This window comes from Panthera uncia, chromosome A2 (genome assembly GCF_023721935.1).
Source record: "Panthera uncia isolate 11264 chromosome A2, Puncia_PCG_1.0, whole genome shotgun sequence".
In the NCBI taxonomy this organism is placed as follows: domain Eukaryota; kingdom Metazoa; phylum Chordata; class Mammalia; order Carnivora; family Felidae; genus Panthera; species Panthera uncia.
This window is the reverse complement of record NC_064816.1, coordinates 16,480,813-16,551,293: the sequence shown is the minus strand read 5'-3', so window position 1 is coordinate 16,551,293 and position 70,481 is coordinate 16,480,813. Positions and strand designations below refer to the sequence as shown.

General features: G+C 45.2%; 3 protein-coding genes and 1 long non-coding RNA gene across 7 annotated transcripts in view; 1 reads left to right on the top strand and 3 right to left on the bottom strand.

Moving 5' to 3' along the window:
- Positions 1-2,701, bottom strand: part of LOC125930685 (uncharacterized) — a 4,885-nt gene extending 2,184 nt beyond the window's left edge. The window contains exons 1-3 of the long non-coding RNA XR_007460213.1: positions 2,661-2,701; positions 2,291-2,332; positions 1-157 (exon numbers count right to left, since the gene is read on the bottom strand). The exon at positions 1-157 is cut by the window's left edge and continues 2,184 nt beyond it. This is a non-coding gene — a long non-coding RNA (uncharacterized LOC125930685). The remainder of the gene's footprint in view (positions 158-2,290; positions 2,333-2,660) is intronic.
- NME6 (NME/NM23 nucleoside diphosphate kinase 6) lies at positions 2,528-10,177 on the top strand. 4 transcript variants are annotated; one of them, XM_049642638.1, is made up of 6 exons: positions 2,528-2,696; positions 5,535-5,631; positions 7,693-7,795; positions 8,339-8,378; positions 8,973-9,133; positions 9,410-10,177. In XM_049642638.1, the coding sequence occupies exons 2-6, from the start codon at positions 5,542-5,544 to the stop codon at positions 9,595-9,597; spliced, it is 582 nt and encodes a 193-aa protein (XP_049498595.1). In that variant the 5' UTR covers positions 2,528-2,696; positions 5,535-5,541; the 3' UTR covers positions 9,598-10,177. The 4 variants fall into 4 exon arrangements, with proteins under 4 accessions (XP_049498595.1, XP_049498596.1, XP_049498593.1 ...); XM_049642639.1 differs by lacking the exon at positions 2,528-2,696 and adding an exon at positions 2,728-2,806; XM_049642636.1 differs by lacking the exon at positions 2,528-2,696 and adding an exon at positions 2,742-2,878 and having other exon boundaries at positions 9,425-10,177.
- A 13,413-nt stretch (positions 10,178-23,590) lies between these two features.
- Positions 23,591-38,622, bottom strand: ZNF589 (zinc finger protein 589). The gene is given in 10 exon segments (XM_049639432.1): positions 23,591-23,705; positions 24,532-24,629; positions 24,702-24,797; positions 24,876-25,507; positions 29,995-29,999; positions 32,760-32,820; positions 32,823-32,881; positions 37,539-37,593; positions 37,685-37,784; positions 38,605-38,622. Coding segments are annotated over 10 exon segments (1,239 nt in total).
- A 4,727-nt stretch (positions 38,623-43,349) lies between these two features.
- CAMP (cathelicidin antimicrobial peptide) lies at positions 43,350-45,540 on the bottom strand. The gene is made up of 4 exons (XM_049642634.1): positions 45,312-45,540; positions 44,329-44,436; positions 44,120-44,191; positions 43,350-43,552 (listed from the first exon to the last, which is right to left on the bottom strand). The coding sequence occupies exons 1-4, from the start codon at positions 45,507-45,509 to the stop codon at positions 43,415-43,417; spliced, it is 516 nt and encodes a 171-aa protein (XP_049498591.1). The 5' UTR covers positions 45,510-45,540; the 3' UTR covers positions 43,350-43,414.
- Between the last annotated feature and the right edge of the window lie 24,941 nt (positions 45,541-70,481).

The following is a 70,481-nucleotide window of genomic DNA, read 5'->3' as shown; positions in this document are numbered from 1 at the left end:
CTGAGCCTTCTGGAAAGGAGTAGGGGAACCTAGAAAAAAATGCCAAAAGAGAAGCGTCTGAAAGAAATGCTACTCCCCACCTGACACATCCAGAAGTTGAAGACAGTATCTTGAAGAGCAGAGGTCTTAATTCTCACTGGGTCCATGAGGCAGCAAACTTTAGAAAAACAGCAGCTTTAAGTTAAAAAAAAAAAACCAACAGGAAGAAAGAAACCACCAAGAATGATTTTCAACTGAAACTCATGGGGTAAAGGACCACCTTCCTGCCCCTCAATCCACAGGAGGCAAGTGTCCTGACCAACTCCACAGCAGAAGGCAGTGGCCACACAGGACTGCTCACAGCAGGACTGGGTATGCTTGTCATAAGAGCCCACCCTCAATGCAGCCTGGGGATGCCAGCAACACAGAACCCAAAGGAGAAATGGTATTAAGAAACTTGAATGTGCTGGATAAAGAAGAAAGGCATCTCAAAGACCTGGTTGGGGCTGCCACAACACCTTAAATACGTTGATGATGAAGGCCACATCATCTTAAATACCACTAGGTAGACAAGACACAGGTAGATGTGCCCAGGATACAATGAACACGGGCCATAGTTAACCTCATAATGGTTGATTCTCCCAACTGAGTTTAGACTCAGAAGTTGGAGACTGAATAACTGGTACACAATTAGTGGAGTCCCAGGGAAACTGAATCAAGACCTTTTCAGCCCATTCACCTTCCTTCACATATCACTGAGTATCAAGATCTTTTGGCAGGTTTCTAGTGACAAAATCTGTTATGAGCTGGAGAGTGGTCTTTTCTAAATTTAAATTTGGCGGATGTGGCACAATACTGTGATAATTTTGTATGTCCTGTTAACGATTTAGATTCTTTTTGTTGTTGCTCTAAAACTTTTAAGAGACCTGGCATTGGACTTTGGCAGCACAGAATTAGAAGGCAGGAGAATTTGGTTCTCACACTGTTATGTTCTCCAACAGCTCCGTCAGTATTAAATAAGTGGGCAGTTGGTCTCCACCTGCCTACCATTACTCGGTTTCTGTTGATTCTGAGCCCAAATTCAGAAAGAGTGTTATTTATTGGGTCTCCTCCTAAAATCACACCTGCCCTTACCTTCATCATGTAGGCTTATTGCTGAGGATAGTCAAAGCAACTATAAGATATGAACTAAATAAAGCCTTCTCCTGTGCATGTGTGTGGTGTGTGTAGGACAGAAGGCAGAAAGGTGAACTAATGGCCACGGTCTAAAAATTGGCCAAGTCCCTATAGTCCAAAGTTATGTTAACAAACATAAAGGTAGAAAACAGGGGCACCTGGCTGGCTTAGCCGATGGAGCATGCCACTCTTGAATTCAGGGTTATAAGTTCAAGCCCCACATTAGGTATAGCGATTACTTAAAAATAAAACCTTTAGGGGCACCTGGGTGGCTCAGTCAGTTAAGCAGCTCTTGATTTTGGCTCAGGTGGTGATCTCACGGTCTGTGAGTTTGAGCTGCTCAGCAAGGAGCCTGCTTGGGATTCTCAATCTCTCCCTCTCTCTCTCTCTCTCTGCTCCTCCTCGGCTTGCGCGCATGTGCTCTCTTTCTCTCTGAAAAACATACTTTGAAAAAATAATAAATAAATAAAACCTTAAAAAAACGTAGAAAACAAAACTGGGACCTGGTACACTTTGAAAATAAGAGTAAAACCTGATGTCTGGTCAGTAGCACGTGGTTAAATTTACTCTCATCCTGTAAAGGCAGAAATGGACATGTGCCTTCACCAGCCAGACAGGTGATGAATGGACTTTCCCAAAGACGTCTGGTGGAAACAAGCTCCCAAAACCAAAGATCTGCCTTCCAATATTCCAGGCGTGCAACATCTGTATATTTGGCTGGAGAGTCAGGTAAAACTATGTATATTTAAGTTGATGACAGTTATGGTTTATTTTCACTCTAATTCAGTGACTCCCTTCAAGAAAAAATGTTATCACCCTTCCTCAACCAGCCACACCGTCCCCTCTCCATATATGAGACTACTCACCAAGAATACACCCAGTTCTCATCTCCTGACCCTGCACTGCTTCAACAGACTCCTTGGTAACCCACCGCACCCCAAGTTCCTTAGCGACATGTTCAAGGCCCTTACGACTAGCTTCTCTCATGACCTATGTACACCTGGACCCAGCCACGCATCCTCCGTCACCACCCCCACACTGGCTGTGCTCTCTCGTGTCCACGGATCGCTCAAGACTTTCAATGGCTGCCTCTGCCCTCGCGATCGGGAGCACCAGTTCTTCGCCCTTCACGTACCTCAGACAAGTACTGGGCAGCAACCATGTGCCACGCACCATCCTAGACAGAAAAGTAAGACAGAACGAGTCAGGCAAGGCCCGTCCCGGCGGCCCCGCTAACAAGCACGGCCCACTGCCAGGCCACCACCTCCCCGCGCACTGCGGCCCGCGAACTCCGGCCTGGCCCTCCCTCCCGCTTGAGGGCGCCCGCGCCCGCGCCGGCTCCGAGAGGCAGTTCCCGCCCGAGACGGCTCTGTCTTCTCGTACGGCAGGGGCAAGCGCTGGAGAGAGAGACAAGGGCCACCAGCAGGGCCGGCCTTCGTGCTGCATGCTGCTGGCCTTCGACCCGACCGCTCCCACAACGCAGTCTCCCCGCGGGATCCACACACCTGGCCTCCGCTTCCGGCTCGGTCCGCGGCTTCACGGTAAGGACCCCCGGCAGGGCTGCCCGGCCGAACGCCCGAAGGACCCCGCTTGGGCCGCACAGGCTAGCTGTCGCGGTGCCTGGTGGCCGGGCGCCACGGTGGAAGACCAGGTGCATCTAGACTTGAACTTCAGCCGGGCTGGGGCGCGAACAGCCCAGAGTCTGGGATGGGCTTAAGCCTGGGTACAAAGGACAGGAGTCGCGCGGCTGCAGGCCTAGAGAAGGGGGGGGTGGGGGCAGCGAGGAGAGGGGCGGTGTCAAGAAATGGGGCTGAGTGCCTGGGGGATTGGAGAACTGGGCCTCGGGTGTCGGGGTGAGGGTAGAGAATGGGGAGCTGAGACAGAGCTGGGGGAGGGCTGCAGGTCCCCGCTTTGCCTAGGAGGACGAGGGGCTTTGCCGCCGCCCTCCCGGAATCGGAGGAATGGGTGCCTTCGGTGTGGCGGCGAATGCCTAGGCAACCTCCCAAATTTATGATTCTCTGATGGAGTGACTTTTAAGTTGAACACATTTCTTGACCTGTCAACATTTGTTGTAAACCGAGGGCCATGACAGTCATTGCTTAGTTGGCATTAGGAGAGGAAACACATCCTTCCCTAGAGAGCCCCTAGCAGCTTGGCCTTGGTATAGCTGGATGAGGTTCATTCATTCATTAATTCACCAAATACTTTTGAGAGCCAGCTATGTGCTAGGCACTCTGCATAGGTACTGAGAATAAAACCATGAGCAAAACAGATCCCTGCTTTAATGCAGCTGGCCTAAAGGGTGAAGACATAACTGAAGAAAAGGTCCAAGAAGATGTAATAGGGGAAGTGAGCTAAGATCTAGTGGGTGAGGGGCCCAGGGTGGCTCAGGTCATGATCTCAGAGTTGGTGTGATCTGATCGAGCTCGCATTGGGCTCTGCGCTGACAATGAAGAGTGTGCTTGGGATTCTCTCTCTCTCCTCTCTGCCCCTCCCTCCCCCTCAAAACAAAAAATATTAAAAGAAAAGATCTAGTGGGTGAATAGGAGGTAACCAGAGGAAACACATTTTGGACTGTGAAAAGGTCTCAGGCAAAAGCTTAAGGCGGGGACTGATATGATTAGATTTGTATTTTTAGTTCACTGGCTGCTGTGTGGAGAACAGATTGTAGAGGCTGGCAGGAGGAGAAATTGAGAGGCCATCGAGGAGGCTGTTGCAGAAGTCTGGGGAGGGTTGATGATGTCTTGGACTGGGTGGTGGCCCTTGAGAAGAGGATTGTATGGATTTGAGATCTATTGCTTAGGCAAAATTGCCAGAACTTGGTGATAACATGGATTTGGAGGGGGTGGGAGGTGAGGTGTCAAGGTTGTTTCTCCCTAGATATATGGTGAGGATTCCGCTTGTTTTTGGGTTACTCACAACCTGAGATGCAAGGGAGAGTGGGTTGGCTGATCTTGCACTAGTTAGGCTGGACTTCGTTTTGTGGTTTGAGTAAGCAAGCACTGCCTTTAATGTGATCATCAGGCTACTTTCAGCCTAAGGGAAATGAGGGTGTTGTCCAGACTGTCCCTGTGTGTGTTCATGGAAGCCTTCTCCATATTTGTTGGCAAATTTAGGAGCTCCACCAGATAATCTTTTGAGACCTAGTCTTTAGTCCTGAAGAGATGATCAGTTTCTCACATGTGAATAGAATTTCACAGTTGAGAGAGACCTCAAATTCTCTTAGTCTGGTTTATAAAATACTTTTATATTCTTTATATCATGTCCACAATTATTTTTTTAAAATTTTTAATGCTTATTTTTGAGAGAGAGAGCATAAGTGGGGAAGAGGGAGACACAGAATCTGAAGCCGACTCCAGGCTCTGAGCTGTCCGCACAGAGCCCGACGTAGGACTCGAACTCATGAAGTGCGAGATCATGACCTGAGCCGAAGTCGGACACTTAACTGACTTAGCTACCCAGGTGCCCTGTCCACAATTGTTTGTTGAGCTCTTACACCATGCTAGACACTAGAAATACAAAGATGGATAGAATAAGACTATATAGGTTCATTTAGTCAATAAAACTGACCTTTGTCCCAGGCAGTGTTTCAGCTGCTACAGATACAAAATGGTTACAACTAGTTCTTGACCTTGGAGTTGCTTGTTCACAAGCCTTGCCCTGAGGACAACCGAGTGTGTTAAAGAATTTGATTTGGGGGGTGCCTGGGTGGCTCAGTCGGTTAAGCGTCCGACTTCGGCTCAGGTCATGATCTCACAGTTCATGAGTTCGAGCCCCACGTCGGGCTCTGTGCTGACAGCTCAGAACCTGGACTCTTCTTCAGATTCTGTGTCTCCCTCTCTCTCTGCCCCTTCCCTGCTCATGCTGTGTCTCTCTCTGTCTCAAAAATAAATAAATATTTAAAAAAATTAAAAAAAAAAGAATTTGATTTGGGCAGGGGAAGTCCTGACCTATCTGTAAGATTAGATAAGAGATGGTAGGTATCCAGCAGACTTTTTGGGGAGGATGTCCTGGGAACATCCCAGTTCTTGTCCATCCAATTTTCCAATTCTAGAATCGATGGGAGAGCACTATGGGATAGAAGGCCTTATGAATGGAAACAGTTATTGTACCTTTGTGGCCAGGCTGTTTAGCAATGTAAATTGTAAATCCTCTAAAACACCAAGAAAAATTAGGAAGGGAAGGGAATATTGCAGAGATAGGTAGAGTTTAAACTTGAATTCCTCCTGAATGGGTAACTTCTTTGTACGTAACTGCCACATGCTTTGGGAGTGTCAGGAATGAGATCCGCTGTTAGCTTGCAAGGCTGCATGGCTCCGGAGGAGGAAGGGTGGGGAGCACAGCACTGAGGGGTCCCTAATCCAGCTTTCTGATGGCAGGAGTGAGATGACCTCGATCTTGAGAAGCCCTCAGGCTCTCCAGCTCACTCTGGCCCTGATCAAGCCTGATGCGGTTGCTCACCCCCTGATTCTGGAGGTAAGAAGGAATCTTAAGCCTCTACTGTATGTCCTGGGCACTGCTTCTGTTTCCTGTGCCACAGGGCCACTTGTGAAGACTGACAGCACAGTCCTGTGCAAGATGCCGTGGAGGTAAAGCTAGGAGCCATGGACTCTGACCCTGAGAAGACTAAAAATCTACTGGAGAATTGGGGCAGATAAAAAATATAAGGATCCAATAAAGTAAGGAGAAGAACCAAACCTCTAGACAATGTGTGTATATTAGTTTTCTATCGCTATGAAACAAATGACCATAAATTTAGCAGCTTAAAACATTTATTATCTCACAATTCTAGAATTTAGAGGTGCAGGAGGTTCAGCTGAGTTTTTCCTCAGGGTCTCACGAGGCCAAAGTCAAGGTATCAGCAGGCCAGGTCCTTATCTGGAGGGTCTGGGGAAGAAGCCACATCCAAAGTCATTCAGGTTGTTGGCAGCATTTGGTTCCTATGGTTCTAAGACTGAGGTCCCCATGTCCTTGCTGGCCTTCAGGCGAAGACTGCTCTCAGTTTTTAGAGACCACTCACATTCCTCATCACACAGCTCCCTCCATCTGTAAGACAGGAACAGCGTGTTCAGTGCTTCGAATGCTTTAAACCTGACTTCCTCATTGGTGTCTGGCCATATAAAACTCAGCTTTTAAAGAGCTCATGTGATTAATTGGGCTCATCTGGATAATCTTTTTGATTCAACTAATAGCAACCTTAATATCCCTTTTGCCATGTAATGTAACATAATCATGTTGCATGGTATTCAGAGCCCTGTAGAGTAGGGTGCGGAATCTTGGTGGGACTGGGGGAGGGTCATCGTAGGGTTCTGCCGAGGATAGTGTGATAAGTACTCGCTGCGCAGCACTGCTGGGAAAGCTCACCGTGGTGTGGAGAAAGACCAGAGCAGTCAGGAATGGTGGCCTGCAAGTGCTGGGCCCTGGCCAGCAGGAAGGAAGGGTAGACTTTGGTCAGTGCACAGGAGGGCAGGTGTTCCACAGAGGGAGATGCTGAGGCAGGAACGCGGGTGGTGGATCCGAGGGCCACAAGCAGGCTGGGGTGACAGGACGAGAGAATTGGAAGAGGTGGAGGGCAAGGAAAGCACAGCCTTGAGCACTGGCCTAAAGTAGTTATACCTCATTCCATGAGTAAAGTTCTGACCAGAGTGTGACATATAAATTATGGTGTTTTTAATCTGTCACGTGTGATGGTTTGGAGAGAGTGGGACAAACTCAAGGCAGGACCACTATCAAGAGATTTGTATGATGATCCGAGAGGTGGGTTGTGTGGGCTTCAGCTGAAGGGAGGGGCCGAGATGGCACCAGAGGCTCATGTTCTAGCCGTGTGACTGAAGGTCTTTACCTCACCCCACCTTCTTTCTCTTCTGACCCAACACAGGACGGACCATCAAGTCCTGGGCTCTGATGGGTTCTTTTGGTCAGCCTGGATTTCCTTTTCACTCAAATGGTCGCTTTGACTGATTTTTTAAAAATGTTTATTTTTGAAAGAGAGAAAGAGAGTGCACGTATGCCCATGCGCATGCACAGGAGAGGGGTAGAGAGAGAGGGAACAGAGGATCTGAAGCCGGCTCTGTGCCCACAGCAGACAGCCCAATGTGGGGCTTGAACCTGTGATCCATGAGATCATATCCTGAGCCAAAGTCAGGTGCTTACCCGACTAAGCCACCTAGGCGACCCATCCTTTTGACTTATTTGTATCTTTTTTTGTTTTGTTTTGAGAGAAAGAAGGGGTGCAAGTGAGTGAGGGGCAGAGAGACAAAGGGGGGCAGAGAGACAGAGGGAGGGTGGGAGGGAGAGAGACACAGAGAGACAGAGAGAATTCCACGAAAGGCAGAGAGAGAAAGAGAGAAAGCCGGGGCTCACTCAAAGTGTGGCTGTAGTTCACCTGAAGTGGGGCTCAAGCTCATCTGATGTGGGACTTGAACTCACGAACCGTGAGATCATGACCTGAGCTGAAGTCAGACATTTAACCAACTGAGCCACCCAGGCACCCCATCCCTTTGACTGATGTTTATCTTTGACGTGGTGTTTATCCAGGCTGTTCATCAGCAGATTCTGAGCAACAAATTCCTTATTGTACGAATGAGAGAACTTCTGTGGAGAAAAGAAGATTGCCAGAAGTTTTACCAAGAACACGAAGGTAGGATCAGCAGTCCTCTGAATGGGAGGCTTCTCTGTCCCACGAGGTGTGCAAGGACACATAATGGCAGGCTGTCTCTGACCTACCAACTGTAAAGTTATAGCCATTTTCTAAAGTCTGGCTTTATACACAAACTTTTCATGATTGTCAATCTTTTAAAAATATTTTCTAGGAGGGTTCTACTTCGTAGCCCAACCAGAAATTTAGTTTTATGTCCTGATGATATCAGTAGGTATGGGGGATGTTTACTCTGTCGGACATTGTCCTCATGCTCATGGTTTCTCTGAATTTTCCCCACAGCCCTATGAGGTAGGTACTGTTAGGTCTCCAGCACATGGATTAGGAACCTGAGCTGGGGAAATTAATGACTTACCTGAAACTGCACAGGCTGTAAGTGGCAGAGCCTGTGTTCAGACCCAGTATATCAGACTCCTTGTTCCTTTTTTTCCAAAATGGTTTTTATCATTCCAAGTAAGGAGACCTAAGTACAAAAAGTGCTCTTGGGCACCAGTGTCTGGATGAAGTTATTCTCTCTCTTTGCAGGTCGTTTTTTCTATCAGCGGCTGGTGGAGTTCATGGCCAGGTACTTCTAATTTTGGTTTGGGCATCTTTATCCACCAAGATTTCTCTCTGTTGCTCCTAAACTTGTTAATTTCATGTGACGCTCTTTGAAGTTGTAATCGGTGTTAAATGTCTGAAGAGACATGGGCTTGGAGCCATGATTAAGCCAACACTGACCTGGTGGCCACCTGCCATGGTGCTTATTGGTCCTGTGGCTATAGAAGAGTATTGTTGGGTGGGAGGGAGGGCAGGGTGGGAGGGAGGAAAGGGTGGGTGATGGGTATTGAGGAGGGCACCTTTTGGGATGAGCACTGGGTGTTGTATGGAAACCAATTTGACAGTAAATTTCATATATTAAAAAATAAAAAAAAAAAAAAAAAGAAAAAAAAAGAAGAGTATTGTTGAATGCTACTTAACAACTCTGCTGACCTCTGTGGCCTTTTGTATGTACACAGCAGGGGCCTTCCATCACCTCCTGTTTGAAGCAGTGTTGGTACTGAGCTAGAAAGGCAGGGTAACTCTCAGGGTGGAATGTCCCTTTATTTGTGCCCTGCTCACAGTTTGCCCTCCTAGACCACATAGCCGGATTCCTGACACCTGCTCCTTTTGTACACAGTGGGCCAATCCGAGCCTACATCCTTGCCCGCAAGGATGCCATCCAGCTTTGGAGGACACTGATGGGACCCACCAGAGCGTTTCAAGCACGTCACGTGGCTCCAGATTCAATTCGTGGAAGTTTTGGCCTCACTGACACCCGCAACACAACCCATGGCTCTGGTGAGTCTGCCTCCCCTGCCCTCGGCCACAGTGAGGGAGGATGATTTAGGGCTGGTGGTCAGGCCCTGTGAGGGAGTTGAGAGCCAGGTATCCCGCCATGAACTTTCCTCCCTCCAGGCATTTCTGGCCCTGTGTGGCCGTCTGGGCAAATGTGGCCCCAGGACCGAGGGTCGGCAGGACTAGAGGCTCAGGTTTCTGAATCTGACTCTAACTGCCTCTTACCTCCTTCCTGCACTCCCTATGAGAACCCCTTCTCTTTCTTATCTCCTCTTACAGACTCTGTGGTTTCAGCCAGTAGAGAGATCGCGGCCTTCTTCCCTGACTTCAGTGAACAGCGCTGGTATGAGGAAGAGGAGCCGCAGCTGCGCTGTGGCCCTGTGCGCTTTAGTCCAGAGGGAGGCATCCACTGCGCGGCCGGAGCAGGAGACCCGGGACCAGCCTGCCGCAGGCCTGTGGGTCTGTGAAGACTGGTGGAATTGCCCAGCCTCCTCTCGGAGACCTCGTAGGACCGGGGAGGCCTGGGGATCGTGGCGCCATCTCTGCCGGGCACCACGCCTACCTGAGGATCTAGCTCCTCACTGCCACCTCCTCTAGAATCTAGCTGTCTATCTACCTCTTTTCCAGAACGTTCATGGGTGGTTCAGAGGAATAATGGCTCCTCTTTTTTCCTGAGAACTAGTCATCTTTTTCAAAGAAGAGGTTGCCTAATCGGCTTGCCTGAAAAATGCAGTGACTCCGTATAAGCAACATTTGGCCTACCTTCTTCAATAAAAGTCAGTCTACTGAATCCTGAAGGCTAGGAGCCCTACTCTAGGTGTTTTCTCTCTCTCCTTCCATGGAGTAATTAAACCTTTCCTGAAGCCAAGTTTCCGGTCTGCGCTAAATGGAGAGAATTGTGTAGAAATCCCCCAGGAGGTTCACACACAGTGTGCAGCTTGTCAAGTGCATAAAGGCACCCAGCGCTGAGTGTGGGCGCTTGGTATAGGGCTGCATCCTGCGGGAAGGAGCACCTTTTATTTGAATAAAGATGTGTCTGCTAGCGGAGGCATGTGTTTATGATTCACTTTTTTTCTGATTTGCACAAAGCAGTAAAGTTAGCCATGTCTCTGTTGTAGCTGAGGATGACAGTTATCTATTGCTGCATTACAAATCATCTCAAAATTTACTGGCTTAACACGATAATGGTCTATTTTTACGTGTCTCTGGATTGGTTGAGTGGTTCTGCTGGTCTGACTTGAACTCACTCATGTGGCTGCATTCGGCAGATGGGTCAAATATGGTCTTTTATCCTGAGCTTCTTCATAGCATGGTTGTTTCAGGGTTCTAAGAGGTCAGGCCCCCATTCGCAAGCTTCTGCCTATATCATGTTTGCTAATATCCCATTGACCAAAACAAGTCATGTGGCCAAGCCCAGAGGCCATGTGGGAAGAGACCACATGAGGGCACTGATACCGGGAGGTACGAATCATAAGGGGCCATTATTATGACAATCTACCATACTGGGAGTAGTGAGGAACCTTAAATTTATATAGGATTTGTGAAAACAGATATTTGCACAAGCCAACAAAGGAGATGAAGAGATAGCCAGAGAAAGAAGGAAAAAACCAAGGATGTGTGCATCAGGAAAGTCAAGACAAGAGAGTGTTTCTGGAAAATGAAGCAATGTTGAATGTTGAGAAGTCCAGGATGAAGCCTTTAAAATACCTCTAAATGTGACAGCACAGAGGTCACTGTGACCTTGGCAACAACAGCATCTCTGTGGCAATAAGGGGCTTACCTCACATGGAAGATAATGGGCTAAAGCATTTATGCTGTTGTACTACCTTTGGGCTTAGAGTGACATGCCTAGGAGTCTTACATCTGAATCTAGAAATGTACCTGCATATGCTCCCATCTTCTCTTCTCTTCCTGTTACAACACAGGAAAGGGCCCTGCTTCCCGTTAAGTCAGCCCTTCCACGTGCTCTGAATCCCATCTTGCTCTTTTGGTTTTCTAGTCTCTAGTACACTTTTACCTCTCTCTACTGAGTCCGTTTTAGTGTCTCCCACTTTTCAAAATCTTTCTAACCTCACTTTCCCCTTCAGCTACCTGTGTTTCTTCCTCTCTGGACAAAGAACCCACATTAGTTGTCTATGCTAACAGGCTCATCCCCCTTGTCTCAGCAGCCCACTCCAGTGTGGCTTACACACTAACCCACCGGAAGAGACTGGTTTCTTCATGCCTTTGTCACTGTTGCCCAGCACAGTGCCAGACATAGGAGTCATTGCTTCGTTAATAGAACTAGGCTATTCATACTCTGGCTTTTGATATCACTTAGGATTCCTCTATCTCTGAAGTCTTTAAATCCTACTTTTTTTTTTTAAGTTTATTTATTTATTTTGAAGGGGGGGGTAGGGCAAAGAGAAAGAGGGAGAGAGAGAGAATCCCAAGCAGGCTCTACTCTGTCGGCGCAGAGCCCTGTGTGAGGCTTGAACTCATGAACTGCTAGATCATGAGCTGAAACCAAGAGTTGGATGCTTAACTGACAGCCACCCAGGCACCCCTAAATCCTGCTTTTATTTTTTTTTTAAATTTTTATGTTTATTTACTTATTTTGAGAGAGAGAGAGAGAGAGAGAGAGAGAGAGAGAGAGACAGCACAAGCAGGTGAGGGGCAGAGAGAGAGGGGGATAGAGAATCCCAACAGGCTCTGCACTGAGTGCAGAGCCTGACGTGGGTCTCAATCTTGAGAACTATGAGATCATGACCTGAGCTGAAATCAAGAGCTGGTCACTTAACTGACTGAGCCACCCAGTTACCCCTAAATCCTACTTTTAAATCATAGTCTTCTGTATCCCTCTGTCACGTCTTCTAAATCTAGACCATTCACTAGTCCACTCTCCTAGGTAACTTTTTCATATATTCTCTCTCCAAATCTCCAACAACCTCTTCCTTCTTTTTCACTGTCTAGCTGTTGACCCTGCTTCCTCTTTCAGGAAGATAACAGAAACAGTCAAGAGAGAAATTCCTCAGACTCCCAAGACCTCACTGAGTACCTACTTGCATCTGTGCTCACATACTCTGCTTCCTTCCTGTTAGGATGGGCAATGGACAAACCTTCTAAGCTCCTATCTAAAGCTTTCCCAAATTTGTACAGGAGATCTTATTGCCTCCTACCTTTTCAAGTAATTATTTCCTATGCTTCCTGCACCATCAAGAAATAGATCTTACAAACATGCTATAGTTTCTCTCATTAATAAATTAAACAAACAATTCTTTATCCTTTCTTGTTTCTTTTTTTTCTTTACATCCAAGTCAGTTGGCATACAGTGCAATAATGATTTCATGAGTAGAATCCAGTGATTCATCCCCTGCATATAACACTCGGTGCTCATCCCAACAGGTGTCCTCCTTAATGTCCCTTGCCCATTTAGCCCCTCCCACCCACCCACAACCCCTCCAGCAACGCTCAGTTTGTTCTCTTGTATTTAAGAGTCTCTTATGTTTTATCCCCTCCGTTTTTAGATTATTTTAAAAGCAAACCTTTCTTAACACCACATCTCCTTCATGCCACTGTCTCATGTCTCTGCTCATCTCTATAGCAAAACTCTCAACAGAGTAACCTACAACAGCAATGACCAGTGACTTCAGTCTAGACAAAATGGTATAGACCCATTTATCTCTGCTCCTCCCTGCTGAGTACAACTATAAACCTGAAAATATGCAAGAAACAATCAAGGAGAACTCTAGAAGGTTGCCTGAAGGATAAATGGTTTGAGACTTCTGGACTGGAGGAACAACACAGCAACAGGGCATCTTAGGTCTCCCCACACAACAGAACAAGGTGGTCCAGACGAGGCATTTCCCAAACCCTAACCCGGCACTAGATGACAGCCCACCTGGCCTATTCTTTCCCATGACTAAACAGACTAAATAGAAAGTCCAGCTGAAAACTCCAGGCAAACTGACAAAGGAGATTGATTAGGAGTGCCAGCTATCAATAAGCAGCCAGGGAAAGCACTCTACTTCCTAGCCAAGTCTGAGGCTACCCTCCCTCATGGAAAGATACCAAGGTGGTGGCATAGCACCCACAAGAGAGACCAAAACAAATGCCCCAAGTCCAAGTTCTGTGACCAACGTTAGATGTCAAAGTTAAAGGTACAGTTGCAAGATCCAAATCAATCCTATATCTGAGTTCAGTGTCCAGGACAAGTTGAGTTTCAAACCAAGATTCCAGTCTAAGACCAAGGTCCCCTAATCTAGGTCTAGAATTCTGGTTCAGATCAATATTCCAGATCTAAAGTCATATCCTGATGTAGGTCTGATGTCCAAGTCTGAGGTCTTGATATGAGATCAAAGTCTTAGGATAGAAGTTGAAGCTCAAGTAACAAGGTCCAAGGCCTGGGTCCATCACCAAGGACCAAGTCTGAGGATAGGTCCAACATCACAGACAAACAGAGTTCCACAATTGAGATTTGATGTTCAAGTCCACGGTTCCAATTCTATGTCCAAAGACCAGTTTGAGATCTAAGGGCCAAGTCCAAGATCCAGCCCCAAGTCTGAGGTTCCAGGTTCAAGGCCCAGGTCCAGAGTTTGAGAACAAAGTCCCTAAGTCTATTCCAACATTCAGGTCAAGGTCCAGGTCCAAGATCCATGTCCATTTCCAAAGGCCAAGTCTAACATAAGTATCCAAGATCAAATGCAGATCCACATCCTAAGTTCAGGTCCAAAGGGCAGATCCATGTTTAGAACATTCAATGTCCCAGATACAGTTCTAATATCAAAGTCCAAGTCCATGTCCAAGGACCAGGTTTAATGTCAGGACTAACTTACAAGCCAATTCCATATCCAATGTCTACAACAAGGTTCAGGAGCAGGCCAGTGTTTAGTTCCAAACACTATATCCTAGATCTGGATCCAAGTCGAGGTCCATGGTCCAAGTCCAATATCTATGTTCATATTTGAGGCTCAGGTCCAATGTCAGCATTTGATGTTAAATCTAGGTCCAGGTTTACAGTCCAGATTCAAGACACCTGTTCAAGGTTGAGGTACATTCAACCACTTCCAAAGTCCAGGTTCAGGTCAAGACACAAAGTCTGGATCCAAAGTCAGGTCCAGTACAGAGGTTCAATGACCAAGTCCAGGGTCCAATTCTAGGTCCACTTCCCAGGTCTAAGGTGAGTCCAAAATCCAGATTAAATCCATGTCTGAAGTCCAGTTTGAATATCTAGTACAAGGTTGAGTTCCAGTTCCAAGATCCAGATTGAAGTTCTAGTTCCAAGAACATGTATAATCCATTCTAAGTTATAGGATTGGGGGCCAGAAATGAGGTTCAGCTTTAAGGTCTGATATTCACATTTGAGATCTACATCCAGGACTGAAGCCTAAGTCTAAGAACTAAATCCAAGTCTGAGGTCCAGGATCATTGCCAAAATTCACTGGTGAGATCCAAAATCTTGTTCGTAGATTCAGGTCCAGGTCAAAGATCCAAATGTAGGTACAATTCTATATTTCAGGTAAGATCCATTATCCAAGGAAATGTAAGATTTGAGATCCAAGTCCAAGATCTGGGTAGAGATTCAATTGCCAGATATAAGGTCAAGTACAAGGAATACAGGTCACTGCCAGGTTTAAATTTCAGATCTGAGGTCCAAGATACAGTTCCAAGTAACAAGTCCTGGTCCATGTCTAATGACAAAGTATAGTGTCAAAAGTATATGTTCCAGGAGCACCTGGATGGCTCAGTTGGTTGAGTGTCCAAGTCTTGGTTTTGGCTCAGGTCATGATCTCCCAGTTGGTAAGATTGAGACCTGCATTGGGTGCCACACTAACCCCATGGAGCCTGCCTGGAATTCTTTCTTTCTTCCTCTCTCTCTGCCCCTCCCCTGCTCATTCTCTCTGTCTCTGTCTCTGTCTCTGTCTCTGTCTCTCTCTCTCTCTCTCAAAAAATAAATAAATTTTAAACAAACATTTTTTTAATTAAAAAAAAAAACAACAACCAGTATATGTTCTAGGTAAAATCAAAGCTTTAGGTCTAAGTCCAACATCCAAAACCAGGTCCAGATTTAGATCCAAAGATTAGTCCAAGTTCATATACAAATTCTGGCCCAAGGTCCAGGTCCAAGGTGCATTTACATCATCCAGATCATGGTCCTAAGTCCAAGATACAGATTGAAATCTGAGTCCAAGCTCCAAGCATGTGTCAGATCCTTGACCAAGGTCCAGATCTAATGTCAGTTCCTAAACACTGAACAAATCCAGGTCTGTGGTTGAGTTCTAAGGTTCAGGTTCAAAGTTCATGTTCATGTCCAGCTCCAATGACCAAATAAAAAAATCCAGGTTCAGGTCCAAATTCCAGTTAAAGGTTATATCCAAGAGGGGTGCCTGGGTGGCTCAGTCGGTTAAGCCTCCAACTTTGGTTCAGGTCATGGTCTCACAATTCTTGAGTTCAAGCCCCATGTTGGGCTCCGCACTGGCAATGTGGAACCTGCTTGGGATTCACTCCCTCTCTGCCCCTCTCCCACTTGTGCTTCCTCTCTCTCTGTCTCTCTCAGTAAATAAATAATGATTTTTTAAAGGTTATATCCAAAAAACTTGGAAAATCTAGGTCCAAGTTTCAGGTCCAATGTTCATATGCATATCTTAAGTTCATGTCTAAGATCCAGATCCAATGTACAAGTCTAATGTCAGGTATAAGTTACAGGCCCCATCTAGGTCTAAGTTTCAAGCTCAATGTCCAGGAGAAGGTCAAAGTTCAGGATGGACATCCAGGTCTAAATCCTTGGCCCAAGGTCACATCCACATCCAGGTCTGAAGTCTAGGCTGGGGTCAGATCCAGGGTCCAGGTATAAAGTTCAAGCCCTCTGTTAGAAGTTCAGATTCAGGGGTGTCTGGTGGCTCAGTTGGTTGAGTCTGACTTCAGCTCAGGTCATGATTTTGAAGTTCATGGGTTCGAGCCCCATGTCAGGCTCTGTGCTGACAGCTTGGAGCCTGGATCCTGCTTTGGATTCTGTATCTCCCCCTCTCTCTGCTCCTCCACTGCTCATTCTCTCTCTCTCTCTCTCTCTCTCTCTCTCTCTCTCTCTCTCTCAAAAATAAACATTAAAAAAATAGTAAAAATAATAAATCCAGATTTATAAGCAAATACAATGCCTAAGGTTAGATTCAAAGTCCAGAACTGTTCAGATACATAGTTCAGATATGAATCTAGTTTCAAGGTCCAAGTCCAAAGACCATGACAATGTCCAAGGCCAAGGACCAGGTTGAGATTCACGTGTGATTTAAGTCCTAGGTCAGGGCCAGAGATCAAGATTTGAAATCAAAATTTAAGGCTCAGGAACAAGGTCCAAAGTCTACTTCCAAGATCCAGGTGCAGGTCCCATGGTCCATGTCTACATGAAAGTGTAGGTCCAATGTCCACAACCAAGGTTAGGTCCAGGCCCACATCCAAAGTTGAGGTACAAGGTGAATGTCCAATTTTAAGGGGGGAGGTTGAAGATAAACCAGTAAGTTCCAAGGCACAGTTCCAAAACCCAGAGCCAAGTCCAAAGAGTAGGCCTAATGTCAAATCTAATTTCAATGTCAAATTTAGGTCCAGGCCCAAATCCAAGTGCTGGGTCCAAGGTCCAAGTCCATATCCAAAATCCAGATCTGATTTCCCAATCAAAGTTTCAATCACTCTTCCAAAGGCCAAGGTCTAGGTCTAAGGTCAGGTTCAATGTTCTGGTCAGGTCGCATCCAGTTCCAAGTACAAATTCAAAGTTCATATACAGAGTTCAGGTCAATGTCCCAAAGATACCACCTCACGCCTGTAATGGGTTGAGTTGTGGCCCTCAAAAATTCATATGTTGAAGTCCTAACTCCAAGTACCTCAGAATGTGACCTTATTTGGAAATAGGGTTGTTGCAGATGTAATTAGTTAAGATGAAGTCATACAGGAGTAGGTGGACTCCTAATTCAGTATGACTGGTGTCCTTATAAAGAGAAGAAATTTGGCACAGACACACGTACAGGGGGAACTACCATGTGAACATGAAGACAGATATTGGGGCAATTCGTCTACAAACCAAAGAATGCTAAAGATTGTCAGAAAAACACCAAAAGCCAGAAGAGAAGTATGAAATGCATTTCTCCCTCCCAGCCCTCAGAAGGAATCAACCCTGCCAACATCTTATCTTGAACTTCTAGCTTCCAGAACTGTGAGACATAACTTTCTGTTGGTTAAGTGACCCAGTTTGTGGTACTTTGTTACGACAGCCCTACCATATAAAACTCACGCTCCAAATCAAGGTCTAAGGTCCAGGTCCGTGACCAAGGTCTAGATATAAACTCAGGTCCAAGATTCTGGGAAAATAAAGGTGAAGAACTGAATTATAAGGTTGGAATCCAGTATCTAAATATTGTCCAAGGCCCAGGGTCTAAGTCCAGGACAAATTCCAAGGTCTGAGTAAAAGGTTCACATCCACTTACAATTTCTAGCTTACGATTGTTTCCAAGGAACTGGACAAATTCAGGTCCAAGGTGCATGCCCAACATACATGTGCAGACCTAAGGTCCATGACCAAGGTCAGGTTTAGATGTACACATGAAGTTAAAGCTCCAGATCCAAGTATAGTTCAAAGGTAAAAGTGAATAAATACATATAATAAGAGGTAATCTTTTACTTTCACTTTCTTAATGGTGTCTTTTGAAGCACAATAGCTTTAAGTGTTTATTAAATCCATTTTGTCATTTTTTTCCTCTTATTTGTTGTGCTTTTGGTGATCTAGAACTTCATTGCCTAACCTAAGATCATAAAGGCTTGTGCCTATGTTTGATAATTTTAGCTCTTACCTTTAGGTCTTTCATTCATTTTGAGAGCAAATTACATATCTGATAAAGGGCTTGTATCAAAAATATATAAAGATTTCTCAAAACTCAATAATAGGAAAACAAACATTCAATAAAGAATATGAGCAAAATGAAAAGATGTTAAACATCATTACCCATTAGTGAAATATAAAGTAAGACCATGATGAGATAGCACTATACATCTATTAGAATGTCTAAAATTTAAAATATTATCCATTCCAAGTGTTGGTAAGAATGTGGAGGAACTGAAAGTCTCATACTCTGCTGGTATAAAAAAATGGAACAACCACTTTGGAAAAATTTGGTAGTTTCATAGAAAGTCAAACATACACCCATCATAAGACCCAGTCATTCCACTCCTAATGTTTTTACCCAAGATATCTGAAAGCATATGCCCATACAAAGACTGGTACATGAATGTTCACAATAGAGCCAAAATTGGAAACAATCGAAACGGGTAAATGAATAAATTGTAATTTATCCACATAATGAAATATTATTCGGCAATAAAAAGAATGAGCTAGGGGCGCCTGGGTGGCTCAGTCAGTTAAGTGTCTGACTTCAGCTCAGGTCATGATCTCATGGTTCGTGGGTTCAAGCCCCGTGTCGGCCTCTGTGCTGGCAGCTCAGAGCCTGGAGGCTGCTTCCGATTCCATGTCTCCCTCTCTCTCTGCCCCTCCCCCACTCACACTCTGTCTCTCAAAAATAAATAAATGTAAAAAATAAAAATTAAAAAAAGAGAATGAACTATTGATACATGATGTGGATAATTCTCAAAATAATTATGCTGAGCAAAATAAGCCATTTTTTTCTTTTTTTTTTAATTTAAGTTAATTATCATACAGTATAGTCCTGGCTTCAAGAGTAGAATCCAGTGATTCATCTCTTACATATGACACCCAGTGCTCATCCCAAAAAGTGCTCTCCTTAATGCCTATCACCCATTTAACCCTCGCCCCCCAACCACCTCCACTCTAGCAACCCTCAGTTTATTCTCTGTATTTAAGAGTCTCTTATGGTTTGCCTCCCTCTCTGTTTTTACCTTATCTTTTCTTTCCTTCCCTATGTTCATCTGTTGAGTTTCTCAAATTCCACATATGAGTGAAATCATATATCTGTCTTTCTCTAACTGACTTCTTTCACTTAGCATAATACCCTCTAGTTCCATCCACTTTGTTGCAAATGGCAAGATTTCATTCTCTTTCATCACCACATAGTATTCCATTATATATATATTACATCTTCTTTACCCATTCATCAGTTGATGGACATTTGGGTTCTTTCCATAATTTGGCTATTGTCAATAGTGGTGCTATAAATGTTGGGGTGCACGGGCCCCTTTGAATCAGCATTTTTGTATCCTTTGAGTTAATACCTCAAAATTCATCAAATTGTATACTTTATTTTTAAAAAATTGTTTTATGTTTATTCATTTTTGAAGGACAGAGAGAGACAGAGCACAAGCAGGGGTGGGGCAGAGGAGGGGGTGGGGACACAGAATCTGAAGCAGGCTCCAGGCTCTGAGCTGTCAGCACAGAGCCTGACGTGGGGCTCAAACTCACGGACCGTGAGATCATGACCTGAGCCGCAGTCAGACGCTCAACCGACTGAGCCACCCAGGTGTCCCCCAAATTGTATACTTTAAAAGTGTTCAGTTGGCTGAATGTCAATTATACCTCAATAAAGCTTTAAAAAAGGAAAACAGAATATCTGTCCAAGTATTTTTTTTAAAGAAAAAAGTTGGGTAAGGGGCGCCTGGGTGGCTCAGTCGGCTGAGTGTCCGACTTTGGCTCAGGCCATTATCTCACAGTTCATGGGTTGGAGCCCCTCGTGGGGCTTTATGCTGATAGTGCTGAGCCTGCTTCGGGTTCTCTATCTTCCTCTCAACCCCTCTCTGCTTGTGCTCTCTCTCTCCCCAAAATAAATAAACATTTAAAAAGTTGGATAAATAATCAGGGTTAACAACAGTTCATTTTCACCAGTAATGGGTTTTTGGCTTTAGAATGTAAACAGTTTTTAAGCAAATTCATTGTCTAAGATTTACTGGGTTCATGTAAATAGTGAAAGAATGAATCATTGCAGACACTGAGCTAGTAGAAGTCTGGGTACATCAAGAACCTTTTTGTCAAGGTGTGAAGGCTTAAAATAATTGCTGAAACACAAAGATGTTTCTGTGCCCACCACTCCCTCAAACTCTGGGCCCCTAGTGTTAGAGCACACAAACAGACACAAGAATGAGCCTTTGCCAGTTCCCAAATACAATGCATGGGTTTGTAGTGGGGAAAGGGAACTAAAGTGAACTTGTGAGTAGAGCTTCTGAGCCAGTTCAATGCACCACTGTTGCTGCTCCCACTGCTGACTGCGTAACTGACATGGGTGTTGTACATCCTGTACTGAGAATGCTCCTGTGTGTTCAGGGACTTGCACACATATGTAAGTGATCTCTGGCTGGCTCAACAGAAACAACAGAGAATCCCAGGGGCAGGAGAAACCACGGCTCCAAAGACCTAACATCTGTCAGAGAACTCAGAATGGACAAGGTCAGTGGGACAGAAAGGAAAGGGCCCTGGAATGAGAGCTGGACTTCAAAAACTGGCTCATCTTCCAAAGCTAAGTTTAACAGTGAAAAGAAATCGTAATAGATGCTACATGTTGTGCAGTTACTATCTCCCAGACACAGATCTGGCTCCATATGACCATTATGTCCTGTAAGAGAATAACTTCTAAGGCTTAAAAATGATTATTTACAGAAGATGGCAATATGTATTTGTTTTAACCTGAAATAAAGTAAATTCATTTTCTATTTCTGCAACTGGGTACATCTTATTTCAAATCAAATAAAACACTTATGATTAAAACACACCAGATTAATAAAAAATATTTTCAGTATAGATTCAGCTTTAAAACAGGTGGTAACAGAAATCCAACAAAATGTGGACATTTCAAAAGACAGATACCTCTTCACAGTAGCTATTAGAACATTCAAAAGTTTTCTCACCTATCAGCCTCCCACCACACAAAATCCTCTCCCATAGAATTGGAATCTCTAAGCTCAAACACTCGTTTACCCAAAAAATTCTGTCCCATGAATTCATTATCCTACAAATTCTCCCTCGGGCTTATTCTTCTCAGTCACATATGGCCCTAAGGAGCCTGGGCCCTTGAATCATCCAAGGTCAGGGTGAAGAGTGGGACTTGCTTCCCCCTATGAGCAGCTCTGGATGCCTAAGCTGAGCCCAACTTTATCCCAGCTCTCCAAGAGCACCCTGGATTCACCAACCTGCATTCTAAGGCTCTGAGATCTCCTTAAGATCCATGATCTCCTTAAGACTTATAAATGCCTAAGTCTCATCCCACCTTTCTCTCTTCCTCCCTGGAGAGAGGCTCACCTTAAGGCCCAGCAGAAGCCACATGTGAGGGCTTTAATTCCCATCTCTCACCGCAAGGTCTAGAAAGAGGTATCACTGAGGTCAGGGTATGAAAGGCGCTCTCACGAGGTGGAAAGTAGGAGCAGAGGCAGGGGAGGTGGGCATGATGATGGAAGCAGCTGCAGAAAACCAGGACCCCTGGGGGCACCTGGGTGGCTCAGTAGGTTGAGCGTCTGACTCCTTTTTTTTTTTTTAATTTAAAAAATTTTTAAATTTATTTTAGATAGAGAGAAAGAGTAGGGGAGAGGCAGAGAAAGAGTAGAGAGGGGCAGAGAGAGAGACAGACAGACAGAATCTGAAGAAGACTCCAGGCTCTGAGCTGTCAGCACAGAGCCCGACGTGGGGCTCCAACTCATGAACTGCAAGATCATGACCTGAGCCGAAGTTGGACACTTAACCAACTGAGTCACCCAAGCGTCCCAAGTTTCCGGTTCTTGATTTTGGCTTAGGTCATGATCTCGCGGTTCATGGATTTGAGCCCCACATCAGACTCTGCACTGATGGTGTAGAGCCTGCTTGGGATTCTCTCTCTCACTCTCTCTCTGCCTCTGTCTTTCTCTCTCAAAATAAATAAACTTAAAAAAGGAAAGGAAAAGAAAGGAGAGGAAAGGAAAGGAAAGGAAAGGAAAGGAAAGGAAAGGAGAGGAAAGGAAGAAAACCAGGACCCCTGGGTTGAGTTGAGAGTGCACTCCTACAAAGCCTCATGGGAAAATGGTCTCTAAAGGCAGATCTGTTAACACGTTAAAGCTGTGCAAAGGTAGGATGGTGTAATGGGAGTGTCTCTATTACCCAGGGAGGCAGAGGGTAGGGAATCAGTCACAGCAACATGAGCTGACCTTGGAAAGTTCTATCCTCATCCCCATGAAGTCAGGAAAGGAGCAGACACAGCAAGTAGCCCCTCCAGTGCCCTCTCTGCACACCCCCAAAAACACTCTTCCCCACAGTCCCAGCCTGCAGGCACTTCAACATTAAAAGAAAATTTGGGAAACAAAGGAAGGAGTCTGTACTGAGAGACAAAGCTAAGAAAAAAAAAAGGGGGGGGATGAAGCATTTGTGGGGCTAAATAAAACTTCCCCAAAAGGGGCAGAACCAGAGAACCTTAGGGGCATGTTTGAAGGACGAAGCCAGCAGGAACACAGGAACTGAACACTGGTCTCAGTTTTACTCAGCAGGCCCTACAGTTTTTGAGTCTGGGATCTCTTTTTTTTTTTTTTTTTAATTTTTTTTAATACATTTATTTATTTTTGAGAGACAGACAGAGAGAGAGAGAGCACAAGTGGGGGAGGGGCAGAGAGAGAAGGAGACACAGAATGCGAAGCAAGCTCCAGGCTCTGAGCTGTCAGCACTGAGCCCGATGCGGGGCTCGAACCCACAAACTGCGAGATCATGATCTGAGCTGAAGTCGGATGCTCAACCTACTGAGCCACCCAGGCGCCCCGAGTCTGGGATCTCTTAACATCCATCAGAAACCAGCCATTTGCCCCTACAGCAAAACTTCAGCCATTCCTCCCTAGGCAGGACATTCTATGAACCCCAACTGTCCTCGGAGTGTTTGCCTCCTTTTCCCATCCTTTCCTCCACCCACAACCCTTTATTCTGAAGATCTCACAACACCTTAAGCCTGTCATTGTGGAGACTGTGCCATCCTAGACCCGATCTCAATCCCTTTTCCACGAAGGAAGACAAAGGAGGGAGGGACTTCTGACTGAAGACTCCTGAAGCTATCTGCCCCGGCCTGGACAGAGGTCTCCTCTGCACCTCTCCCGTGATTCCCGAATCTGACAGTGGTCTCACTAAGCCAGGCCCGTGTAGTATCTCTACAACCTCTGTGTGGATTTGATTATTTTTTACAGTTTTTATTTGATTTTGAGAGAGGGAGAGCGTGTGTGTGAGGGAAGGGAAAGAGAGAAAGGGAGAGAGAGAATCCCAAGCAGGCTCCTCTCTGACAGCATGGAGCCTGATGCGAGGCTCTAACTCACAAACCATGATAACATGATGCAAGCTGAAGTCAGATGCTTAACCATCTGAGCCACCCAGGCACCCTGTGTGGATTTTAATAGAAAACAAATATTTTTTCTTCCCATCATGTTGGCCAAGAAGGGAGTGAGACAAATCAGGAATCTGGGCCATCTGGGCCCTGGGGATGTAAGACAGGTGAGAGCGGCTTTAGCAGCATAGTGAGGACGGATGTGGGTGGGTGGCTAAAAGGCTGGGCACTGAGATTGGGGGATGGGGGTGCTTCTGAGGGGCTGTGCTTGAAAGCCTCGAAACCTGGTATTATCAGACTGGTGGTGGGCATGGCTGGTAATCTTACACCTGCCAGGAGAGGGCCAAAGCAGCATGGTTATGAGGTGTAAGTCCTGAGACTAAAGAACTTTTGGGGGGTGGTTAAAGGGACCTGGGCTTGGGATTAGAGGGTAGAAGGAAGACATGGCTGCGGAGTCCCTCAGATTGCAGGGTTAGAGACCCAACCTTGAGCAATACCTAAAGGTGAGGGTAGAAGAGGATACAGCAGGTTAAGAACATAGAAAAAAAGAAAACAGGAGAGCATGGCAGAAGTCAATGGAAGTCAATGGACTTGCAGAAGGAAGTAAGAAGTCGTCAATCGGGTGCAAAGACCGCTTCCCCAAGAGGACCATAGCTCGGCACCTCTCTTCTCAGAAGCTGGGCCTCTGCCATCTTCACGCTCACAGAGGGCATAAGGGGTCAGAAGACTGTCCCTGAAGCCCACTCATGTACGGTGGACAGATTTGACTCTCAGTGTTTCTTTTTTTTTAATTCCTTTTTTAAAGTTTATTTATTTAGAGAGAGAGAGCGTGCACGCAAACTGTCAGCACAGAGCCTGACGCGGGGCTCAATCTCATGAACTGAGAGATCATGACCTGAGCTGAAATCAAGAGCCAGGTGTTTAACCCACTAAACCACCCAGGCTCCTGAGTCTCAGTGTTTCTTAAGAGGCCACCTCCAGCTAACACTATACCCTCACTCCCTGTACATAAGATTTCTCCCTGAGCATGTCCTCTGCTGTGTAATGAGGAGTGATATCCAGCTAACGCCTAGCCCACATTCCCTTACAATCAAGACTTCTCCCCTGTGTGTGTCCTCTGGTGTGTCTGATGGATAACTTGTTGCTAGGTCACACCCTTGCTCCTTGCACACCTAAGGCCTTTCCCCTGAGTGTGTCCTTTGATGTGTGCTGAGAGTAGACTTGTGGCTAAAGCCTCGCCCACACACCATGCACTTGTAAGGCTCCTCTCCTGTGTGTGTCCCCTGCTGTGTGCTGAGGACTGTCTTGTGGCTAAAAGCTCACACACACACATAAGGCTTCTCCCCAGAATGCGTCTTCCGGTGGGTGATGAGGTATGATTTCACCCTAAAGCCACAGCCACAGTTCCTGCACACATAAGGCTTATCTCCTGTGTGGATCCTCTGGTGCTTCATGAGGTCTGATTTTTCCGTAATGCCTCACCTACACACTGTGCACACGTTCTCCCTTGTGTGTGTTCTCTGGTGTCTGATGAGGTGTGACTTGCGGCTAAAAGCTTGCCCACACTCCCCGCACCCATGAGGCTTTTCCCCTGTGTGTGTCCTCTCATGTCTGATGAAATGTGACTTCCCACCGAAGCCTCGCCCACACTCCCTGCACACGCATGTTTCCCCTGTGACTGCCTTGTGTCTGAGTAGGTTTGTCTTCCGGCTGAAATCTAGTCCACGCTCTCCAAACTCCACTGCTCCAAATCCTCAGGTTTCTACCCTCTCAAGAACCTTGTGCGCTTTCCCAGAGCACGCCCTAGGGGCTGGCCTGAGTTGTACCTCCAACACTCAATTGCCTGTCTGGGAGCTGGGGTGAACTAGGGGAGTCCCCCTCTCAGTTATACTCCCAGACAAGGGTTTAGAATCTCCCCTTGCTTGATTGTCTGCTTCGGCCCCCCGGTGGTTTTCATCAGAATGTTGTTGCTGCCGCTGCTGATACTCTGGGCAGGAATCTCCTGGTCGGAGTGGATTTACTGAGTGCAAATCTGGAATAGGACGACTGCGCAGCTCATGTTGACTAAGAAATTGCTGCTTGCCCAAGGCCAGAGGGCAGGAGGGCCAGGGACGGACTTCTGGATTTGATTCTGCTGAAGAAAGGAAGTTCCCAGAGTATTCACAGGAAAAGTTCACTGGGTTCTTCTTCCTTGTCTTACAGTTAAGATCTAGCCCGTCAATTGTTCACAATGACTCATGTCTGTCTCCCCGAGATGTGCTTTACAGGACCTACGTTTCCATTCACCTTCTTTAAACTTTTTATTTGGATACAATTTCAAATGTACAGAATAGTTGCAAGATTAAGAACAATACAAAGAAAACATCTAAGCACCCTCTACCCAAATTACCTATTGTTAACATGTATATGTTATATGTGTGTGTGTGTACATGCATATGTATGTATATGTTTTCTCTGAACCATTTGAGAGTATACAGCATACATCATGGCTCTTTACCCCTAAATACTTTGGTGTGGATCTCATAAAAGTAGGGATATTCTCGGGGTATCTGGGTGGCTCAGTCACTTAAGCATCTGCCTTCAGCTCAGGTCATGATCTCACAGTTTGTGGGTTCGAGCCCCACATTGGGCTCTGTGCTGACAGCTCAGAGACTGGAGCCTGGTTCAGATTCTGTGTCTCCCTCTCTCTCTGCCCCTCTCCCACTTGTACTGTGTCTCTTTCAAAAATAAATAAACATTAAATTTTTTTTTAATTTAAAAATAAGTAGGGAGATTCTTTCATAACTGCAATATAGTTATCAACTTCAATAGATTTGACATTTATGTTATAACTGTATCTAACTCCCATATATATTCCAATCCTGTCATTTGAACCAATAATGTCCTTTATAGCACTTTGCCTGAAGTACAGGATCCAGTCTAGGATCAGGTATTATAAGTAGTTATTATGTTTCTTTAGTTTCCTTCCCCTATTTTTAGAGAACACTCTCATGTTCTAGAATACATGAAGAACATTCCTGATGTTTTTCCACAATTAGATTCAGATTATGCACTACATTCAAATTTTACATATCACATCTTTTACTAGAATGCAAAAAAAGAAAAAAAAAAAAAACCACAGCAGAACCTATTGTTCACATTATCCCAACAAGGAATACTCCAAGTAAACATCAGGGGAATCTTCTGCTCTGTAAGTATCCACAGTTATACTAAAATTATCTTCTAGGCCATAGCCAGCTACACTGACACATATAGCTACAACCATTTGTTAGCGTCAAGAGAGAACAATCTTTATGATCTCTATGGGAATGTCCTTTGTGACTTTTCCTATGGGAAGAAAGAATAGTTGACGTAGGAATCACTCAGTCTGGATGTCCTCCAATGCAGAAGGCAATGTGGAACGGTTGTTAAAGAGCATATGTGAAAACTACATCTGAGTTTCCCCATACATTCACAGATATCTGTTAGAGGACTAGTATGAATCAGCTTGTGCCAGGAAGTGGAAGTTCAGCAGCAGAAAAACAGGCAGGCAAAACAGACTTAAATGATGTTGGCTCTTGCCCTCCCACCCCCTCAATTAGTTCAAGATCTGCTCTGCTCTGTTTTCCACAAATCAGCACGTACCAAAATGTTTACCATTTGGCGGCACTAACCTAAGAAATATCAAAACTGGATTGCAATTGTTTCTGAGCAGCTGAAGATGATAAAACATGGACTCTTGGTAATCACAGGAGACCAGACCCTTTACTGACCCTAACTGAAGACTCTTTCCTGATTAGTAAGAGGATTGCTTTAATCAAATATGTACAGAACCACAGATTCATTCCATCCTATTCAGAATGCTAACTTTTTAGCTTTTATTAGCACAAATGCCATAAAACTGCCTTTACAGTCCTTTAACATCACTGATATTTCTCTGCAAACTATTCAGTAAAAGGTGTTTGTTTATTTTACTGGTTTACATCTTTTTTTAAATGGCTGACTGTAGATTTTTTTTTATTTTATTTTTTAAAATTTACATCCAATTTAGTTAGCATATAGTGCAACAATGATTTTAGGAGTAGATTCCTTACTGCCCCTTACCCATTTAGCCCATTCCCCCCCACACAACCCCTCCCATAACCCTCAGTTTGTTCTCCATATTTACGAGTCTCTTCTATTTTGTCCCCCTCCGTTTTTATATTATTTTTGTTTCCTTTCCCTTATGTTCATCTGTTTTGTCTCTTAAAGTCCTTTCTGATTTTAGTGAAGTCATATGATATTTGTCTTTCTCTGACTAATTTCGCTTAGCATAATACCCTCCAGTTCCATCCACATAGTTGCAAATGGCAAGATTTCATTCTTTTTGATTGCCGAGTAATACTCCATTGTGTGTGTGTGTGTGTGTGTGTGTGTGTGTGTGTGTGTGTACCCCACGTCTTCTTTATCCATTCATCCATTGATGGACATTTGGGCTCTTTCCCTACTTTGGCTATTGTTGATGGTGCTGCTATAAACATGGGGGTGCATGTGTCCCTTCGAAACAGCACACCTGTATCCCGTGGATAAATGCCTAGTAGTGCAATTGCTGGGTCATAGGGTAGTTCTATTTTTAGTTTTTTGAGGAATCTCCATACTGTTTTCCAGAGTGGCTGCACCAGCTTGCATTCCCATTTACTGGTTTACATCTTTAGCTGACAATTAAATAAATTCAGAATTTTTTTCTCAGTAAGCTTCTTTGTTTTATGACCTGACATTTGGGTTGTAAGAGTTGTTATTATTACCATTATTATTCACCATAATAAATAGCACTTGCAATAGGCCCAGTATTTCACTATACAGTGCTCTTCATGAAAATCAAATTTAATCCTATTATCATTTAATAGATAGGGAAACAGGTTTAGAGGAGTTAAGTAACTTATCCACAGTCACAGAGGAAGAAGAGACAAAACAGGGTTCAGGATGTCCTCTTAAACAAACCACAGATAACTCTGACTACTTAGCATACAAAGGTTTATATCCTACTAAATCTGTCCTTAAAGGAAAAGAAAATCTTCTAAGCAAAAAAATGACACTCTTGTTGGTTTGATTAGGTCTTTGAAGAAGAGAAAAGAAGCCAATGAGAATTAAGCCCCTGACACAGCTGCAGTCTTGTGGGGGGAAAGCTAACCAAATCTGGCCTGTAGACTAAATCTGGGAGCTGTCTAGGGCTGCAAAGCTGCCACGCAGACATCCTGAGCAGGAGATTCACAGACACCCAGCCCACTGCACTGACTCTCTCAGGACAAAATGAGGGGTGGCTAGGTCATGCTGCTCCAGAGGGGCTACTGAACCCAGTCCTACCAGGACCCTCATCCATCCAAAAGGTAGTATTCCCTGGAGCCCAGAGAGCTCTGCCCTGAGATCAGGAATAGAAGTAGGGGTAGGAGGGGGTGCCTAAAGCCAATTCTCTTTCTTCCTTCTTCGTTCAACATTCCTAATAAATAGGATTGTTCACTTTAAAAAATAAAAAGGCCAGGGCACCTGGGTGGCTCAGTCGTTAAGCATCTGACTTCCACTCAGGTCATGATCTCATGGTTCAGGAGTTCAAGTCCCACATCAGGTGAGCACGAGCCTTGCTTTGGGTATAAATAAATAAATAAATAAATAAATAAATAAATAAACAAAACCACGAGCTCCACTTCAGATGAGCCCCACTTCTCTCTCTCCCTCTCTCTCTGCCCCTTGCTCACTTACATTCTCAAATAAACAAATAAATACATACATACATACATACATACATACATACATACATACATAAAATAGGAAGTACATAATGTTTAGAGTAAAAGCCAAGCTCCTCAGAGGCACCTGCCAGGTTCCACATTCCCTGGTGACCTATGGCCTGACTCCATCTATTCTCCACCCTTCATTCGCTCCATTGGAGCCACACTGACCTCTCCTCCTAAAGCCTTGCACTGGCTGGTTCCCATGTCTGGAATACCTTTCTCCCTGACATATTGCTGGTATTTTCCAAGAACCTGGACCTGGGCCTAACATTTAAGAGTTAATAAATATTTTTGAATGAATAAGTGGTAACAGCAGAGTTAATTAAGAAAGAACTAAAAGGTTAGGCAGAAGACAGATAAGAGGTTGTCAACACTGTCAAAACCTAAGTCTCCTATTTTTTAAAAAAAGATTTTATTTTGGGGGCGCCTGGGTGGCTCAATTGGTTAAGTATCCGACTTTTGATTTTGGCTCAGATCATGAACTCAGGAGCCGCACGGGCTTTGCAATGACAGGGTGGAGCCTGCTTCAGATTCTGTGTGTCCCTCTCTCTGCCCCTCCCCCACACAGGCTCTGCTCACTCTTTCTCTCTCAAAATAAATAAATAAACTTTAAAAAAAATGAATTCTTTAAAATTTTTATCTATTTCTTTTTATTTTTTTTTAATGTTTACTTATTTTTGAGAGAGACAGAGTGTGAGTAGGGGAGGGGCAGAGAGAGAAGAGGAGACACAGAATCAGAAGCAGGCTCCAGGCTCTGAGCTGTCAGCACAAAGTCTGACACAGGGCTTGAACTCACAAACTGGGAGATCATGAACTGAGTGAGGGAGATCATGAACTCACAAACTGGGAGATCATTAACCAACTGAGCCACCCAGGCTCCCCTTTAAAATTTTTATTTTAAGTTTCTTTATTTATTTTGAGGAACGGAGAGAGAGCACAAGTGGGAGGGGTGGGAACAGAAAGAGAGAGAGAATCCCAAGCATACTCTTTACTGTCAGTACAGTTCCTAATGAGGGACTTGAACCCACGAACCATGAGGTCATGACCTGAGCCGAAATCACGAGTCAGATGCTTAACTGACGGAGCCATCCAGGTGCCCATAAAATGAATTCTTTAAAAAAAGATTTTATTTTATTTTATTTTATTTTATTTTATTTTATTTTATTTTATTTCATGCTCAGCACAGAGCCCCACTCAGTGCTTGATCCCATAATCCTGGTATCATGACCTGAGCCTAAACCAAGAGACAGATGCTCAACTGGCTGAGACACGCAGGTGCCCATAAAGATTTTATTTTTAAGTAATTCTTTAACACCCAACATGGGCCTTAAACTCATAACCCCGAGATCAAGAGTTGCACGCTCCACTGACTGAGCCAACCAGGTGCCCCCAAGGCCTCCTTTCGATAGTCTATGTATTCTAACATCTCATTTACTATCTTGAAATGAAATTTATATTTAATGAAATATACCTATACAAAGAACATTTTTTTTTTATTTTTTTTTCAACGTTTATTTTATTTTTGGGACAGAGAGAGACAGAGCATGAACAGGGGAGGGGCAGAGGGAGAGGGAGACACAGAATCGGAAACAGGCTCCAGGCTCCGAGCCATCAGCCCAGAGCCCGACGCGGGGCTCGAACTCACGGACCGTGAGATCGTGACCTGGCTGAAGTCGGATGCTTTAACCGACTGCGCCACCCAGGCGCCCCAAGAACATTTTTAAAAGAATGTAATGCTCTATCCAAAATGTAAAAGAGGATTTTAAAAAAGTAATTTACAATAAAACTTTAGGCATTTCAATATTAATTTCTTGTCAGGACTACATTAGGGGACATAACAAAGCAATCACATGCTTATAGCTATAGACAGATCATCGTGGACATGACAGGTACAAATGCCGAAAGACACAAATGTGCCTTAATGATGATAAACACGTGCATATTTTATTGGTGATAGACACAGTTGTGCTGAATAGATGGTGACTTAAACACTACAGTCAGCACTGTCATTGGTGATGGGATTTTTTTCATATTGGTGAACACCTCTTGGTAAATCTGGAAAGTATTTTCCCTCGATTTATAAACCATGAAAAAATTACTTTTTGATATTATCTAAAACAGATTTATATTCTAGATTAAGAGCATTACATACAGATCCAGGGCCTGTGGGGAAAAACCAGGATAGGGAGGAAGAATTGATACAGATTTAAGAGACATTAGGGAAAAAAAAAAAATGAAATGGGTGGATTTTGTCCAGATCCTGATTCAAATCTGCAAAAAGACTTTTTCGAGATGCTCAGGTAAATCTGAACATGGGCTAGGTATTAGATGATATGGAAGGTGCTACTGATAATTTTGTGGCATGTGATAATGATACTGTGGTTTTGTAAATCAAAATGTCTTTATTTATTAGAGGTACACTGATATATTTAGGAGTGGTACGTCACATTATATGCAATTTGCTTTAAAAAAATTCAGCAATGAGAGGAAAAAAGATATGAAGAGAAAGGAAAGGATGAATCAAGGGTAGCAAAATAGTTTAAAGCCTGAAATGTTTCAGTGCAAAGATTAAATTGAATCAGGCTATTTTAAGACAATGTTAACAGAGTCCTCAGAATCAACAAAATGTATCAGCATAGAGACTAAGAAGACCTGGTGAAACAAGATAAAAACAAGACTGAATCAGATTGGCAGTTGAAAGCAAAATTAAATGGATGAATCTACATTGAAAGAGACAGAGAAACCAAGTCAAAAGCCAAATGGAGTAAAATGGGGCCAATTCAGATTAGATGAAAAGAGCTCAAAACAGATCCAAGCAGTTGAAAAATAAAACAGACAAGAACTACCATATTCTTAGCTATGTCAAATGAAGAAAAATCCTGAAAAATCTCCTGACAGAAATTTGTATGCAACTCTGAAAATGTAACTCTTAAGAACTCAGGAATATCCTGGATAATTTTGTACTTGCCAACCTAAACAAATAATGTTTTAGGTTTTAAGTAAGTGAGCAAAAATATGATTTATGATACTCAAATAATTTATGAAACACAAAACTGATGGATTCAGTTACACTTTAAACTTGAACTTCTAGGACACAGACGTCATCTCTTAACCACTGTCCTTTCCTCCTGGCTCTCTGTGCTCCAATCACACTGGCTCCTTGCTTTTCCTTAAAACAGCAAGGCATGCTCCTTTCTTGGGGTTTTAGCGCTGGGTGCTCCCCTACCTGGAACAGTTTTCCATCACATTCACATATCTAACTTTTTTACCTCCTTCAAGCCTCTGTTCAAACATATCCCCTCATAGAAGACTATCCTGATCACCCAATTTAATAATTCACCCAGCTGCCTCCACACCCTGGCACTCTGGATCCCCCTTATTATTCTGCTGTACTTAATTTATACATATTATACATATTATTAGCCGTGTAGAGCTTATATTTTACCTAGCTTATAATTTATCTGTATATACCATTTATTATATTTGTTAGTCTCCTACACTAGAATGTAGGCATCGTGACAAAAGAAATGCCTTATTACTTTATTCAATGATGTGTTCTTAGAACATTGGCTGGCGCAGTGTAAATGGTAAATAAATATATGAATGGAAAAAGGATGGAAGAGAATAGGTTGTCACCCAACTAGATTCCTGAAATTCTCCAGCATCACTTCTTTATACAGGTTCCTCTGCTCCAGGTCAGTTTCTTCCACTCTGCCTCAGTGAAAATCACAGCCACATCCTTGAATTTCACTGGTCCCCTAAATCAACCTATAAATTCACATTCATCACATCACCATCAATATTCACAAGGAGAACGAAACTGGTGGTCCTGAAGAATCTAGCTACATAAGAAATGGATCTGAGGGTTTTCAGGGTTGAGCATTACTCTATACTTGGCTTGGTATTAAAACATATGAGAGGCACAACTAATCCACAAAACACACTCCTTGCCCTGGAACGCTTACAATTTCATTGGAAAAAACTATTTTTGAATCAACAATAAAACATATCAAAAAAGAGTTCAGAAATATGAATTTGACAACTCATAATGGATGAAATTCAAAAAAAGAATAGAAGACAAGTAAAAGCAAGGAAGGCAGCACAGAGGCAGGGCTCATACTGGCATTAGGGATAATGAAGATTAGAGAAGGAATGAAGGCAACTCAAGACTATAGAGGAAAAGGGGGGGGGTTGCTGAGGCTAGGTCTAGAATGAACATTTGTGAACCCTTATTAAAACAGACTTCTCAGGGGTGCCTGGTGGCTTGGTCAGTTGAGCATCTGGCTCTTGATTTCGGCTCAGTTCATGATCTCACAGTTCATGAGATCGAGCCCATGGCAGGCTCTGCACTGACAGTGTGGAGCCTGCGTGGGATTCTCTCTCTCCCTTTCTCTCTGCCCCTCCCCCACTCGTGCCCACACACGTGTGCACGCATGCTCTGTCTCTCTGATTCTCTCTCTCAAAAATAAATAAACATTTTAAAAAAAGAAAGAAATTCATATTTCAATGTCCATAAATAAAGTTTTATTGGAACACAGAAATATCCATTTGTTTACCTATCGGCTGCTTTCACACAATGGCAGAGTTGAGTGATTTCAACAAAAACCATGTGGCTCACAAAGGCTAAATAAAACATTTACCATCTGACCCTTTATAGAAAAATCTGCCAAGCCCTGTCTTAGACTGCTCTTGTTTGTTACATCCAAAGTTATTTGCTCTGGATTCTGATCTGCTTTCCCCAAGGTCTTTGCCATTACTGAAGCAATTTGACTTTTGGCATTCAGGTCAGGGGCAATAGTCAGAAAAGGGAGCAACGTGTCTCCAGGTCTGCTTTCATATTTCTTTGATTCCAAATTTCACTGCCAACACAACACACCTTTCAATTTAACAGCTGGGCATTTGTTGTTGGGTTGGAGCCTCTTAACTCCAATCAGCTTGTAGCCCCTATGGGCCCATTCCAACTTGGACTTCAGCTTATCTTCCAACACCCCAGAGCTGCTGCAAAGGACTTGCTGATTCACACCCTAATTTTCTCTAAGGCCTGGTACATGGCCTTCCTATCAGAAATCAGGTTATTGAAGGTAGCCATGTGACTTGCCTCCCAGTGAAATGTGAGTGGAAATAGCATGTCTTTCTTCTAAACAACAACTTTAAGAGCCACTATGTGGTTTCACCTCTTCATCTTCTCCATGTTATAAGTACTGTAGCCAAGCTAACCCACTGAGAGTTAATTAAGATTAGGGTTAGATTGCTGTTGTTAGATTACTGTTGAGATTTGAGGGCCATTGTTACTGTAACACAACCTACACAGCTCTTCTCCTTCCAGAACTACCAGTAGTGTAGCGAGCATTGATTGAGCAGGTAGTGCATGCCAGGCAGGCACTGTGCTAAGCCTACTGTTTCATTAATCTTCACAACAAAGCCATGATGTCAGAGCTGCTATTACCTCCATCTCACAAAAGAGAGAACTGAGAACTGGCTCATAAAATCATATTCCTGGGCCACTTGGGTGGCTCAGTTGGTTGAGCATCAGACTTCGGCTCAGGTCACAATCTCACCGTTTTTGAGTTCGAGCCCTGTATCGTACTCTGTGCTGACTGCTCGGAGCCTGGAGCCTGCTTCAGATCTGTGTGTGTGTATCTATCTCTCTGCCCCTCCCCTGCTCGCACTCTCTATCTCTCTCTCTCAAAAATAAATAAACATAAAAAGATCATGTCATTCCCAAGTGGCAGAGCCAAGCCTAGAATCCAAGTCTTGGGTTTCAGAGCAGTTTCATTTAACCACTGCCTCAATAAATGCCTACCCAACCAACAACTGAATGAAAAAGCAAAGTAACCAGACATCTAGAATTCACACTGAAGAAGCTAGACTTTTTCAGAGTGACACGGAGAAAAGGATCATTATTAAGCAAAATACGCTAGGTTATGATGTAGTAACAAATGATATCCCAAGATCTAAGTAGCTAAAAGCAACTAAGGATTTCCCCCTTACTCATGCTACAAGTCAATCACAGGTTGACCATATCTACAAAACAGATTGTAGAGGAAGAAGAACAGAAGGATGTATGGATGATGGATAGATACATGGATTGATGAATGGATGGATGGATAGGTGGATATGTAGAAGGGAGAATGATCTAATTATAATATATGGCAAATACGGCATCTCAAGTCAGTGAGTAAACAATCCCCCTTTAATAATTGGTAGGAGCAAACTACTATCTACTAAGCAACTCAGTATCTATTAAAATTGCAAATGTGGGGTGCCTGGGTGGCTCAGTCGGTTGAGCTTCCGGCTTCAGCTCAGGTCATGATCTCACAGTTTGTGAGTTCAGGCTTTGTGCTGACAGCTTGGAGCCTGGAGCCTGCTTCAGATTCTGTGTCTCCTTCTCTCTCTGCCCCTCCCCCACTTGTGCTCTGTCTGTCTCTATCAAAAATAAATAAAATACTAGGCTGATGCCAATTAAAACAAATTTTTTTAATTGCAAATGTAAAATGGCTTCTAAAACCATTAGAATCAGGGCACCTGGGTGGCTCAGTTAAGTGTCTGACTCTTGGTTTCAGTTCAGGTCATGATCTCATGGTTTGTGCTCCTCCCTCACTTGTGCTCTCTGTGTCTCAAAATAAATAAATAAACTTTAAAAGGCTAAAAGTAAAATTTCATTTAAAAATATTGTCACTTCAACACAAAATCAATATTGAAAGCTTATCAGTAGTTTATATTCCTTTTTCCAATCATCTCTTCTAAATTAGGTGTGTACTTGACACAGCACATCTCAGTTATGACCTTAAATTTTCAAAGGTTAAAGGGAAATGTAGTCTCACCAAAAAAATAAATAAATAAATAAACTGGTGGGGCAGAAGACATGAACAGACATTTCTCCAAAGAAGACCTCCAGGGGGCGCCTGGCTGGCTCATTGGGTGGAGCATGTAACTCTTGATCTGGGGGGGTGGGGGGGGGGGACGGTTGGGTTTGAGACCCACACGTTGGTCTCCCCCTCCGCTGAGAGCGCAGAGCCTGCTTGGGATTCTCTTTCTCCTTCTCTCTCTGTCCCTCCCTCACTCACACACTCTCTCTCAAAAATAAATAAGCCTTAAAATATATAATCTTAGAAATAAATTTGTTTTTGCATTTTAAGCTATATTTCCTCTCTCAAAAAATTGGCACCTTCTATGATACAATTGTTTTTTTGTTTTTTTGTTTTTTGTATTTTTGTATTTTAAGCTATATTTCCTCTCTCAAAAAATTGAGAAGTAAATTTTTTTTTTAAAAAGACACCTGGATGGCCAACAGGAACATGAAAAGATTTTCAACATCACTTATAATCAGGGAAATTCAAATAAAAATTACAATGAGATATCACCTCACACCCGTCAGAACAGCTAAAATAAAAAACACAAGAAACAAGTTTGGCAAGGATATGGAGAAAAAGGAACCCTCCCGCACTGCTGGTGGGAATGCAAATTGGTGCAGCCACTGTGGGAAATAGCATGAAGCTTCCTCAAAAAGTTAAAAATAGAAACTACTCTATGATCCAGTAATCACACTACTAGGTATTTACCCAAAAAATACAAAAACGCTAATTCAAAGGCATACATGTGCCCTTATGTTTATAACAACATTATTTACAATAGCCGAATTATGGAAGCAGCCCAAGTGTCCATCTATAGATGAATGGATAAAAAAGATGTGGTGTATATAGACAACGGAATGTGATTCAGCCATAAAAAAAAAAAAGAAAATGAAATCATGCCATTTGCAATGCCATGGATGGAGCTAGAGAGTACAATGCTAGGCAAAATACATCAGTTAGAGAACGACAAATATAATATGATTTGACTCATATGTGGAATTTAAGAAACAAAACAAATGAGCAATGGGGAAAAAATAGACAAACCAAGAAACAGATTCAACTATAGAAAACAACCTGATGGTTATCAGAGGGGAGGTAAGTGGGGAATGCGTGATACGGATTAAGGGGTGCACTTGTCCTGATGAGCACTGGGTGATGTATGGAAGTGCTGAATCACTATATTGTACACCTGAAACTAATATAACACTGTTAACTATACTGGAATTAAAAAATTTTAATTAAGTAAGTAAATATGTGTTTGGTGGGAATATATTTTTTACTTCTTCAGTATTTCGTTACAAATTAATGGAAAGTAAATTTAAAAATGTACTTCCTCAGTAGCACTCGCCACAACAAGTGGTCCACATTCACTTGTGGCCAGTGGCTGCAAGAGCGGAGATCGCAGATGGTCTCCCACCCCGCAGCGGGGGGCAGGCTGGGAGATTTGGGGCAGAGGCTTTTAGCACCATGGACAGTGTGCGGGACTCCAGAGGAAGGAAACCCCGTCCAACTACAGAGCAGGTGTCCTGGGCACCGCCCACAGTACGCAGCCCGAAGCTACTGCACTTCCTGAGGGACAGCCTCGGCATCGGATGATGCTGACACCAGCTGGGTGCCTAAGGTCCGAGAGCGGGAGAAGGTAGGTGGTCACCCTCCTCTCGCCCTGTCCCTTCGCCAGGCAGAACCCCGCCTGGCCGGCCGACTCACCGTGGTCCGCCGAACCCCGGAGCAATGCCGTAGGGCCCATCTCAGAGCCTGGACTGACTTGAAGGCGAGGCGGGGGCGACAGCACGTCGAAGAAGGATCTCTGGGCCAACAGGGGAGTCAGAAAGAGGAGGGGATTCTGCCGGAAGTGCTTCACGGTACAGCGAGCAGCCTCCTGGGAAGCGTAGTTCGTAGTTCGGAAGCGGACCTCCTCCTGCAGTGACTCCCGCCTCTAGCTCCTAAATGTGACTGGGAGCCGTGACCACAGGTGAACAGTGCCGTGACCTCATGTGATCAAGATGGTGACACCACATGATCAGACCAATGACCCCAAGTAATGGGAACTGTGCCCCACATAACCATGACTGTGACCACAAGAGGTCAGAACAGTGCCTCAGGAGAAAGTGTTGTGACCCCGCATGCTGGAGCCATGACCCTGTGATCAGGGCGTGCAGCCCATGTGCTGAGCCCCCTGACCCCACATCCTTGTGCAGAGCAGTCACCCCTATAGTCCTCAGGGCTTAACCCTGTGTTCTTCCCCAGGAGACCCAATTTCACTGGGGTCTGGACTGAACGCCTTTGTGGCCGTGACCCCCTATCCTATGTGGAGACCCAATTTCATGTGGTATTGGCCCCACGTACTCAGGGCGGTTATCCCACGTGCAGGGCATGACGCCAAGATAGCATGTCATAGGTGTAGATAGTCAGTGAGTTAGATGGATGGAATAGTCAATTTGTGGGGTTTGCAAACTGATTGCCATTCTTCCTGTTAAAAACTATGGAAGGAAAAAGGGAAGGGGGGAGGAAGGAGACAGCAAAGGGAAATTATTGCTCTGACCACAGTCTGAACGGTTTTGTTATATATTAAAGGATGGGAGAGATTTTAATGCCCCTTTCTCAGGGCTGTGGCCCTCTGACCCCACTTGATGGGTCAGGACCATGGTCAGGACCGTGACCTCACATGACCAGAGCCCATGTGATCAGAGCTGTGACCTCAAGAGATGGGTCTGTGGCACCAGGTGATCAGGGCCATGACCCCCACGTGCTCAGGGCCACAAATTCTCCTTCCGGCTGTGACCAGGTTCTGCCCTCTGCTGGGCCCTCAGGAGGTGGCAGGCACCTACTGCTCCTTGTGCTGCCTGATGGAGAGGCCCCTAGAGGTCTTAGATCCAGGAGTAGTCAGCCAGGTGCGGGGCAGGAGTGTGGAGGACTTATTTTTCCCTTATGCTTTCCATGTTTTTTAGTGACCCTTGGTCCTCTAGGGTTATCTCATATTAAGTAATTTAGAAGCAATATAATATTGTGGTTGAAGACACTGAATTTGCAACCCAAAAGAACTGATGGAAAATCCAAAACCCACCACTTCCTCACTTTGGAGTCCTCATTTCCTCATCATCAAAATGTAAATGAGGGGTCCTGTGTCTATCCAACACACCACCTCTCAGGTACAGGGAAGGAGGCTTAGAAATCACTACCCCTAGGCAGTTTAACGGGATTTCCTTTGTAGATAGAGCTGAGTATTTCACACTAGGTTCATTAAAACAAACAAATTCAGCATTTTCTTGTGTTCTGATGTGATTACCCATTAGGTAAAGAAATCAGATTCAAAATCATGCTGTAATTACAGACATTATACCATCATTATTGTGGAAATATTACAGCATTATTATCCCAAGAAGAAAGGGAATAATGTAATTTAGGGACTGGCTGGATTAAGCGTGTCCACGGGAGAAAGTGTGCCCCACAGCTCTGGCCTGAGGCAGCCTTATCCAGAAGCCTCCTTCACTCTATCTGGTCAAGGATAGCCACAGCCGTTACAGCCACCTCCCCGACTCACCCAGCCCACACAAGGCCCTCTCCTCTCTGCATCCCTGGGACTTTGATCTGGAACCGTCAACCAGAACACTCCCAGGGTAGAGGGGAAGTATGGATGGGCCTGAGCACAGCCGTGTTTGGATGAAAAGTGGAACATCCCGGGTGCACACGGGCTCGGGGGTGGGGCCATGCTAGCAGACAGGAAGGGCAAGCAAGACCCAGGATGGCTCTGAGGCTGGGGCTTGGCGCTGGGCAAGAAAACCGTCTTCTCTTTTACCAATTGTAGCGGAGGCTTGCCAATTTGGACCTTATTCAGATTTTGGAATCGGACTAGTCAATGTGAAATTTCCATTCCCTAACGTGCAACGGATTATGCGATAAAGATCATTCCCCAGTTGGTGATACTGTGCTATGTTTAGCTCACCAAACTCTTTTCAGGCAATTTTAGCAAATCTGTCTGTCCTGGGGAAGTTATTTGACCTTTTCCTACCTTGTGTGTGGCGTTTGTGGTTTTTTACTTTTTCCTGGTTTTTTTGTTTGTTTGTTTGGGCTTTTTTCCCCGTGTGCAGTGTGGGGAGGTTACCCTTTACCTTCCTCAAGGGGAGGAGAAGAGCAGACGTTCCCAGTGGCTAACTTTGGTTGAGGCTTCCAAGTGCCCTCTCCCTGCTCTTGACCAAGGTTGCAGACAGCCCTGGAAGAAGCCCAAGGGGCTGCAGGTTCAGCTTGAGGAAATTCCTTCTGGCTCCTCGTGAAACCACCACATCTGGTTCAGCTGTCCAGCCCACCCCGGTCCTCCTACAGGGATTCTCCTCCTGGCCTATCCCCCTGCAGACCAACAGCTTGCTTGGGTTGCTTTTTCAGCTCAGGTTTTTCTTCTGGATCCCACAGGCTCGGTTTTCTGCCCCAGGTCAAGGATGCAGTACCCCAGGCTCCTGAGGTGGTTAGCCAGACCTACCCGTGGGCCCCAGAACAGCCGCAGGGTGATGTACTATAACCAGACCACAGATCCCCTCAGAACCACATTGACGTACATGTCCTCATCCCTGGAAACAGGATCTGGCCAAAATAGAAACAGGCGCTCGGTGTCTTTCAAATGCCACAAAGGCCTTTGTGAATGTGGAAGACCATTGGTGGTCACGAAAACCATCAGGCTGACCGGCTGCAACATGTGGAAAAGGGGGAAATGCCCCCCTGCCCCACGGAGCTCTGCTCAATCACCCTCATCTCATAAAAGCCATGAGCCCACATGGTCTGAGGCTGAAGCTCTTATTACAGGGACGTTACGGTGACAAACAATATGTCTACAAGCAGCAAGAGGATAATATAGACCCAAGGAAACATTTCAGTACCCACACTACTGATCCATTTCGTTGCTCAGAGGCCCTTATACCAATCAAGAGCTTTAAAAACAAAAACAAGCAAAAATCCCCAAACTGACAATGAGATCACAAATAGAGAGTCTTGCTTATCTCTGGAGCAACACAATGACTTTGAGGCCCAGGTGAGCAGATGCTGACCAGCTGGACCCCCCTCATCTCTGCTCACGGGAGGCCTCTGGCTGGTCACAAGGCACCAGTTTTTGACCCTCACCTGCTGTGTGTTCTGAGGCTGCTCCAGGGAATGTGGCCCCAGACACTGAGCTCTTATCAGTGATTTTCACCATGAGACCACAGCTAGACAACACGTTTCCTCTGCCTCATGTTTAAGGACATTCCAGTCTGGAGTCACCCAAGTTGTCCTTGGAATCACCAGAAAACACAGGTTACCCATCAGCCAAACCTCTCCCCTCAAGGGAAGGGAGGGACTGCCATTTCTTGAGTGCCTACTATGCGTTCTGGAGGCAGGAGCCCACAGCCTCAGTGACCAGCACAGGTCAAAGTCACCAGATGTTCTGATCTTGTCTCTTTTGGGTAGTTTCTCTCATCGCAAACATCTGTGGGGGCCATCCTCCCCCAAAAGGACCAGGCTCAAAGTGCGGCTCCTGTTCTCTGCTTTTACCCCAAAACCAGCCACAAGGAGCAAAGACCATCCAAGGAACTGCCAGAGGATTGACTCTAAAGCAACTACAAAAGTAATTAAAGTAAAATAGTGATTGTAGATTCTAACAGATGAGTACGTGTTCACTATACAATTATTTCAATCGTTCTGTATGTTTAACTACTTTTTAATTTTTTATTTTATTTTACTATATATTTTTCATATTTTATATTCACTATATATATTATACATATATATACATATATGTATATATACATATATACATATACATATATATATATATATCTTTTTTTTTTTTTTTTTTTAGTGAGCTCTACACCCAATGTGGGGCTTGAACTCAACTCTGAGATCAAGAGTCACATGCTCTACCACTTGACCCAGCGAGGTGCCCCTGTTTAACTAGTTTTTAAATAAAATATTGAGAAAATTTTTAAAACTAAATAATGCACACAAAGATGGACACCTTTGGTAGAAGCAGAAAACCCATTTCCTAAAGCGAGAGCCTTTTCAGATCCTTGTAATCAGAGTAGTCCATGTCCCATCACTGAGACAGTTAACTGGCTTCCAGGGTGATAAGAACAATGGCCCACAACTGGTACAGGGAATTCAGTAATTTATGAATAGCAGCTGTCACAGAAGGGAAAGTCCAGTGGAGCCCACTTGATATGGTCACACTGTGGAAGGTGGGAGCCACTGAAAGCAGAAAACCTTAGTGTGACCTGCGCACCAAGAAGAAGCAAGCATGACAGATAACACAGTAAATGCTATGTGATATCCTGCCTCCTGTTGCTCTCAGAGCTGGATGTCTGTGTCTTATTTTAGGTTGGCCCGGAAGCAGATCTAAGACAAGGATGCAAGTGGAAGTAGTTTATTTGGGAGACAAACACAGAGAGCAGCAGCGGGAGTGTAAGGAAGTGAGACGGGGCAGGAAGAGAAGACAGAAGAGGGGGTGTTCATGAACAGGTCATTGCAGGGGCACAACCAGCTGGGGACCTGGGAGATGTGTAACACATCTTGGCGTGGGCCCACCCACGGAGTGAGGAAGAGAAAATATGTTTCCACCACTCCCACCAATTGTTGGTTGAGGCTGCTCCCTGGAATGCCTACTCCCAAGTACTTCCAGGCTGCCCTTAGCAAAGAGCCGCAGGTGCTTCGGGTCAGCTACAGAATGGCAAGTGGGCAAGACACGGACGTTGTCTGAAACACACAATGCAACAGAGTGTGTCACCCTGCTTGTCTCTCCTAGCCAGAGCTCTTCAGCCCCCTGAGCAAGACTCTTGCTTTGAATGGTACAAAATGTTGGTGCTATTTGATCGCTAAACACAAGCCCACAACTTAAATCTGCTGCCCAGCTAAAGAAACAGTGAGTTTTCCCATGCCAGAGGAGATGCCAGAAGTGGTGGGCTTTTCCAGAGTTGAGATGTTGGAAGGGAACTGGAACTTGATGGGAAATGTACCAGCAGGCTGGCCTTAGAACCCAGCCAGCCATGAGACTGACCTGTGTCTCTGTGTTTAACAAAGTGGCTTTCACCTCCATAGGAGTAGGAACAGCTCTGCACATCCACACTACCACTGCACACAGGGTAGATCTCCTTAAGTCACACTGGGTGTTCAACGAGGCTGGTGGGAAGCATGTGATGGGCATGGGAGAAGGACCCTGAGAATGGAGCCACTTTTCCTGGACCTGCCACCTCACCCCGTGCCCTTCTGGGTGAAATAGCTGCTCCACCTTTGTGTTTTGCATGGACACACACACACACACACACACACACACACACACACACGTCCTCCCAGAATTCAGGATTCAAGTCATGATAAGTGGGAGGAGACAGAAAAGTACAATTGAAGACTTGAGGAAGTTGCTTTCACAAAAATTTATTTTGCAGGGTCCGGAAGCCTGAGCCAGGGAAAAGCAGACCCTTAGGCCTCTTGCCTGGGGCGAAGATTGCTAAAAAAGTCACGGATTCTCTCGACAATTTTCTGAATCTTCTCACCAATCTTCTGCCCACCTCGTTGGATGAGCTCACCCAGCTGGCCCAATTTGCTGACTTGTAGAATCTGTGCATCAGAAGGAAGCAGTTTCTTTGTGGGGGCTGGACCCAGGGTCAAGACAAGACCCCTCCCCTCCTAGACACCCCCCTTCTTGGGCCATCCCAGTTCATCCTCTGGCTGTAACCTTTGGAGTATGTAGTTGATTGAATCGCCACACCCACAAACAGATGAGGAAACTGAAGCCCAGAGATAGCAAGGGGCTTCCCAGGGTCTCACAGCTGAAAGCGTATTACTCTAAGTGGTTCTCAAGCTTTATCAGGAGTCAGAATCCCCTGGAGTTTGTTAAACTACATATTGCTGGGCCCCACCCCAGAATCTGACTCTGCAGATCTGCATGGGGCCTGAGAAGTTGCATTGCTAATAAATTACCGAGTTCTCACGGCCACACTTTGAGAGCCTGTACTAAGGGATCACAGAGCCTGTGAGGTCCTGGAGATGAGGCCCAGGTTGAGGAAGAAGCCCAGGCTAGGAGGGGCTTTCTGTGCCCTGGATGGGACAGTGGTTAATTGGCCCATAGGATGTTCTATGTACCACCACCCCATCAACCCCTGCAACCTACAGGGAGCCACTCACCGCATCACAGTTGATGTCAAAGTAGCCCCTGTTCTGGTCCAGGATGACTGTCCCTTCACACTGCTTCACCAGCTGAGAAGAGGAGGCTCCAGGTCAAATTGGAACCCCTACGCCATAACCTCCCAGCCTCACCCCAGTGCCTGGAAATATTCCCAGGAGGCCTCTTATTCAGCTCATTTGGGGGCTTCTGCCAGAGCCCCCAGCCTCACCCCATCGTCCTTGAAATCACACTGCTCCAGTGGCCTCTGTGTCGTCTTGGGGCACACAGTCTCCTTCACTTTGAAACTCACAGGCTTCGGGGTGTTTGGATCCCCGTCCTGGTCAGGGAAGCAAGCAGGAAGACCAGACGCAGGCTCATGATTGCCTTCACTAATCTGTCTCCCTGCCCCATCCCGAGCCACCCAGCGAAGAGGGTAGCCTTACAACAGCCCCTGCTATGTGCCTGACACTGGCTCTGTGCTAAGGTACGGAGGTGAGGATGACAAAGCCCATTCCTGCCCTCACCAAGCTGAGAGAGCAGGAGAGGACCTCAGGAAAGCTCTAATGAATAGCACCTCCCCCTTAGGGAGCCAAGGGAAAGCAGGGGCCTCCTGGGGACAAAACATTGCCACTGGAATCTCAAGGCTGAGCAGAGCCATTCCAGGCAAGTCACATCCCAGGGCCAGTAACCCCACTTTTGTCCCTGGAACTTCCAGAAGCCTGAATGGGAGAGAGTAAGGGTGGGGGGCACCTCTTCACACAGTAGAGATACTTTTTTTTTTTTTAATTTTTTAAATGTTTATTTTTGAGAGACAGAGAGACAGAGCATGAGCAGGAGAGTGGCAGAGTGAGAGGAATACCCAGAATCTGAGGCAGGCTCCAGGCTCTGAGCTGTCAGCACAGAGCCTGATGCGGGGCTCGAACCCACGAACTATGAGATCATGACTTCAGCCAAAGTTGGATGCTTAACCGACGGAGCCACCCAGGTGCCCCAACATAATAGAGATTCTAAGGCAAGAAGCAGAGATTCTAAGACAAGAAGCACTCGCGCTGATGGGGGTAACAGCTCTGGGAAGGTCTCCTGAAAGAGGTACGATCACACTTAAGGGAGGGGGGTTCCTGACATGAACAAAATGTTAACAATGGGAGGGACAGTATGGCCAAGACTGGCTAGAGCAGAACCTCCTTCCCCTCCATCCCCTCCTCGACTCACTCCCTCGGGCTGTGAGTCCTGCTGAAAGAGACGGTAGAGATTCTTCTCTGAGGACCGCTGGTTGAAGCCATCCACAGCACGGAGCACAGCTTCCTCGTAGCTAAGGGTCTGGGGGGTGGCCGGAGTGATAACCAGGCCCAACAGCAGTAGCAACAGTGACCACCGCCCCAAGGAAGGGCTGTCCCTCTGGGTCTCCATGGTCCCCAGTAGGCTTCCTCCCCACCTGCAAGTCCCTCCTTTATGCCCAGCCTGGGCCTGATGCAAAGATCCAACCAGGAGCCTTCCTGACCCGCCCATCACAGCCGCCTGCCCGGATGTGGGCTCAGGCTTGCCTCACACCTACTGCTGTTGCCTCACAGGGCTTGCTGGGCAGTGGGCAAAGTCCACCTTATGTGCAACTAAAGAAATAGTTTCTCCATCTCCCTGACAATGTCTTGGCCTCTCCTGGGACCCACAGAGGCAGGTCATTGCCAGGGTTGCTCAAGAGAGTTGAGTCCTCCAGAAGAGAAAGGAAGACAGGCACCTACATCCTTCTCCCCAGATGGCCTCCTCAGGAATCAGGGTAATATAGTGTATTCACCATTCAATCTCCAGCTCTAGGCACTGCCTAGCACTCAGTAGGCACTCAGCTAATGTTTGATGAATGAATAATAGTAACCACCCCTCATCTAGAGCCTGACCCACCCAGTCAGTCCTTTCCCTTCCCCCCATGGTCTTCTGTTAAGTTTCTCAACTTCCACATATGAGTGAAAACATATGGTATCTGTCTTTCTCTGACTGACGTATTTCACTTAGCATAATACCCTCCAGTTCCATCCATGTGGTTGCAAATGGCAAGATTTCATTCTCACTGCTGAGATATATAAATATATCCAAATTTATCATTTGGATAAATTCCTAGTAGTGCTATTGCTGGGTTGTAGGGTAATTCAATCTTTAATTTTTTGAGGAACCTCCACACTGTTTTCCAGAGTGGCTGCTCCACTGGTGCATTCCCACCAACAGTACAAGAGGGTTCCGCTTTCTCCACATCCTTGCCAACATCAGCTATTTCCTGAGTTGTTAATTTTAGCCACTCTGGCTAGTGTGAGGTGGTCCACCCAGTCAGTTCTAAGGGAGACCTTCAAGGCCACAACATCCTATTCTCTGGACCCAGCCCTCAACCAGTTCAGGCGCTCAGCTCTGTCTGTCTCCTTTTCCTGGGTTCTTTTCTGCTGCGTTTCTCAGTCTAAAAATGGCCCCAGCCACCATCAGATGTGGCCTGTTGCCCTGGCTCCTCACCACCTGAGCCTGGGAAAAGGTCATTCCCTCACTGACCCACTTCTTCACTCTCTCTCACACTCAGGGCCACTGCAAGCTGACCAGACCTCGCTGGATGCGGTGGTTACTCTCAAGCCTTAGCTTTACCTATGCAGGCACTAATGACCCTTGCTCCATTGTCCCCTGATGCCACTCTCCTGGTTTCCCTCCCACCTCCTTGGTGCTCCTTCTCAGTCTCCTCCAAAGCCCCTCCTCTTAACATGAGGGCTTGCAGAGTTGTATCCTGGGATGCTTCTGTTTCCAGCCCTCACACCTCCCTGGAGACACCCCTCTCAGGGCACCAGTTGTCACAGACAGACCTTGTCTGCATCTCTGAATTCAAGACTCCCATGAACACCCCTGGTTGTCCCCAGGGCCACCTGGTCTGCTGTTTTGCTCAGTGCCACCGCGTGAACCTTGAGATGAAAGCTTGGGGAGTGCCCCACCTGCTCCTTCTCCTGGGGACACTCCCTTCTGATCCCCCCCGACACACATACCCCTGTTCTGGTTCCTACCATCATCTTCTCTCCTCTGAAGTGTGATCATTCCTGCACATCCCAGGCACCAGGAAGCCATATAGACTCCAACTGCTCAGACCCCTCTGAGCCTCCTTCTCTTTCTCTACCTCTGCACCTGATGCTTGGCACACTCTTCACCTTGTGAAGACTTCCCTGACCTCCCACCAGACACAGCAACCTCCTCCTCTTTGCTTCCTCCAGGAAGTCTCCTCTGAATTGACCCCAAATGACTCCCTGTCCAGTGCTCTGGTTGAGACACCAGGCTGGGGTGGCCCATTCTGGGAGGGGGACGGGTGTGGAGAAAGCATAGCTGGGAGAAGTGATTAGCCAAAGAGATGGATGGGTCCAGAGGCCATGAGGCAAACGCTAGTCCCAGCTCTCCTGTGGAACAGCCATGAGGCTGTGAGGCCTGGGGTGGCTCTTGGCTCCAGTTGGTCCGTAGGACTCTTGGGGACTTGGGTGGGGCACCTCGGAAGGTGGCAGCCTGGATGAATGCTGCTGGTTGCACACTCAGCCTTGGGAAAAGGAAGGAGAAACGGGCTTCTGTGCAACCTAGTTTCACAGTCCAGCTATTGCCCCACTGGCCTCTTGGTCAAGCAGGGCTTCACATCAGGGCCTTTATAGCAGTTCTGCCCAGACTCCACAATTCCCATTGTGCGCCTTTCTCTCACCTGAAGGACTGTACTGCCAGGAGACCTGGCATCATTTCCTAGCTGTGTGACTTTGAGCAAGTTACTTTGTTTTCCTGGGCCACGTCTTTAGGATGGGGATTACATGCCCTGCACTGCCCGCATGGGGGCACACGTGACAGTGGGTGCAAAAGTGCATGTTTACTGTCAAGTCCTGTGCTCCCAGGGCACTTCTGTGAGTGAGGTCAGGGTCAAGTCTCCTTGCTCTGCAATGACTCTAGTTCAACTGTCCCCCAACAGATACATGCACACATGCAAGTCTGGGAGCTGTGCCCTCTTTGCCAACAACACCGCCCACTGCCCCAGGCTCCTGTCACATTTCCACTCAGAGTCAGCCTCCCCAGGAGGTCTGTCCCAATATCACCCCCAGTCGGCATCCTCTACAATGCACCCCACACCCAATACCAGGGTGGGAGGCAACCCACCACCCTTACCTTTAGTCTCAGGCTAGTTCCCAGGATAGTCATGAAGTCCTGAGCTGCCCCCTCAGACTGGGACTCCCCAAGTCATCCCTTCTGTCCAGCCTCCCTGTGGTGAGGCTATACCTCCTCCCAGGCAAGGGCTTTGCAAATGTGACAAGTTTGTCCCACAGAGGACAAGACTCTCTATTCCCTTCAGCCCACAGGTTCCCCAGGGGATAGGACCCATTTCTTCTTTGAGTCTCCTCTCAGGACTCAGCACCGGGCTCTGCGCTCAAAGGAGTCCAGCAGCCAGCAGGTCCTGAGCCAGGTTCAGAAAACATTTGTCAAAAAAACCCAAAAAACTAGGGGCGCCTGGGTGGCTCAGTTGGTTGAGCATCCGACTTCAGCTCAGGTCATAATCTCGTGGTTCGTGAGTTGGAGCCCCGCATCGGGCTCTGTGCTGACAGCTCAGAGCCCAGATCCTGCTTCAGATTCTGTGTCCCCCACCTCTCTCCACCCCACCCCTGCTTGTACTCTGTCTCTGTCTTTCAAAAATGAATAAACATAAAAAAATTTTTAATTAAAAAAAACAAAAACAAAAAAATACACAGCATGGGGTGGTGATAGGTAATTTCTAGCAAATATGCCCTTGTTTCCTTGGGGACCCTCCCAAGAGGGTCCTGGGGCATGGTGTCCAGGGAGGTGGAGGCTCTGTCCAGGGGGAGACCCAGATATTGCCTAGATGTCAGCTCCCAGGGCCCATCTGTCTTTCCCCGGTGGTGGTTGCAAGGGGAAGGGGAGCAGGAAGTGTCCAATCAAAGCATGTGTCCTCCTGGGAGAGGCCAAGGCAGCTGTAAGCAATCACACCCTGTCCTTATATCCACCCTGGCCAGGGACCCTTGTAAAATCAGATTTCCGTCCGCACATTTGCTGCCAATTGGGAAGATGAGACCTCCCGCTTCTGACCTGGGCAGCCCCTCCTTCTTGCCAGGTGACCTTACCCTGGGCCATTCCCCATTCCTAGCCTCTTCCCTTGTCAGTGATCCATAAACCCTGTGCAGCTCCAACATTTCTGTGCCTCCAGGTGGCTGGGGACATTGCAAGAGCAGGAGAGAAGACAGTCCCCTCTTTCAGCCTTCCCTTCCAGCCCCCCCCCACCACAGAACCCCCCAGAGTGATGTCACTGAAGTCAGGACTGGCCCATGACCAGTCTTCCCTCTCTCCTGCGGGCAGGGCAGCATGCACCTGTAACTCTCACCCGCTGCCTGTGGCTGTAGGGATTGGAAAGCAGGCATCTGCTCCCAAATCAACTCTCTTTTTGTAAGAGTTTTAGTGAGCTGTAACCGACATGCCACACAGTTCACCCATTTAAAGCGTAAATCATTATAGTGATTTTTACTACATTCACAGAGTTGTGTAGCCATCACCACAATTTTATTTAGTTTCATTATTTTAATTTTTTTTTTTTTGAGAGAGAGAGCGCAAGTAAGGGAGGGGCAGAGAGAGAGGGGGACACAGTGTCTGAAGCAGGCTCCACGCTGACAGCAAAGAGCCTGATGCGGGGCTCAAACTCACTGTGAGATCATGACCTGAGCCGAAGTGAGACGCTCAACTGACTGAGCCACCCAGGCGCCCCACCACAGTCCATTTTAAAACATCTTCATTATCCCCAGAAGAAACCCCCTGTTGGCAGTCACTCCCCATTTCACCCCAAGCTGCACCCTCGGCCCTAGGCAACCACTAATTTACTGTCTGTCTCTATGGATTTTCCTATTCTCAACATTCCATATAAACAGTTTGGTTTCTTTCATTTAGCATGATGTTTTCAAGGTTCATCCATAGTGTGGTATCGACACTTCATTTCTACAGCCAAATAATATTCCATTCTATGGTTATACCACGTTTTGTTTACCCACATATCAATTGATGGACATTTGAGTTGTTTCTACTTTTTGGTTATTACAAGTAATTCTAATTGACTCTTTTTTTAAATTTGTTGTTTTTAAGATTTTTTTTTTAATGTTTTTATTTATTTTTGCGACAGAGAGAGACAGAGCATGAGCAGGGGAGGGGCAGAGAGAGAGGGAGACACAGAATCGGAAGCAGGCTCCAGGCTCTGAGCTATCAGCACAGAGCCCGATGCAGGGCTCGAACCCACAGACCATGAGATCATGACCTGAGCCGAAGTCGGACGCTTAACCGACTGAGCCACCCAGGCGTCCCTAAGATTTATTTTTAAGTAATCTCATCACCCAACGTGGGGCTCAAACTCACAATTCCGAGATCAAGAGTTGCATGCTCTACAGACTGAACCTTCCAGGTGTACCTCTAATTGATTCTTAATGTTTGCCAGGAGCACAGTATTAAGAGTGGAACTACACATGTCACCTCCCTAGCCCAGGACCACAGGGGCGAAGTCTAGCCCTCTAGCCAGGCATTCAGGGTTGTCCATCATGTGCCAACCTCTTCACCCTCCTCACTTCCTATTCTTCCCACCTACATATAAAGGCCCTAAATTTTGAAACACTACACTGGCTTCTCTACCTGTAAACCTTGCTAAGGCCTCGCCTCTGCCCTTCCTGCATGTCCTTGGTTCACCCCACAGCATATTTAAACTCAGTCCATCTCTCAAGGTCAGCCAAAATCACACCTCCCCAAGATGCCCTCCTTAATTGCCAATGGTCCAGAAGGAATTCTCCCAGCCACTCCCTGGGGGTCCAAAGTACACAAACTGTCCCTAACTGGTCTTACTGTTGATGCTTTATTCTTTATCCTTTACCCCAGAGAGTTATAGAGGCCCACAGCATCAGGGGAAGAACCTCAGAGGGAGTAATCCTGAACTCAAAGAGAGAGCTCCAGGACCAGGGACACAGCCTGGGCAAAGGCATAATGGCCAGTAGGGGCCATGTGAAGAGACAAGAGGGGAACAGTAAGTGTTGGAAGCAGTGATGGGGCAGGGGGGGAGGGAACCATGGTCCTCAAGAGACTCAGTGGGGACTCAGAGCAGGAAACAGGGCTTGTTTGAAGTCTGAGCAGGGCAGAGAAGGTAGATGGGTCAGAAGGTTGAGGGAGTGGGGGGATTCCCAAACACCAAGGGAGCCGAGGACAGAACAGCCTTGCTAGGACATTTCACGGCATGAGGGATATCAGGGACACTTAAAGAAATTCAAATGGAGAAAAAAAATCTTTTAGAGTCAATGACCAAACTTTAATTTTCTAAATGAACCATTCACACAGTTGACTAAATTTACTGACTTGTCCAAAACATATATCATGTCACGCTGTGGGATGAGGGGAGGAGTGGAGTCATGGGGTCTGAGAATGTTAGAGGGGCCAGGCCTCCAGGGACCCCAACCTTCCCTGTGTCCTCAGCCTCCCTCTCTCTGTCTCCCTCTTTCAGGTTCACCATTCTAGATTATGTTTCTGGGGCACCAGGGTGGCTCAGTAGGTTAAGCAGTTAAGCACCTGACTCTTGGTTTCGGCTCAGGTCATGATCTCACAGTTTGTGAGTTCAAGTCCCACATGGGGCTCTGCACTGATGGAGAGAGAGGGATTGTCTCTCTCCTTCTGTCTCTCCCCTGCTCATGCTCTCTCTCTTTCTCTCTCCCTCTCTCTCAAAATAAATAAAACTTAAAAAAAATAGATTATGTTTCCATGTCTGCTCAAATGGATTATAAAGAGAAATAAAAGCAGATCTAGTAAAATTGCACGTAAGTCTTCAAAATATTCAAACCAACTCCTGTAACGTGCTATAAATGGTATAAAATGTTTGAAGAACTGTTTTGGTTGATACACTTGCTAGATTCTGTGAATTGCTTAGTCTGAAAAATAGAGCAGTGTTAAGATACTAAAAGAAGGCACATCAGAAAATTATTCAGTGGGGGCACCGGGGTGGCTCAGTTGGTTAAACATCCAACTTCGGTTCAGCTCATGATCTCACAGTTTGCAAGTTTGAGCCCCGCATCAGGCTCTGTGCTGACAGCACAGAGCCTGGAGCCTGCTTTGGATTCTGTGTGTGTGTGTCTCTCTCTCTGCTCCTCCCCATTCATGCTCTCTCTCTCTCTCTCTCTCTCTCTCTCTCAAAAATAAATAAACATTAAAGGAATGCACTTGGGATGAGCAGGTGATGTATGGAAGTGTTGAATCACCGTATTATACTAATAACTAATATCATACTGTATGTTAACTAATTGGAAGAAAGAAAAGAAAAGAAAAGAGAAAGAAAGAAAGAAAGAAAGAAAGAAAGAAAGAAAGAAAGAAAGAAAAAAAGAGGGACACCTGGGTGACTCAGTTGGTTAACCATAAGACTCTTGATTTCAGCTCAGGCCATGATCTCACGGTTCATGAGTTCGAGCCTCGAATTGGGCTCTGTGCTGATGGTGAGAAGCCTGATTGGAATTCTCTCTCTCGCCGTCTCTCAAAATAAATAAATAGACCTAAAAAATTAAAAATGAAAGAAAGAAAGAAAGAAAGAAAGAAAGAAAGAAAGAAACAAAGAAACAAAGAAAGAAACAAAGAAAGAAAGAAAAGGAAAAAAAGGAGAAGAGACAAGACAAGACAAGACAAGACAAGACAAGAAAAAAGAAAAGAAAAGAGGATCCTCTGCTCCCCAGAGGTAGAACAGATGGGATGGGCTCTGGGGAAGTGGGTTCTGATGAAGACCATGCCATAAAGTGGTTAGGGCATGGATGTTGAAGCCAATGTGCCCGAGTTCAGGTCCTCACACTGCCACTTACTTGCTGTGTTCTTTTGGGCAAGTAGCTACCCAACTTCTCTGTGCCTCCATTTCCCTCTTTGTAAAATTGCCTTGGAAAGTACTGACCTCAGGTAGTTGAAAGGATGAGGTCTGATAAAGAAGTCAAAGCAGATAAAGAACTTGGAATGTGGCTGGCCCATACTGATGCTTTGTTATTATCAACAATGAGAGGAGCTACCCCCAAGGGTTGATCAGGACCTTAGATTCTGGGGCCGGGAAGATGTATGTTTGAATCATTGGTTTACCTCTCACTAGCTATGACTTTTCTTGGGAAAATTCTGCCCTGGTAGGCACTCTCAGCAGCAAGTGAGTGTGAACCCAACTCACTTTGCCTCAGGCATAACTGAGAAGCCAAGCTGTAGAACTGGTCCATCTGGATGCTGGCTCCATTTTCCTGCAATATCCTTGGCCCTGTGCTTGCTTGGAGATGGAGAAGGAGGCAGAGAGCAAAAGGAGAGTAGAGTCAGGATCTCAGAGGCTGTGGTAGCTAAGCCCTGAGATGGTCAGGTTGGGCTCTAGGCACGCTTCCCATGCCCACTCCTAACCCAGTAAAGGATACCAGCCCAGGAGATGGGAGCAGATGGTTCCGCAGAGGTTGGTGCAAGAGTGTTATCACTACCTCATCCCCAACTTTGGACCCCCACCTTTCCCAGTCCTCCTCTATTCCCCCTCCCAGTCTGGTTGAGCCAGCTGTTCTCTGCCATCATGCTCTGCACTTAAAACCTGAACTTTGGACAAAGCCCAGGCTCACCTGTGTGTACACACCTCCTTCAACCCAGCCCTGGAGCCCTGGATTTCTAAGCCATCGAAGCTAAGTGGTATAAGAGAACTAGGAGGAGCTGGGGCTGAGTGACCTGGGTTCTGATCCTGTTCCCTGCCCAACCATGTGAACTTAAGATTTTCACCAGCTATACCTCCTCCTTGTCTATGAAATAAAAAAATATTATACCTGCATGGAAGGTCATTCTCTTCTCCATGGAGGAATTCCTTCCATATGGACTTTGAGGTGAGGGATCAGAGACCCAACCTCCATAGAGCCTTCCTTGCCTTCTGAGGGGGAAGGAGGTTAGCAGTGATCCCCTCCACATCTGCCACTTAGGACCTGCTCACTTGGAGAAGCCCTGATATAGCCCAGGCCACTGAAGACCCCTGGAGACCCACTTTTCAGGACCTCCCTCAAGGATGTGAATTCAAGGATGTTCATGAGGAGGCATGAGCCAAGATGCTCACTGAAGCTTTGTTGGGACTAGTTGGGAAACTAGAAATTATCCAAACATGTCCGTGGGGAATGGTATGTCCACTCTATGCCTACAGTGCAGCCATTTTAAGAAGAATGAAGCAGAGAGGTGCTTGGATGGCTCAGTCAGTAGAGCATGTGACTCTTGATCTCGGGGTTGTGAGTTTGAGCTCCACATTGAGTGTAAAGATTACTTAAAAATAAAATCTTTAGGGGCACCTGGGTGGCTCAGTTGGTTGAGCATCCAACTTCAGCTCAGGTCATGATCCCATGGTTCGTGGATTCAAGCCCCACATCAGGCTCACTGCTGTCAGCCTGTCAGCACAGAGCCTACTTCCAATCCTCTGCCCCCCTCTCTCTGCCCCTCCCCTTGCTTTCTCTCTCTCAAAGATAAATATTTTTAAAATAAGAATAAAAAATAAATAAAATCTTAAAAAAAGAATTTTAATAAAAAATAAAAAAGGATGAGCTGGAAACTACCCAAATAGCCATCAACAGTAAAAGAATAACTATATTATAGTATATTCATAGAATGGAATACTACTCAGGAATAAAAAACTGAACAAACTATAATTATATACAACAGTATGGGTGATTCTCACAAACATCATGATGCACGAAGAAACTGGATGCAAAAGAGTATATATTTGGGGTGTCTGGGGGGCACAGTCAGTTAAGTGTCCAACTCTTCATTTCCACTCAGGTCATGATCTCACAATTTGTGAGTTCGAGCCCCACATAGGACTCTGTGCTGATGGCGTGGAGCCTGCTTGGGATTCTGTCTCTTCCCTCTCTCTCTGCCAACTGGTGCACACACACACGTGCTCTCTCTCCCTCTCTCTCTTTCTCAAAATAAATAAATAAACTTTAAAAAAAGAGTAGGGGAGGGGCGCCCAGGTGGCTCAGTCGGTTAAGTGTCTGACTTCGGCTCAGGTCATGATCTCATGGTTCGTGGGTTCGAGCCCATGTCAGGCTGTGTGCTAACAGCTCAGAGCCTGGAGCCTGCTTCGGATTCTGTGTCTCCCTCTCTCTCTGCCCCTCCCCCGCTCACGCTCCATCTCACTCTATCAAAAATAAATAAATGTAAAAAATATATATATTAAAAAAAAAGAGTAGGGGTGCCTGGGTGGCTCAGTTGGTTAAGTGTCCAACTTCGGCTCAGGTCATGATCTCATGGTTCATGGGTCTGAGCCCTGCATTAGGCTCTGTGCTGACAGCTTGGAGCCTGCTTCAGATTCTGTGTCTCCCTCTCTCTCTCTCTGCCCCTCCCGACTTATGCTCTGTCTCTCTCTCTCTCAAAATAAATATTTTTTAAAAAAGAGTATATACCATATGATTCTATTTTCTATAAATTTTAAAATCTGGCGGGGCGCCTGGGTGGCGCAGTCGGTTAAGCGTCCGACTTCAGCCAGGTCACGATCTCGCGGTCCGTGAGTTCGAGCCCCGCGTCAGGCTCTGGGCTGATGGCTCGGAGCCTGGAGCCTGTTTCCGATTCTGTGTCTCCCTCTCTCTCTGCCCCTCCCCCGTTCATGCTCTGTCTCTCTCTGTCCCAAAAATAAAAATAAAAAAAACGTTGAAAAAAAAAATAAAATAAAATAAAAAAAATCTGGCACCACTAGTCTATGAAGTTCAAAGTCAGGGTCATGGTTATAGAGAAGGGGAACAAGGGGAACAAGGGGAACTCTGGGTACCAGTTACAAAAATGTGTTCACTTAGCAAAAACTCAGCAAGCTGTATACTTTCGATTACTGCATTTTTCATACATATATTTCAATTACAAGTAGGAATTTTCCAATATAATCATTAAGGGGAAGAGTCAAACTGCAGAATAATATGCACAGATGATTCCATTTATGTAAACCATCAATCACCCCCTATAAAATAAGACCCCCTAGGGGCGCCTGGGTGGCGCAGTCGGTTAAGCGTCCGACTTCAGCCAGGTCACGATCTCGCAGTCTGTGAGTTCGAGCCCCGCTTCAGGCTCTGGGCTGATGGCTCGGAGCCTGGAGCCTGTTTCCGATTCTGTGTCTCCCTCTCTCTCTGCCCCTCCCCCATTCATGCTCTGTCTCTCTCTGTCCCAAAAATAAATAAAAAACGTTGAAAAAAAAAAATAAGACCCCCTATTTCTTTATGTTCATCAAGGTATATAAACATCTAGAAAAATATTAGGACAGGTATCCTCCCATTTGATGAATGAAGATTATTTCTAATGTGGAGATTGGGATGAATGGGGCAGAGATGTAAACTGTCAAAAAGATTTTAGTTGTACTGTGATTGAATTTTTATACGAAAAATATATCCTTTAACAATGTTTATCATTAAAAGAAGAGAAGAAGGAGGAAGAAAAGGAAAACCTAGAGAGATGAAATGTAGGAAGTGCCTCTGGGGAGGACAGTGAGCAACTTGAAAAGACCAGATCCCCTGAAGGGCCAGGGTCTGCATGAGGAAGAGCAACGGACAGAAACAGGTGGAGTATGCACTTGACAAAGTGGAGCTACACAAAGGCAAGGGTCCCCTGTGGGTCCTGGGAGTAGCCCCATCCCACCTACTATAAGATTCTTTCTTCTATTCTTATTATGAAAAGAATCCATGAGGGGTGCCTGGGTGGCTCAGTCAATTAAGCGTCCATCTCTTGATTTCAGCTCAGGTCATGATCTCACGATCTCACAGTTCGTGAGTTTGAGCCCCACGTTGGGCTCTGTGCTGGCAGTGTGGAGCCAGCTTGGGATCCACGGTCTCCCTCTCTCTCTGCGCCTCTCCAACTTGCACTCTCTTCCTCTCTCTCTCAAAAATAAATAAACTTAAAAAAAAACAACAACGTTTCCTAAATCTTTGGTAATTTCCACTTTCAGAATTTTGCTAAGTTATGAGATATAATTATATCATGGGAATTCATTGAATATGTCATTTCCAAATAAGATGAAATACTGAAACTTTAATTGCTAAACAAGTCTTGGTTTACTTACTTTTGACTTCTTATCACAGAGGAACTAAAGATATTTGGACCTGTTAGAAAACATGTCTTGTGCCACATTGAAAAATTATGCTATGGGGAAATGTATGTTTCTAGACATTATGAAATGTATTCATCAAGTTACCAATCTAAAGAATGCTGCTGTAACATATCATAATGGCTTACTTTTTAGTTCACAATTGCGTACTTCTTGATTTTCCCTAAAATTCAGATTTCTAAGGATTAAGAACTCCAAGTAATGTGTATAACTAAAACTACTAGCAATAGTAAGGGAACATCTCTGTATACAAAGAAAATAGGCTGTGTTTTTGGGTAAGCAAGGTATGAGGTATGGAGATGAATTTTTAAGGGAAATGAAAATAATTTTGTCCTAAAGTAAAGCTAGTGATTTCAGAATGGGAAAAAGGAGCATAAAGAACAAAATGGTATAGAAATTTGGCAAGAATTTTCCCTTGTGTAGTCAAGTTGGCTAAAATTGACTTGCTATTATAAGGATTTTTAAAACAAGCTTTAATAGCAATAGTATACTTGTGAGCCTTTCTTTCATTGCTAAAAGGATGTAGTTCTGAGTATCGCTCTGCTTCTGATAAGAGATTGTGAAAGGTTTTTCTTTTCTTTTTTTTAAATTTTTTAATGTTTATTTATTTTTGAGACAGAGAGAGACAGAGCATGAGTGGGGGAGGGTCAGAGACAGAGGCAGACACAGAATCTGAAGCAGGCTCCAGGCTCTGAGCTGTCGGCACAGAGCCCGACGCAGGGCTCGAACTCACGGACCGTGAGATCATGACCTGAGCCGAAGTCAGAGGCTCAACCGACTGAGCCACCCAGGCGCCCCAAAAGGTTTTTCTCTACCTTTTAAGTAATCTGGCTAGAAAGCAAGGAATTTGTGTTTTCTCAAAATAATTTCCTATGCTTCATGTTGTCTTTGTCCAGTCTTTGATTACCTAAGAAAGTTAAATCTTCCCTACTAAGAACTAAAGTCTTTTTTTACAATTATGTAATTTTTATATTTGCCTACAAAGTCTTTTACTGTCATTTTGGTTAAATGCATAACTAAGTAGGGGCGCCTGGGTGGCTCAGCCGATTAAGCACCCAACTTCCGCTCAGGACATGATCTCGTGGTTTGTGAGTTCCAGCTCCATGTTGGGCTCTGTACTGATCAGTGCTGACAGCTTGAAGCCTGGCGCCTGTCTTTGGATTCTGTGTCTCCCTCTCTCTCTGCCCCTCCCCTGCTTATGCTCTGTCTCTCTGTCTTTCTCTCTCTCTCTCTCAAAAATAAATAAACATTAAAAAAAAAAACTTGAAAAATGTATAACTAGGTATTGTTTCACAGTGACTTATAATCCTATTTAATCAAGCATCCAAAAATTTTGATATTTTTTACAAATTCCCCCCCAAAATCAAATTTCAAATGAAGACTTGTTGACTTCAAACTAACTTTGAGTTTACCTAGAAGGTCCCTGGACCATCTTAAGAGATCTGTTTTCTGGGGCGCCTGGGTGGCTCAGTCAGTTAAGTGTCCGACTTTGGCTCAGGTCATGATCTCATGGTCCGTGAGTTCGAGCCCCGCATCAGGCTTTGTGCTGACAGCTCAGAGCCTGGGGCCTGCTTCGGATTCTGTGTCTCCCTCTCTCTCTGACCCTCCCCTGTTCATGCTCTGTCTCTCTGTCTCAAAAATAAATAAACATTAAAAAAAAAATTAAAAAAAAAGAGATCTGTTTTCTCTCCTTATAAAAAGAGATACATTAAAATAATTAGACATATTTGATATATTAAATGGGAAGCATTGTCAAGTAAGAAGTAATATTAAATCTTCTTTATGTTGTGTTTATATAAGTATATAAGTGTTTGAGAAATTGTATGAAACTTCTAAAATTCTGATATATCCTGGCAAAATGTTGTCAGTCATAAATCTAGATATCATCTTGAAATGTTGTATGTCACAGAAATAACCAAATTTCATTGTCAACTGCATTGTAATGAACTCTAATAAGATCTTTAACCATGGCCATTTTTAAGTCTTTTGTTAGTTACAACTATTGTTTTACTCTGAAGCTTTTGCAAAAGTGCTTCATCCTCAGTGAGATTCACGGAAAGGACTCTGACAAGTACAGGTTTGTGATGACATTCAGATCCTACCATTGAACAGATGAGAATGTACAGAACTCAGGGGCACTGGGTGGCTCAATCCGTTAAGCATCTGACTTCGGCTCCCGAAGTTTCTGAATTCAATCCCTGTTTCAGGCTCTCTGCTGTAAGCACGGACCCCACTTCAGATCCTCTGCCCCCCCCCTCCCTGCACCCGCTCCCTGACCCTTCCACAGCTTGCACTTTCTCTCTCTCAAAAAGAAATAAAAACATTTAAAAAAATGTTCAAAACTCTAATGGAGAAACTGATGGCTTCATAAAACTGCTAACAAAAGATCGAGATCAATAAGAATTAATTACATGAAACTGAACAGATGAGGATGATTATAATTTTTATGACTTTTTGTTTGAAACATTGCTGGTTCTTTAATGTTTTGCTGTCTCCAGATTTAAAGAAACCTCTTCTCTTAAGCTATATATGACTTACAGCAATTTGGTAAAGTATATCTTTATGAACAAAGAGAAAACAACTACTCTTTCTCCCTACCCAATAATTCCAAAATTAGAAAACTCTGAGTATTCTTATTTTTATGGCAATATAGTTATTTGCATAAGCTCAACAAGAATCTGTTCTCCTTAGGGTGCCTGGATGGCTGGGTCTGTTAAGCATCTGACTTGGGCTCATGTCATGATCTCAAGGTTTGTGGATTCAAGGCCTGCATCAGGCTCTCTGTCCCCCTCTCTCTCTGCCCCTAGCCTGCTTGTGTTCTCTCTCTCTCTCTCTCTCTCTCTCAAAAATAAACATTAAAAAAAAAAGGAGGGGCACCTGGGTGACTCGGTCAGTTAAGCATCTAACTTCGGCTCAGGTCATGATCTCACCATTCATGAGGTCAAGTCCCACATTGGATGAGCTGGAGCCTTGCATCAGATGAACCTCACTTCTTTCTCCCACACTCTCTCTCTGCCCCTCGTGGGATTCTCTTTCTCTCTCTCTGCCCTCGCTCACTTGTGCCTTCCTTCTCTCAATTAAAAAAAATACAGAATATGTTCTCCTTGTAATAGGACACATTTGGAAATATTGGTTATATTACCAGACTTTGACTGCGATGTTATATTTGAGAGAAATGTATATAGATTCAGACATGACCAGACAGCTTTAAGAAACTAAGGCTGACTTTATGGAGCCAATAAAATTTGGAAAAATCAGCCTGGTACCTTGCTTACAAAGTTCTAGGCAGCCTTACCAAGTGAGCAAGGGCAATCACTTCCAGGTACGCCCAGGAACGTCAGGATATTTGGGGGACATCAAGAAGACAAGAATTCACCCAATTTATAGGTATTCCAGGTGAAGTCTGACGGCAAATTCTTGGCTTGGCTTCTTAGCCTGGAGAGACTTTTAAAAGGTTAATCTGAGATTTCTTATGAAAAGTTCCAGGAGCGCCTGGCTGGCTCGATTGGTAGAGCATGTGACTCTTGATCTCAGGGTTGTTAAGTTAGAACCCCACATTGGGTGTAGAGGTTACTTAAAAGTTTAAAAATCTTGGGGCACCTGGCTGGCTCAGTTGGAAGAGCATGTGACTCAGGGTTGTGAGTTCGAGCCCCACGTGGGCTGTAGAGATTACTTAAATAAATACAACTTTAAAAAATGGTAATAATAAACCATAAAATTTAAAAATCTTTAAAAAAAAGAGAAAAGTTCCAGCAAAGCGGACTTAAAAGAGCATATAAGGTCAATCACTGTTCTTGCTGCACTTTTGCAAATAATCAGGCCAATTTTATTGAAATTAGACTTAATTTGCAAATAAATTAGTCTTATTATGCTTATCTTTGCTAGAAATGGGGGTGATTGTAGAGAAAAGTTACATTTCAGTAGAAACTATAATACACACTTGTGTATATTAGATTCTAGTTCTGTTAAGTATCTTTGAAGTTTGGTTTTTCTACCTGCAAACTAGACTGGATTTCTTCTTATTTCTTCCAATATCTGGCTGCAAGTCTCCAGACTAATGCTTCCAATTTTTCTCCCATCCTTCCGAGGTGAACTCACTGAGAACTAGAACTGTTCTTTTCTTAAAGGCACACAAGCTAAAATGGTACATGATATAAGCTTCAGAGAAATCATTAAAATAGCTCATATATGGACAATCTTGCTGTTACTATGGGCCACTCAGAAAGATCTCCAGATCTCCCCCACTTGTGCTCTCTTTCTCTGTCTCTCAAATAAATGAAATTTTAAAGAAATTTTTTAAAAAAGAAAGAAAAATCTCCAGAGACATTCACACTACAAACCAGGAAAATCATTCAGATTGCCACTGCCTGCCCTCACTCCCTCTGAAGATGCTTCAAGCCCAGCACCTAAAAGCATCTCAACTGGCTGCCTTCAGAACTCAGAACCTGGGATTATAATTAATCTGCTCCAATTATCAACCATTTGCTATTGTTGTTGTTATTTCCATAGAAATGCCTCTTGTCAAGTAGGCATTTGCTTGCTCAATATAGGTCTAATTTGGTGAACCCACCTGTATCACCACTTCCTGAAATAAACACAACCTTCTAACTAAACTGACCTATTCTCAGGACTAAGAGACTGGTTCAATAAGATATGGACCAATCCACCAACTCAAGACAGCTTCAAACCTATGACACGGGATGGCCCAAAATATCAACATTTCCACAATATTGCCCAAATCCTTATGCAGATTCCCAGGGCTCCCAAGATCACTGACTTGCTTTCATGGCTCTTGGCAAGACCCTTCAAGCTTGAGACGTGGTTACAGACTGGATTTCAGACTACTGCCTGTATAATTATTATAAAATTTGCTACTATAATCCTATTTAGATGTGTGCTTTCTGAGTTATGACCCCTGATTTTTAGTTCATCAGCTACCCAGGCAGTTAACGTCTTCACCATTGACTCTGATGCCTTGGCATTACAGGGTGGGCTGTGGTGTTAACCCTGACCATTGGTGGTGGTGTTTTTTTGTTTTTTCTTTCTTTTTTGTAATGCAAGTACCTGATTTAAGCTTTGATTACCTAGGAATCCACTTTAAAGAGGCATCCATTCCAGATGGCTACCTTGAAGAAACACAAGGCCAGCCACACCACAAGATAAAAAACCAGGCCACCTCCCTTCCACTGACACTTCTTTGTTCTAGAGATCTTGGTAGATTTTGATAACTGTCCATTTGGGCTACTTGCTTTTCCTCTTTCCATGCTTTAAATTCCTCCTCTTATATTTTGTTTGTTTGTTTGTCTGTTTATTTATTATTTTAGAGACAGAGACTGCAAGCAGGGGAGAGGAGCAGAAGGAAAGAGAGAGAGAGGGAGGGAGGGAGGGAGGGAGGGAGGGTGGGAGAGAGAGACAGACAGACAGACAGAGAGAATTTTAAGTAGGCTCCACACTTAGCAAGGAGCCTGATGCAGGGCTCAGTTTCACGACCCTGGGATCATGACCTGAGCCAAAATCAAAAGTCAGACACTCAACCATTTGAGCCACCTAAGTGCCCCTCTGTTCTTATATTTTAAATTCAGCAATAGAGAATGAGCCTCAGAAACCCTAGGCCCCCATTCTCTACCCCAATAAAAGCAGAACCCCAGCCTCTTGCTAGCTCTCTCTCATGCTCTCTCTCTCTCTCTCTCTCCCTACAACCTCGCTGTGTGGCCCCAAGTGTGTCATGTAATTTCCAGGTCTCATAAGTAATAAACCTTTGTTTTTTTTCAAAGTTTCCCGACGGTTCTGCTGAAGGGCATCTTGCTGTCATGATAAGAACCACAAGGGCTGGTCCAGACACAACATTGTTCATTGATAGGCTGAGACCTGCACACAACACTGACCTTTGAGAGTCCTGCTGAGATCACCCAGCAGAGGGCTGCCTTCCTGAAGACAGCTGGACTCAGAGCAGGCGGTGGCCACAATTTTCCCTTGTGGGGCTTTGGCCAAGGAGATGGTCTCACTAGGCCTAGCTCATTTCTCCTGGAGTCTCTGATGCTCCCCAGCCTCCTCACAATCTGCAGAAGGCCCACTGCCCACGCCTTAAATGGAACTACCACATCTTCCCACTTGCAAACCATCCCCCCCAACATCTGCTCCACCCGGTCACCTCCTTTTCCACGCTGCCCGAACCCTACCTCTGCAAGGCCCTCACCATGTCTGCCTGTCCATCTCAGGGGCCATCGCCCCCACCGGCCAACCACAGGGTCCCTGTGTAGTCAGCTCTCTCGAGATGAACTCTGCCCACTGAAACTACTGGGATCCTTTTCTATATAAGCCAGCTGACCTTTATGGGGCCTGCCTCAGTCTACCATATGGTATAACAATACTGACCCTCCCAAAGGAAAGATCTTGGGGGCTCAATCAGGCTGTCCATTAGAACTTTCTGTGATCAAGGAAATATATTATGTCTGTGCTATCCAATGTGGTAGCCATTAACCACACATGGCTATTAAGCACTTGAAAGGTGGCTAGTGTAGCATCAACTGATTTCTTAATTTAATTGTCATTAAGTAAGTTTTATTTTTTTAATTTACCTTTATTTATTTCGAGAGAAACATGGAGAGAGAGTGGGGGAGGGGCAGAGAAAGAGGGAGAGAGACAGAATCCCAAGCAGGCTCCACACTGTCAGCACAGATTCCAATGCGGGGCTTGAACTCATGAACTGTGAGATCATGACCTGAGCCGAAATCAAGAGTCGAACACTCAACTGACTGAGCCACCCAGTGGCCCCTAATTTTCATTATTTTAAATTTAAGTAGCCACATGTGTATAGGACAGTAGCAGAGATACCTTTTTCCTTGGTCTCCTTGCACAATGGTCTTCCTCCTTTATAGCTCCATATTCCAAGGTGTTTATGGCAAATGGATGGCCTTTGAGAACCCAAAAAAATATTAGCCCATGCCCACTCAGTTCAGGGCCAAAAGGAATCGCTCAAGATTCACAGAAACTGGCTCTTGTCAAGTCCACGTGGACTTGAGAGAAAAAGAGCTCTCTTCCAGGACCACATTCTGTCTCATAAGCACCACTGACCTCACCTCTGCTCCATCCCTCAGAGTACAGGCCCCTCAAAGCTTCCAGAGAGATCCCCTGCCCATCTCCTTTCACCCCCAGAACACACTCTGGGGCAGACAGGAAGGGTTGTGATGCTATTATCATTTCACAAATGAGTAAAGTGAGGCCAGCCCAGGGCAGGACGGAGCAACTCACCCAAGACACCAAGCTACTCAGAGACAGATGGAAGTAGGGCTGAGGCCCAGGTTACTCCTTAGCCTCTCCCAGCCTCAGCCCACCCTCTCACCCCCACCACTCCCCTCTGCGGGTGATGGGAGCAGGACAACCAGGAATCATTTTGAAAAAGGTAAGCTCTGACTCTTATCATACAACCCAGAAATTCCACTTCTGGGTGTTTACCATCAAGAATGTGGGGCACCTGGCTGGCTCAGTCGGTAGAGCACACAACTCTTGATCTCACAATTGTGAGTTCGAGCTCCACACTGGATGTAGAGCCTACTTAAAAAAAAAAAAAAAAAAAAAAAAAAAGAGGGCGTCTGGGTGGCTTAGTCGGTTAAGCATCCAACTTCAGCCCAGGTCATGATGTCATAGTTCATGAGTTTGAGACCCCTGTCAGGCTCTGCACCGTCAGCGCGGAGCCGACTTCGGATCCTCAGTCTCCCCCTCTTTCTGCCCTTCCTACGCTTGCTCCCGTGTGCGCGCTCCTTCTCTCTCAAAATAAATGAACTTAAAAAAAATAGGAACATACCTCCACACAAAAACTTGTATGAGAATGCACATAGCAACTTTATTAATAATAGTCAAAAACCAGAAACAAGCCAAACGGCCATTAGCAAGCCCATCAAACTGGAACACCCACACAACGGAATGCTACTGACAAGTAAAAAGGAAAGAAATGCCAGCATACTCATCACAAATAAACCTCACAGACATTATGTTCGGTGAAGGAAGCCAGATACCAAAGATCACCTACTGTATGATTCTATTCACATGAAATTTCCAGAAGAGGCAAAACTATAGTGGTAGGAAGTATACCGGTAGCTGCCAGGGGCCAGGGTTGGGAAGAAGAGATTGACTACAAAGGGGCTCGAGGGAATGCTTTGGGGCAATGAAAATGTTCCACATCTTGACTGTGGTGGTGGTTACACACTTGTAAATATTTGTCAGAACTCGTATCATTAATCTTAAAATTATGAATTTATACCACTATTTTAAAAGTTGTAGGGTAAGGGGGCACCTGGCTGGCTGAGTCGGTAGAGCACGTGACTCTTGATCTCTGGGTTGTGAGTTCGACCCCCCACACTGAGTGTAGAGATCACTTTAAAAAAATAAAATATTTAGGGGTACCTGGGTGGTTCAGTCAGGCAGTTAAGCGTCCGACTTCGGCCCAGGGCATGATCTCGCGGTTCCTGAGTTTGAGCCCCACGTCGGGCTCTGTGCTCACAGCTCAGAGTCTGGAGCCTGCTTTGGATTCTGTGTCTCTCTCTCTGCCCCTCCCCCACTCACACTCTGTCCCTCTCTCTCTCTCTCTCAAAAATAAATAAAAAATTAATTAATTAATTAATTAATTAAAACATTTTTTAAAATAAAATAAAATAAAATAAAAGTTGTAGAGTGGGGAGATAAGTGCTGGCAATGTGTGGGCACGCCTTTCCAGGAAAGAGCGTTGTTCTCTCTCCTCAGCTCTCTGTGACAGCACAGCCCTGGCTCACATGAGCTGGCCCTTGAGCCCATCTAGAGATGGGAGAAAGGGCTGACTGTGAGGAAGAAGGGTAGTTCTGCGGTACCCCCTCCCTGCCCACTTGGGAAGGCTCTGAGTGTTCCCAGGAAAGGGAGACCCACGTCGTACTCAGAGTAGAGCCCAACCTGGGGCTGAGGGCAAGCCCCTCTCTCCTCTGTGTTTCTGTTTCCTCATGTGTGAAATGAATGTGGGGGCCACACGGCTCAGAGTGTGTTCCATGAAACAGTGGTCATGCAAGATTCTCTATGAAAAGCATCCCTCGTTCAAATAACTACATAAAACCTCCCTTGCTGGTTCTTGGATACTCACAATACACATTAACTTCTTAAAGGCTCTGAAGAGTCTTGCAGAAAAGGAACCTGTTTCGCTCTGATTAATCCCAATTTCCTCAAATTTGCTCCTTTTTTCACAGAAGTCAGAAACATCCTGGAAGGGCTGGGGCAGGCCTTAGAGTCTGGATTTTAGGCTTAAAGGATCAGGGGTCCAATCAAATTCCCTCTAGGGCAGGCATTGCTCAGGGCTAGAAAGGGATAGGTCCTGGAAACCCAGCCCCATCCTCCCACTTGCAATTCCCCCACCACCACACACACACAACACCTTGCCTAATGTGACCATTTGTCAATCAGCTAGTGGGCGGATGGTGCAAGGTGTTCTAACTCAACCAGGATGGAGGGAGCCACGGGAACAATTTCACCTCCTAGAGGCCCAGGGATTGAGAAAGACTGGGACAGGGCAGTGATACCACAGGTCCAGCTTGTTGGTCTCTAGCTGCCTCCAGATACCAGCACAGAGTGTTTCCTCTCAGTGTATTAGAGGTCGGGGGCAGGGGCGGGCACAGCATCCAGTGCAAGCTGTAAGAAGAGATCAGCTGCTACCCAGGACCTCTGACTTCTAGAGGGATGACCCCAGGAAAGCTCACAAGAAAACTTGGCCCTTTGGAATAAAGCCTTCCTACTGCGCTAGAACCTACTATGACTCCCTATTGCCCTAGTGTCCTCCATTCCCTGCCCGCTGCTTCTGACCTCAGGCCTCATCACCTCTACCTGCTGGGGAATCACCTGTCTCAAATGTCCAGCACTGGGTACTCACACACAGTAGTGCACATGAGTGTGTTGTTGAAAAATGATCTCTGTGCTCTGGAGCCGAAATACAAAACATGGAGACAAAGTTTGGGATAAAGAGGAACAGCTGCTTTTTGCTTTGGCAGGCAAAGGAGGCTGCAGCAGGCTAAGGCCTTCAAAACTGCAAGCCTGCCCAGAGGAAGTGGCTGGGTTTATAGGGACATACAGGATCTGTCCAGTTTCCACTGGGATCGTGTACCTGCTGCCACCCTCCTTTGTCATGTCCTCAGGATGGAGTTCCTGCAACAAAAGGCCAGGAAGGGGGGTACCTAGCTGGCTTAGTCAGTGGAACATGTGACCCTTGATCTCAGGGTTCTGAGTTCAAGCCCCACACTGGGTGTAGAGATTACCAAAGAAAGTAAATAAAACTTAAAAATAGGGGTGGGTGCCTGGGTGGCTCAGTTGGTGCCTGACTCTTGGTTTTGGCTCAGGTCATGATCTCACGATTCTGTGGGATCGAGCCCCAGAGTCTGCTTAGGATTCTCTCTCCCTCTCTCTCTGTCCACCCGCCTCAAAATAAATACTGAAATGAAATGAAATAAAATGAAATAATGAAATGAAATGAAATAATAAAATAAAATAAAATAAAATAAAATAAAATAAAATAAAATAAGATAAAATAAAATAATTTTTTAAAAGGTCAAGAAGGGAGGAGGGGAAGTCTGCAGAAGAGAAGGATAAGATTACTTTAAAATGAAGCTTTGCTGGGGTGCCTGGGTGGCTCAGTCGGTTGAGCGCCTGACTTTGGCTCAGGTCATGATCTCACAGCTCTGTGGGTTCGAGCCCCACATTGGGCTCTGTGCTGATGGCTCAGAGCCTGGAGCCTGCTTCGGATTCTGTGTCTCCCTCTCTCTGCCCCTAACCCACTTGCATTCTGTCTCTGTCTCTCTCAAAAATAAATAAACATTAAAAAAAATTTTTTTTTAAATAAAATGAACCTTTGCTGGGGCACCTGGGTGGCTCAGTCAGTTAAGCTTCTGACTTTGGCTCAGGTCACGATCTCACAGTTCCTGGGATCTCACAGTTCCTGGGATCAAGCCCCATACTGGGTTCTGTTCTGACAGCTCAGAGCCTGGAGCCTGCTAGAGATTCTGTGCCTGCCTCTCTCTCTGCCCCTCCCCTGTTTGTGCTCTGTCTCTCAACAATAAATAAATGTTAAAAAAAAAAAATTAAAATGAAGCTTTGCTAAAGCATTAGTGCAGCCATTTTGATTTTTGTTCAACTTTATGATTTTAAGTGTTTTTTTTTTGTTTGTTGTTGTTTTTTAAAGTTTATTTATTTATTTTGAGATAGGGCGCAGGAGAAGGGCAGAGAGAGGAGAGAATTCCAAGCAGGCTCTGCACTGTGCCACCCCTGGGACTTGATCTCACAAACCATAAGATCGTGACCTGAGCAGAAGCCAGAGTCGTACACTTAACTGACAGAACCACCCAGGCACCCCTTGTAAGAGGTTTCAACTGTACCGTCACACATTCAGCATTAGCACAGGGGCAGGATGGGGGACAGAGAGGATCAGCAGTTCCCTGCTTTTCTCCAGTACACTTCATTTCAAATTTCTGAAAAGTATTTACACTATTTACTTTGTTCTCTCTTGCTAATGCCTCTGTGTGGTAGGCTGAGCAGGAATCATCCCTCCCATTTCCTTGAGGGTAAAACTGAGATCAAGAGTAGTCAAGAGGTTGACACAAGATAAAGGACAAGCTGAGACCAACAACATAAGTTTGGGGCTCCTGGCCCTGAGCAGGCCCCACCTTTCAAAAGGCTCTGGAAACAATCCCCAGCAATTGGGGTGCATTTGGATTTTCACACGTGCTTAACTTCCAGCCCAAGTCGCTCTAATTATAGCTGCCTCTTTTGCCAGCAACACTCAATTTTTTTCCCAGAGAATATTCTCCTGGGAAACAAGCGCCCTCTGGCGGCTTCCTCGGGTGTTATGCCTATGACCACCAGGGAGAAGAGTGGCAGAAAACAAGTCCTCAACCTTTTCGGGAAAGAAACAGGACCCTAGGGACCTGCCTCACTGCCCCCCCCCCCCGCCCCCACTCCCACCAAGCCATAAGTCCAGTCCATCTTCCATGGGGGAAGGCGAGAGGAATGACAGTTTCTCAGAGGCCCTTTCTAAACCCGCTACCTTCAGGGTAAAACTCATATTCTTAGTCTTCATCCATTCCCCACACATTCCTCATCACCGTTAGCCAGGTTCCACACACCGGCTGCGTAAGAGCTTCTGGCTTACCCAGGAGGCCCTAGGCACTCTCTCTCTACACCCAGTTCCCACCTTTAAGGGTCCAAATGGCTCCTTCTATCATGACCTCTCTAGAGCCTCTCTTTTTAGGAGCAATTTGAGGTAGGAGGAAAATCTGGAGAATAGTGTCCTGTAACAAGTGAAGTAAACATTTCTAGAAGGGAGTAGTCAGCTGTATCCAGTGTTGTAATGGACAGTTTCTGGACAGAATAAGACAAGGCGCACGCATTGGTCACTAGATTCAGCAAAATGAAGATTCCCTGAAAAACTTGCCATATGCCATTTCCACAGAGTGGAGAGGATGAAAGTCTGATTGGAGTGGGTTCAAGGCAAAATGGGAAGAGAGAAATTACTCCTTTTTTTAGTTTAACTGTGAAGGGAAAGAATATAGCTGGAAGGGAAAGTGGTGTATCAAGGGAAGGTTTTATTTCCTATTTTTATATTTACCTATATAATTTTTTAAGTTCATTTATTTATTTTGACAGAGACACAGACAGTGCAGGCGGGGGAGGGACAGATAGAGAGGGAGAGAGATAGAAACCCAAGCAGGCTCTGAGCTGCCAGTGCAGAGCCCAAAACAGGGCCCGAACCCATGAAACCGTGAAATCATGACCTGAGCGGAAACCAAGAGTCAGATGCTTAACCTACTGAGCCACCCAGGTACCCCATTATATTTATATATTTATATGTATATATATATATATATAAACAATTTTATTATTAATAAACATTTCACCGATATATACCATTTACACAGAAAAGTGAACAAATCAGGAGCATGCAGCTCAATGAATTGCCACAGGGTGAACACATTCACGCTACTAGCACCCAGCTTAAGAAACCATTTGACCTGTTCCCAAAAGTTTTCCTTGCATCCCCTTCCAGTTACCCCCCAGACCCCCTCCTCCCCAGACAACCAGTACCCTCACTTCTACCACCAAAGATTAAAAAGTAGGATTTCTATTTTTTTTTATTTTTTAATATTTATTTATTTTGGAGAGAGAGACAGAGTGTGAGCAGGGGAGGGGCAGAGAAGGAGACACAGAATCTGAAGCAGGCTCCAGGCTCTGAGCTGTCAGCACAGAGCCCAATGCGG

Excerpts from the sequence above, each read along its gene's own strand:
- CAMP (XM_049642634.1), bottom strand. The coding sequence starts at position 45,509 with ATGGAGACCCAGAGGGACAGCCCTTCCTTGGGGCGGTGGTCACTGTTG. Across the intron at positions 44,437-45,311 it reads AGGACTCACAGCCCGAGGGA|GACGGGGATCCAAACACCCC; the intron begins GTGAGTCGAGGA and ends TTCCCTGACCAG. Across the intron at positions 44,192-44,328 it reads GTGATTTCAAGGACGATGGG|CTGGTGAAGCAGTGTGAAGG; the intron begins GTGAGGCTGGGG and ends TCCTCTTCTCAG.
- NME6 (XM_049642638.1), top strand. The coding sequence starts at position 5,542 with ATGACCTCGATCTTGAGAAGCCCTCAGGCTCTCCAGCTCACTCTGGCC. Across the intron at positions 7,796-8,338 it reads GTTTTACCAAGAACACGAAG|GTCGTTTTTTCTATCAGCGG; the intron begins GTAGGATCAGCA and ends CTCTCTTTGCAG. Across the intron at positions 8,379-8,972 it reads CTGGTGGAGTTCATGGCCAG|TGGGCCAATCCGAGCCTACA; the intron begins GTACTTCTAATT and ends TTTTGTACACAG.